Raw genomic sequence first — 72089 nt, 5'->3', positions numbered from 1 at the left:
AGTTCATGGTGATTTGACTGTGCAGCCATGCTTGAGCACTGCAAATCTAGCCTACAGCATTCCATTTAGACATGAGACACTTAGGCTCAGAGTGGGGAAAATGAGTAACCTAAGGTCACAGAGCTCATCAGAAGCAGATGCAAACCTATAATTTAAGGAACCTAATTTCGTTTTGCACTTTTTTCTATGATACTTCCTTCTTAATTTGGAATTTATAAACTTTGGGGACAAATTGACTAGCAAATGACTTATTTGCTGTAGTACACTAGCGCTGGCTTACCCTGGTCCATGAGGGCTGATTGGGAATAGCTCTTCTGAACTGCTCATTTCAGTGACTTTACATTGGAAGCTCAAAACTGGTCATAGTAGAAATATTTACACCACAAAAACTGTCAAGTGCTATACATCAGGGTATCTATCTCCCACTCCTGGGGAACTGGTAAACCTCTACCAGTACAGCATTGTTTTAATTTGAAAAATATGGAAAGTTTTCATAATAAATATTATAAAATTGTGTTAACTCTTGGCCAATATGCAAAATGTAAATTATCAGTGTGAACAATAATGCCAACTGTGATATTTGTGTCTTCCTTCTTATCCTGACATAGTAGTTATGTTCAGTGAATGTTTGGTGGATGACTAGATAAACTGTCTGGAAGTTCATTTTCCACCTTGCATTAGTCAGCTTTCCTGTTGCCAAGACAATACCCAGCATTCACAGTTTAAAGGAAGAGAGGTTTATTTTGGCTCATGGTTTCAGGGGATTCAGTCCATGGTGAGCTGGCTCCAGGCATAAACATCACGGTGAAAGAGTGTGGTGAAGCAAAGCTGCTTAGTTCATGGCAGCAGAGAAGCCAAGCAGGGGAACAGTGCCAGAGAGGAAGAGGCCAGGGGCAAGATATAGACTCACAGTCACAGCTCCATGGCCCACCCAGACATACCCAGAAGTGTATTTCACTAATCTCCTTGGTGGCTCCCAAGCCAATCAAGTTGGCACAACCAAGCTTAACTGTAACACACCTCTTCTCACCTTCAGTTGGAGTGGCCTGGTTCACTCTTCAGGTTACAGAATTTTCCACAAAGTAGAGCTCACGTGTTTTCCATTTTCCTTACATTTCAGCCAGGGTTTCTTGCCCCAGAGTCTGTATTGCTGCTGGCTCTGACCTTGATTAAATTCTAGGTGCATCTCTGCATAGTAGATTCTTGAAACAGAGGCTTGAGGGACATTTACCTTCTCATCTGGGCAGAATTTTTGGGATGTTTGGCACAAGAAACAAGAATGTTGTTTTTGTAAAATAAAACCTTCTGTCAGATTCAGAGAGTAAAAATTTCCACCTACTTCTGCCCTGAGGGGACCTTGAGGAAGTGTTTCTATCAGTTCTGTTTCACGGCTATAAAGTGTTGCATTGAGCTTTGATTTCTTGGGGATCTCAGAGACCAGAGGCCCCAGGATGGAGTGGAAGGCCAGCCCATCCCTGAAAATAGATCTGAAGATGTTCCTCTTGATGGCAGGTGCTTGCTCATTCTGTGACTCCCCAGTGTTTTTTACCACAAATTGTGAACTGCAAACTTGGTATATAGATCTTTCTCTTTCCCCCGCCTATTATTGATCTTCAACTGCTGAGCTCTTTTCCCTTGTCTTTGAGGAAAGTCAGTCTGAAAAAGCTGGGATTTGATGTCAGACAGACCTGTGGCTCTACTCATGAGTTGCATGATCCTAAGGCCAGTTGCTCTCTGAGCCTCAGTCTTATAAAACAGAGCCAATAATACCTGTCCTTCGGTATTGTTTTTTTGAGAGGATTAAATGAAAATTACATGTCAAATGATAAACCAACTGCCTGGCCCCCAGAAGGGACTCGATGAATGGTAGTTCCCTCTAGTGGGTATTCCTGCTAATAACAATAGTAAATGTCCATATTTACTATTTGCAGTAGTTATGAATGCTCACTGCATCCAGCGTTTTACATGCATGTGTTTCATTTTATTTTCATAACAATTCTCTATAGCCTAGGGGATCAAATTTCATCTCCTCAGTAAGGTTTTCTTGTTAACTTTTTCTAAGGTTATTACACTTACCCGTGACAATATCCCAGTGCCCTGGTATATTCTTTTTGCAGCACTTACTGTTACTTGGCATTATATTATTAGTCTCTTACATATTTAATGCCTATCTCTATCTATTAAAATATAAACTCAGGTGAGGGAAGAAACTGTTTTGATTTCAGTTGTATCTTTCATGCTCAAAACAATGCCTGGCCTGTAATAAATAAATATTTTTTAAATGAATGTGGTAAGTAATATTACTTTCTTCATTTTTCCTGTGAGGAAATTTCGATATATTAAGTGAATAGTTATGAAGCCAGGAAAAGGTGGAAAAAACCTGGACTGGAATTTGGATCACAGTCAAACCCACATTGTTGGCCTTCAGAATCCATGTAGTTATTACTATCCCTCACAGGCTTACATTCTATGGGTGAGGTTTTTAAAGAGAGTGAGTTTCTTAAAGTTTATTAGAAGTTACATGTTGGGCTCAGTATTGTGTTGGGAGATGTGAAGAAAAGAAGCTGAGAAAAAAATCTTTGTTTCGAAAGATCTTATATCATAACTGGGAAAATGAAACAGCAACACAAGAATATTCTTGGTTAAATGCTCGAAAGTTGAAGAGCTTGCTGCTACATTTCATCAGCAGTGGGGAGATGGTAAGCACAAATGTCAGAGTTGTTTTTGTTTCCAAGTCTTCTTCAATTAATTTGCTTATTTATCAAACAAATATACCTGCTAGTTGCCAGGCACCAGAATTGTTATGTACTTTGAATATACATTCGTCCCGCAAAACCCACAAGGAATCACTTTCAGAAACCCATGAATACTAAAATTCATGTAAGCTCAGGTATCATACAAAATGCAGTATTTACATATAACCTACTTTCATCTTCCATTAGACTTTAAATAATCTCTAAGTTGTTTCTAGAACCTGATGCAATATGGATAGTAGTAGTATATTGCCCAGAGAATAACGACAAGAAAAAAGTCTTTACATGTTCAGTGCAGATGAAATTCTTTCCCTAAGTTTTTGATCTGTGGTTGCTTGAATCCTCAGATGTAGAATGTGTGGATATGGAGGCCTGGCTATATATGGTCCTTCACACTCGAGGACCTCAGAGATAAAGAGAAAATTAGAATTAATTATGATACAATACAGTAGGTATAATCATGAAGAATTTGTAAGGCATCAGGCACACCAAAAGGAGAAGGAAGAGAAAAGGTTGGCTAGCAGTCAGGGACCAGCTGATGGAGTGCCATTTTTGCTATGTTAGAAAGTTTTGGCTTTGTTCTCTTGGCTGGTGGTTAAGAAGATGATTTTGCAGACTTCCTAAGGGACCTTTAGCAATACCTGGAAACACTGCCTTCTTTTTTAGATATAGTTTTTATTAGTGCCTATTCATTTTACAAAATATTGGGTTTAATGTGGTGTTTCCATACATGCATGTAACATACTTTGATTATATGTATTCTCCTTACCACCCTTCCTCACAACTCCTTTTATGTTCTTCCCTTTGTCTAATAACACTAGAGATATTTTTGATTGCCACAACTCAGAGGCTGCTACCAGCATCCAGTTGGTGGAGGACAGGGATGTGGCTGAACGTCTTACAGTACGAGGACAGCCATCCACAGCAGAGAATTCTCTGGTTTCATGGTTGTTTTCACGTGTCAGTAGTGCTGAGGCTGTGAGATTCTGCTCTCAGCAAGGGAGGTAGGCCAGTGCCCAGCTCTAAGTGAGTGAATGGCATGGCCATCTTCCCATGTTAGTCAGCTGGTGGCTGCATGGAGGGGAGGTTTAAGAAGGTTGGGACTTGAGGCAGGAGGACGGACTCCTGCAGCAGCACAGAGTGAGGACCTGAGAGTGTCAGGGCTGGAGACTTGAGGTGTGATGGAGGAGAACAACTCAGTTTGCAGACTTTAGTGATCATTTGGATGTGAGTAGGAAAGGAGAGTGAGTGGCCAATTTCTGCCTTGTGTGATGGAGCTTCTGGCAGAGCCATTACCTGAAGTCAACCCAAGAGAATAGTCACTGGCAGGAAGAAATGAGATCAATTTAAACAAGTTGGTAGGAGCTCCCTATGGGTCACCCAGGCAGAGATGTCCAGCAGGCACTGGACAAGGAAATCTGAAGCTTGGAGAAATGTGATTTTTGCAGCCATCAGTTTAGAGTAGCAGGTGAAAGTCAGGGAGGAGATTAGCTCACCCAGGGAGAATGTACAGGATGAAAAGAGTGGTGGCTTGCACAGAAGAAAAGGGAAAACAAAGGGAGAGCAACTGTTGGGAGACTATGCAGCAATATTCTGAGAACTAAGGGCTAGGGTGAGGGATGTCAGGGAAGCCAAGGAAGAGAGGGCGGGATGAAGAAAGCAATACTCAGTTGAGCCCAGTGTTGCTGTGAAGGCCTGAAAAATATCCTTTCAATTTGGCAATTCACAAGCATGGGTGACCCTGAGGAAAGTGTTTCAGTGATTTGATGGTGGCTGAAACCAAATTTCAGACAGTTGAGGAGTGAGTGGAAATGGCGAAAGTATGGAAACGAGAGTGTAAATTATCCTTTCTGGAAGCTTGGCTGAGAAAGGAGGGAGAGAGAGGAAAGTGAGTTTAAAGGGTGTTGCAGACAACTTATACCAATTTGATCATGCCTAGCTTTTGGTTAAGAACAGCAAAATGTCAGGGTATGTGACAGTAACAACTATTCTTCTATACTTTCATTACCAGTTTCTAATGAAAACAGGCCAACTTCTGACATAGGTGTGAACATTTATTCCCTAAGCAAGTAACTATTCCTACAGGCAAGCAGATCATTCAAATGTTCTGAAAGCATCAAGAACATCCAGCTTTCTGACTGTTTTGGTGATTTGACCTTCACAGTGATGCTAGGTCCATGTGCAGCTGACTTGATAGTATTCCAGAGATACAATTCTACTGCTATCTAGCTATTATCTGGCGCAATGGCTGGACATTGCTAGGAATCAGATATCATGCAGAATTTGTAACATTAGAAGAAGTTTTAGAGTCATACATTCTCATCCAGAATGGCCAGTATACTAGATTGGACAAATTCATGTCTACCCAGAACCTCAGCAGCTTTAATTGCAAATAGAGTCTGTAGATGTAATTAGGTAAGATGAGTATTAGGTGGATAAGTGTGAGCCATATGGTTAAAGATTAGCAACCTTATAAAAAGGCCACATGAAGACAATGAAACACAAGGGAGAAGCCATGGAAAGATGGAGAAAGAGATTGGAGTGGTGTAGCTACAGGACAAAGAATACCAAGGACCACCACAGGCTAGAGGGAAGCAAGGAAGATTTATTCTCTAGAGCCTTCAGAAGGAGCATGGCTCTGCTGGTGCCCTAATTTCAGACTTGTAGCCTCCAAAAAATGTGAGGAAGTCAGTTTCTGCTCTTATAAGCTACCCATCTTGTGGTGCTTTGCAGTGGGAGCCCCGGAAAGTGAACATAGCTGGGACTGTTTCAAAATAGTTAAGCTAACTCACATATCTTCTTGAATACTGTAAATTTAACCATCACAGTCTGTTTCTCATATCCATGGTTCTAAATTATGAATCATTAATTTTGAAAAATGAAGCTCATTTCTGCCCATAATCATGTTACTTATCAAAGCTTCTTTGGTATTAACTGAGTGCTGTCACAATTCATATGTCAGAGGGGTTGAAGGGAGGGCAGGGGAAGGGGGAAAAATAAGAACCAAGGGAGATTATGTAAAGGTGCAAATTTCCAATGATGAATGTCATTATATTGTATACCTAAAATGTACCAATAAAATAAAGTTTAAAAAAAACTCATGTCAGTACTTAAACCCCAAGGAAATGGGGTCTTTAGGAGGTGATTAATTTATGAGGGCAGACGTACCTGGGTTCGGGTCCCAGTACTGTATAAACTAAAACTAAAACAAGAGGTTGAAGGGAATTAGCTAGTCTTTCCTTCTGCTCTTTTATCATATGAGGATACAGTGTTCACCCCTTCCTCTTTTTTGGGGGGGAGGTACAGGGATCGAACTCAGGACCTTGTGCTTGTGAGGCAGGTGGTGGCACCACTGAGCTAAATCCCCCAGACCTCATCTTTTCCTTCTACCTTGAGAACACAGCTACAAGGGGTCTCTTGGAAATAGAGAGCAGCCCTCATGAGACACCGAATACACTGGCACTTTGATCTTGGACTTCTCACCTGCAGAACTGTGGGAAGTAAGCTTCTGTTGTTTATAAATTATCCAGTCCTAGGTATTTCATTGTGGCAGTGAATGAACATGGAGAGAGGAGTAACAGATGTACAGTACAGGGAATATGCCCCTTTTGCTAGAATGGCCCTGGGGTGCAATTTACTGGAGCACATGTCTGTGTTTTTTTTTTTTTTTTTTAGTACCGGTGATCGAACTCGGGATCTTGTGCTCGCGAGGCAGGGAGCGGCAGCACCACTGAGCTAAATCCCCGGCCCACTTGTCTGTGGTTTTTTTTCCCCCATCAAGTTTATTGGTACATTTTAGGTATAAAATACCGTTACATACATCATTGGGATCCTGTACCATTGCATGAGTATCTTGGTTCTTATTTTTTTCCCTTTCCCCTGCCCTCCCTTCACCCCTCCACCCTTCCCTATTTACAAAGACTTTGTTTCCATTTTTTTTCCTTTTCTCATATTTTTTCTTTTCCCTTCTTCCCTTTTCCCTACCCCCCCACTTCCCCTGCTTCTTTAGACCTTTACTTCCTATAACACAATATTAATTATACATTTTTAAATTACAATATCAAGATCTAGAAGACATTACCACAGAGTTTACAGAATTTAAAAGGATATAGAAAGCATATTACAAAAACCTGTTTTGAAATAAATTTGACAAATTCTAAGAAGTACCTTGGAAGACAAATTAATGAAACTCACTCTGGAGGAAATATAAAATTTGTTTTGGTTTGTTTTGGTTTTATTGGTACCGAGGATCAAACTTGGGTCCTTCCACTTGAATAGCAGGTGGCGGCATCATGGAGCTAAATCCCCAGCCCTGAAATATAAAATTTGAATAGCATCTATTAAAGAAAGTATATTCCTAGCTTGAAAAACCTACCTATATGACAACAACAGGCTCATATACATTTTAATTGATAAATTATATCAAACATTTAAAGCAGAAAAAAGAAGGAACACTTCTCCCCTCATTTTAGGAACTCAACATTGAGCTAATCCTAAAACTGGATAAAGATAATAGAAGAAAAAAGTATGAACATACATAGAAATTTGTTTAACAAAGCAAACTATTAAAAGTCAGATCTGGCAGTACGTAGAAAGTGGTTTTATTACAGGGATGGCAGTGTTGGTTCAGCATTGAAAGATCCACCCCCAAAAGTCATCATTTTAACTGAGGAAAGGAAAAAGCCATACGATCCTGTCAGTAGTTGGAGAAAAAGTATCAGACTAAATTCTATAGCTGTTCATGGTAAAAGCTATCAGGAGACTCGAAGTAGAACAGAATCTTCTCAACAGATCAAAGACATGTACTCCATACTTCCAGGAGAAACACCTTATATGAATGAAAAAGATACAATGCTTTCTCCCTAAGGTGGGGAACAATGGCAGATATGCCTACTCTTCATTTGTCCATTAAACTTTGAAACATAGGCCTAAACTAAAATAGTCTGGCAATAAAATGACACAGTTCAGGTAGGATTGGCAAGGTAGAAGCAAAATCTTTATATGTAGATGAAATGATCATCTACAGAGAAAATACTAAGAAATCTCTAGGAGCCCCTAGAGAAGCCTGGTCCTCTGTGTGCTGGTGGGAGGGGCGAGGGCACCAGAGGGAGGTCCTTAGCTCACAGCCTTCAGAAAGGATTAAGGAAGTTCTTGTGGCACTCTCGTTAATTCTCACGAGAGGACTGTTATAAAAAGGTGACACTGGCCCCTCCCTGGTCTTTCTGGCTTTTATTTGAATTTAGCAGGATTAGAAAACACAAGGTATATATAAAAATTCAGGTCTGTGTATACTTGCTATAAATGAAGAATTGGATATTGAATTTAAAAGTTATGTAGGAGTACAAAGGACCTAGAAACGTAAAAAAGAAAAAAAAAACAGTGTTGGAAGACGTTTAGTACCTAATTTTAAGACTTCCTCTAAAGCTACAGTAATCAAGGGAGTGTTGGTGTAAGGAAAGACATACAGATCATTGGAATAAAACAGAGAATCTAGAAATAGAACCACACATATATGGTCCACTGAGTTTTGAAAGAGTATTTAACATTAACATTTTATAGAATATAAACTTGATTCAAGAGCAGAGGAAAAGACAATTTTCAGCAAATGGTACTAGAACACCTGGTATTTGTATGTAAAAAATTAACCTCAACCCTTTATTTCCATACATGAAAATAACTTGAAAGGATCTATGAACCTAAATATGAAAGACTAAAACTTTAAGAAGAAATATATAAGGGAAAATGTTGATGAATTTAGGGTAGGCAAGAACTTTCTAGGATGCAAAAAAAATGACATAGAAAAGAAAGAAATTGATAAATGAGATTCCATCCAAATTTAGAACTTTAAATGACATCATTAAAATGAAAAGTAGTCCTTACACAGACCATATTTACAATGCATATAACCTATGACCAGAATATATAAGGAACTCTTACAGCTCATTAATAGACAAGCCAATTAAAAAGTAGACATAAGAAGATGATAAATAGCCTGTACAGCACAAGGAATGGTGTGCAACACTAGAATCAGAAAAATACTAATCAGTACAATAGCAAGATTGAATTATACACTCATTAGGGCGATGAAGTTAAAAGTTTTAAAAGCCTTGTCCTGAATTTTTCTTTTTGTTGGATTCTCCCCCTTGTATTTAATTTGTCACACCCAATGGATTCATTCTGCTGGGCTTCCTGGGGTTGTGATCCTCATTTGCTTTTCCCAGGATATTGTCTAAAATTTTTTGGAGTGCCGGTTTGGTATTCATGAAGTTCCTGAGGTACTCTTTGTCATGAAAGTATCTTATTTCTCCATCAACTTTGAAAGATAGCTTTTCAGGGTACATCAGTCCAGGTTGGAGGCTGTTTTCCTTTAGGGCTTGGAATACGTCACTCTTGTCCCTCTTCTGAACGCTGTTAAAGCTAGCCTGTAATTTCTTAATTGCACGTCTGCCCCTTCCGTGAGACCAGAGGCCAGCATATTTGCTCTGAGGATGGTCATGTCGTGATTCGGATGTGGTTGGATGATGTCCCCCAAGTACTCGTAGTTTGGAAGCCTGATCCTCTGTGTGCTGGTGGGAGGGGCGAGGGCACCAGAGGGAGGTCCTTAGCTCACAGCCTTCAGAAAGGATTAAGGAAGTTCTTGTGGCACTCTCGTTAATTCTCACGAGAGGACTGTTATAAAAAGGTGACACTGGCCCCTCCCTGGTCTTTCTGGCTTCCTGTCTCACAACATGATCTCTGTCCTTTGTGAACACTCCCACCATGATGCTGTCTGCCTTGAGGCCCTCCCCAGAGCTCGGGTTGTGCTGTCGGGATTTTCATTCTCCAAAGCTGTGAGCTCTTTTCTTTATAAATGACCATGCTGTAGGTATTTTGTCATGGCAATTGAAAGCAGACTAATTCTGGCAAGATAGTAAATATATTAGGCTTCGTGATCCTTATTGTTGCTGTTACAGCTACTTATTGTGTGTCACAGCACACAAATGGCTATAGACAATATGTGAATGAATGGATGCAGCTGTTTCCCACTAAATTTTTATGAAAACTGGAATTTATGTTTCATATAATTTTCATATGTTATGAAATATTTTTTTTTTAGACATTTAAAAGTGTAATAGTCATTATTTGTGGGCCATACAAGAACAAGCAGCAGATCAGATTTGCCCACGGTCTCTAGTTTGCTCTTAGTTTCCTGTTTCTGTGTAACAAAATTACTACCAATTTAGCAGCCAAAAGCAGCACATGTTTCTTATTTCATAGTTTCTTTCTTTTTAAAAAAATTCTTCTATTGGTACATTTTAGGTATACAATACATTTACATTTCTCATTGGGATCTTGTACATGATGTACAAGATATATGATGTATCTTGGTTCTTGTTTTTTCCCCATTCCCTGCACTCACTTCACCCCTCCAGGCTTTCCTATTTAATTATTTCATAGTTTCTGTGGGTCTACGGCTTAGCTGAGTCCTCTGCTCAGAGTCTTATAAGCTACAATCAGGGTGTAGGCCAGGCTGTGGTTTTTTTTTTTGCCCAGGAACTTAACTAGGGTAGAATCTATTTTCAAGCTCATTTAGGTAGTTGGCAGATTCATTCCCTTGTGGCTGTAAAACTGAAGTCCTGATGTTTTGCTCCCTATCAGCTGGAGGCTGCTTGTTCTTCCTTGCCATTTGGGCTCTCTCAATGTAGTGTCTTATTCATCAAGCAAGGACAAGACATCTTTTTCAATGTAACCCAGCCACAGAGTGAGATGCTGTCACCTTTGCTGTATTATGTAGATTAGAAGCAAGTCACATATTCTGCTTGCACCCAAGGGGAAATCACACAGCAGAATAAATACTGGAAGGATTACAATGTATGGAGGGTCAATTTATCTCTTGTGCCAATCACTGCACTAGATGGTGGTTTCTGGGGAGAAGAACTGTGGCCAGGACTCTGAATTATTGTAGTATCTTCAGTGTTTAGGATGCTGATAATATTAAGATATATCTGTGAGAATAATATTTAGGCCAAAACCTAAATGTGGCCTGCACCCTTGGGTCTGGGGTCGTAGCTAGATTTTGTTCATCAGATGTCAAGAGCACCTTTCAGGTGGTACATAATGAATGACTCAAAATGCTTCCCAGTCAATAAGAATAAAAACAAAAATGAAATAGGGGAATCCATCTTAAAGCTCTAAGTAGAGGGTTGTATGGTGAAAACTTTACAGAAGCAGTTTTTGAAGACGGGCCAAATATGGCTTGTATAATGTTCACTTCCATGAATGAATGTAGCTGCAAACAAGGTGTATCTTTATTTAAGTGAAGGCTAGAAACTTGTAAGCAGTAGTAGGAAGGAAGAGAGAAAAATGCAAATTCAGAATAGCAAAAAATCCTGAAGTAGGTGTCTATAGAGCGAAAATGACTGGGGGCGAAAGCACTGGAACTGCTAGGTTCTCCCCAGAGTCTCAGTTACTCAGCATCTTCTGACTGAAACACACGGAAACACAGTCTTAACACCTGTCCCATCTGCCAGCCTCCATCAAACACCCTACATCTCTTGCCATAGATTGCAATTTCTGTTGTGTTATCCATCTAATTACCTATCTATCTCTTCAACTTCTGCTTTATGGCTCACCTGATTATCTCCTTTTCCATTCAGAGAAGGATTTGGGGTAAGAGTTCCCTTTTTTATGTAGTTCATTCTGCATCCTGATTGGAACAGATGGTTTCTCTAAATGGACATCTGGTTGTGGGCTATAAAAGAGCTCAGACTGGGCTCTGCCAACATAAAGCGAGACTTGGCTTTCCTTTTGTGTTTGGGAAGTAGCCTCTTTTATGGAGGTTAAGAAAAATTTTCTTTTAATGAGCAGATCATAAGAGTCAGGGCCTAAATTTTTAGATTAAAATAGATGAATGACCTTTTTGGGGTGACCAGCTTCGGGGTGAGTCGCTTTGGGCTGCCATCTTGCCACCTCTGGCTTCAGCATCATCTTCCCAGTCCAAAGAGGCCAAGTGGGTAGTGGCCAGGAGAGTGAGGCAGGAGCTTGGGTTACATATAGCTCTGACCTTGACCGCTCCATTTCCTTATGTTTGTTTCCACGTCTGTTCTTCCAGATGATGGAACTAAATCCTCTTCAAAGAATCTTCAGATTTAAACTCTGTAATTCAAAGGTTATCAATAGAGTTTATAAGGCAATTATGAGTTCAGGGAAAGTTTAGATTTGTTTTTGTTGATCTTGAAAAATATACTATTTTTTTCTATATAAAATGCATGTACCAACTAAAAATGCATCTTTATTAATGGAATTCATACCAGTAGAATAACATTTGCTATTATAAATCTCCAACTCCATATCACCTAATCAAAGATATCAAAGGAAGTGTGTTTTAAATGTAATCGTTGATAGACTGGTGTTGCTTGGGAATCTCATCATTATACAACAGTAGACTAGATTGTTCCATGTTAAACGCGAAGTAAAAAGATGAATGAATGTAACTTGGTCTTTGCCTCCTTATTAAATCTATCCTCCATTGTTATGGATACAGGTGAAACATGCAGTGTGTTTCATTGCACTGTCTTGTATAAGTCTCTATAATATTGCCCTTGGTTTCATCCATTTACTCCACAGATGTTTATTGGGGATTCTATATGCCTGACAGGAGCTACTGAATGAACAGGACAGATGAGGTTCATGCCCCTTGGTCGCTGCTCACTTTGTAGCAGAATTTGGGCAATAAACAGGTAAGTAATGAACAAGATCTTTTCAGATTATAATAAAGACTTCAATGAAAAAGAGCAGTATGTGGGGATAATTAACTTTAGATGTCCTGCTTTTTAAAAAAGTATTATTTTATTGGTACATTTTAGGTACACAATATAATGACATTCGTCTTTGGAAATTTGCACCTTTACATAATCTCTCTTGGTTCTTATTTTTCCCCCTTCCCCACCCCTCCCTTCAGCCTCTCCATCCCCTATTTACAAAGACTTTGTTTCCATTTTTCAATTTTCTCATATTAATTCCATTCCTTTCTTTCCTTTCCCCTACCCCTCCCACTTCCCCTTCCCCTTTGCCCCTTTTCTTCCTATTTCACATTATCTATTACACCTTGTAATCCTTATTTACACTATCAGTTTCTCACACTAGAGAAACCATTTGGTATTTACACATGTGTCCTATTTATTTCACTTAAGAGTATTGCCTCAATGTACATCCATTTAGCTATAAATGTCTCCAATTTCTCATTTTTTATGGCTGAGTAGTACTCCATTTTATTAAAAAACCACATTTATTTTATCCAATCTGCAGTTGATGGGCATTTGGGCTGCTTCCAAGTTTTACCTATTACAAATTGTGCTGCTATGAAAATGGGTGCACATATATCACTGTGGTATGATTCTTTTAATTCTTTGGGGAAGATACCCAGCAGGGGAATAGCAGGATCAAATGGGACTTCCAGTCCTAGTTCTTTGAGGTATCTCCATACTGATTTCCACAGTGATCTGATTCCACAGATTTTTGCACCAGTTTGCACTCCCACCAGCAGTGGAGCAGGTTTCCTCTTTCTCCACAGCCCTGCCAACATTTGTTATTGGTTGCTTTCATGATAGCACCCATTCTTTCTGGAGTGAGGTGGAATCTCAGCATTGTTTTTATTTGCATCTCTCGAATGACCAGTGATGTTGAACATTTTTTCATGTTTATTTGTTATTTCTACTTCTTTGTTTGAGAAATGTCTGTTCATTTCAGATGCCCATTTTTGGGTTGGGTCTTTAAATTTGGGAGGTCTGATTTTTTTAAAATTCTTTATAGATTTGAGATAGTAGTCTTTTGTCTGAGAAACAGCAGGTGAAAATTTTTTCCCACATTGTGGGTTGCCTGTTCATATTGTTGGTGGTTTCTCTTGCTGTGCAGAAGCTTTTGAGTTTTGATTTTAGTTTAGTGCATGGTGAGAGATACACATCTAGTTTTAATCTTTGGCAAGTTGAAACCCAATTTTTCCAGCACCATTTATTAAAGAGGCTATATTTCCTCCAGAGAGGGTGTTTGGCTCCTTTATCAAGGATGAGATGGCTGAGTGTGTCTGGCATTGTTTCTCCGTTTTCTAATCTGTTCCACTGGTCCTCAGGTCTGTTTCTTTGCCAGTACCATACTGGTTTTAGCACAGTAGCTTTGTAGTATAGTTGCAAGTTGGGGACTGTGATATCCTCTGCCATGTTTCTGTTGCCTAGAATTGCTTTTGCTCTTCTGGGTTTCTTCTTGATCCAAATGAATTTTTGTATTATTTTCTCAAGGTCCATGAAGTATGCTGCTGGGATCTCAATTGGAATTGCATTAAATCTATATAGCAGTTTTGGAAGTATAGCCATTTTCACTATGCTAATCCTTCCTACCCAGGAGCAGGGGATGTCTGTCCATTTTCTGATATCATCTTCAATTTCTCTTTTCAGAGTGCCATAGTTTTCAGAGAAGAGGTCTTTGATTTCTTTCTTTAGGTTGATTCCTAGGTATTTCAGTTTTTTGGATGCTATTGTGAAAGGAATTGTTTGCCCTGTTTCTGTCTCAGTGAGTCTGTTGTTTGTATAGAGGAAAGCTACTCATTTTTGTGTGTTGACCTTGTATTCAACTATTCTACTGAATTTGGTTATTAAGTCTAGAAGAGTTTTGGTGGAGTTCTTGGGGTCTTCTATATAGAGTATCATGTCACCTGCAAATAATGACAATTTGACTTCTTCATTACCTATCTTTATTCCTTTTATTTCTTTCTCTTGTCTAATTGCCATGGCTAATGTTTCCAAAACTATATTGAACAAGAGTGGTGATAGTGGACATCCTTGTCTTGTTCCTGATTTTAGTGTGAAGGATTTCAGTTTTTGACCATTTAGTATGATATTGGCTGTTGGTTTTTCATAGATGGCTCTTACCAGATTGAAGTAGAGACCATCTATTCCAATTTTTTGTAGGGTTTTTTTTCATAAATCCATGTTGGATTTTGTCAAATGCTTTTTCTGCATCTATGGAGATAATCCTATGGTTTTTGTCCTTGACTCTATTGATATAGTGTATTACATTGATTGATTTGCATATGTTGAACCATCCTTGCATCCCTGGGATGAATCCCACTTGATCAGCATGTATGATCTTCTTGATGATTTTCTGCATTCTATTTGCCATTATCTTATTAAGGATTTTTGCATCTATGTTCATTAGTGAGATTGGCCTATAGTTCTCCTTTTTGGTTGGGTCTTTCTCTGCTTTGGGGATCAAGGTGATGCTTCCTTCCAGGAATGAATTTGGGAGTATTGATTCCCTTTCAATTTCACTGAAGAGTTTAAACAGTAGTGGCAGTAGTTCCTCTCTAAATGTCTTGTAGAATTCATCAGTGAAGCCATCAGGGCCCAGGATTTTCTTAGTTGATAAGTTTTTTATTACATTTTCAATTTCATTGGTTGATATTGGGTTGTTTAGAATTTGTAGGTCTTCTTCATTCAACTTTGGTAATTCATATGTATCTAGGAATCTGCCTGTTGCTTTTGTGTTTTCCATCTTATTGGCTTATAGGTTTTGGAAGTAGGTATTGATGATCCTCTGGATTTCTGCTGGGTCTGTTGTCATTTCACCCTTTTCATTCCTAATTGCATGGATTTGGGCCTTTTCTTTCCTTTTTCTGGGAAGGTTGACTAAGGGTTTGTCAATTTTGTTTATTCTTTTGAAGAAATAACTCTTGGCTTCATTGATTTTTTGTATCATTCTCTTAGTCTCCATTGCATTGATTTCTCCTCTGATCTTTATAATTTCCTCCCTTGTATGAGCTTTCGGGTTGTCCTGCTCTTCTTTTTCTAGAAGCTTGAGGTTCAGCATCAGGTTGTTTAATTGGGCTTGTTCTGTTTTCCTAATATGCATATTCACTGCTATGAATTTCCCTCATAAGACTGCTTTCATTGTGTCCCATAGATTCCAATATGTTGTATTGTCATTGTCATTTAATTGAAGGAACTGTCTGATTTCTTGTTTAATTTCCTCTGTGACCCACTGGTTATTCAGAAGTGTGTTGTTCAATTTCCATGTGTTTATGAAATTTTTTGAGTTTCTTTTGCTATGGATCTCCAATTTCATCACACTATGGCCTGATAATATACAGGAGATAACTTCAATTCCTTTGCACTTACTTAAACATGTTCTATGTGTGAGTATGTGGTCTATTTTGGAGAATGACCCATGTGCAGCTGAGAAGAATGTGTATTTTGATTTTGTGGGGTGGAAGACTCTGTAAACATCTGTTAAGTTCATTTGTTCAAGAGTTCAATTGAGTTCTAGTATTTCATTACTTACTTTTTGTCTAGTTGATCTATCTATTTGTGACAGTGTGGTATTGAGGTCCCCCACTACAATTGTATTAGTGCATATATGACTTTTCATGTCCTTTAGTATTTGTTTTATATAGTTGGGTGCACTAGTGTTTGGTGCATAAATATTTATGATTGTCATCTCTTCCTCTTGGATTGTTCCCTTTAAAAGGATGTAGTGTCCTTCTTTGTCTCTCTTAAGCGGTGTTGGTTTGAAATCTATTTGATCTGCCAAGAGGATAACTACTCCTGCTTTTTTTTGGGTTCCTGTCACATGGAGTATTGTTTTCCACCCTTTAACTTTCAGTCTGTTTCCTTTTGAATTAAGTGTGTTTCTTGTATGCAGCATATTGTTGGATTTTGCTTCTTGACCCATTCTTCCAGTCTATTTCTTTTGAATGGTGAATTGAGACCATTAACATTGATGGTTATAACTGAAACGTAGGGACTTGTCATTGCCATGACCTTTTCTTTTTGTTGGGTTCTCCCCCTTTACATGTAATTTCTTGTCATGCCAGATAGGTTCATTCTGCTTTGCTTCCTGGGCTTGTGATCCTCATGGTCTATTCCTAGGATATTGTGTAAAAATTTTTGGAGTGCTGGTTTGGTATTCACGAAGTTCCTAAGGTGCTCTTTGTCATGAAAGTATCTTATTTCTACATCCATTTTGAAAGATAGCTTTGCACGGCACATCAATCTGGGTTGAAGGGTGTTGTCTTTTAGGGCTTGGAATATGTCACTCCAAGCTCTTCTTGCCTTGATGGTTTGTGTTGAGAAGTCTGCTGTGATTCTGATGGGCTTTTCTTTGTATGTAATTTGTTTCTTTTCTCTAACTGCTTGTAGAACTTTGTTCTTCTGCTGAGTTTCTGGAATCTTAACAATTATATGCCTATGTGTAGTTTTTTTTGATCAAGGCTATTTGGAGTCCTATATGCCTCATTTATCTGTATGTCAAGTTCTTTTCCCATGCTTGGGAAGTTTTCTGCCATTACTTCTGTGAAGAGTTTTTTATGTCATCTGCACACTCTCCTGTTTCTTCTTTGACTCCGATCAGTTTTATGTTATTTTTCTTTGCATCATGTAGCAGCTGCTGGATTGATTTCTCATGTTCCCTTATAATTGTGAAGCAATTTTTCTTTTCCTGGTCATTAATTGCAATCTTATCTTCTATATCTGAAATTCTGTCCTCACATTGGCTCATTCTGCTTTTAGACTTTCAATGGAGTTTTTCATGTCCTGGAAATCTATTTGCATCTGTTTTATGGATTCCATTTGTTTCCTATGTTGTGATTCCATCATGTTCCTGAGCTCCTCTCTAGATTTATTAATCATGTCTTGCACTAGGAGCACAATTTCTCCTGTTATCTGAGAAATTATTTCTGATTTCATTTTTTCCAGATCCCCTTTTGTTGCCAATTCAGTGGGTCCTGATGTTTGAGTATCAGAATGTTCCATATCATTTCCCTTTGGGGTTGCTGTAGGTGATCTGGAAGTCTGGTTTTGAGACTTATTTATGTGTCTTCTCATTTCGACTGGGGGGGCAGGAGGAGTGCTGTTGGCACCCATGCGGCTCACCTCTTCTGAGGTGGGAGAGGTGGGACAGGGGCCAGGAGTGGCCAGAGGGAAGCCCCTTCCTCTGCGCCAGGAGCAGTGGGACAGATAATGGCCCAAAAGCCCTTTCCTCTGGGCTGGGAGCAGCGGGATGGATGCCAGCCCAAAAGCCTTTTCCTCTCAGCCAGGAGTGGTGGGAGGGATGATGGCCTAGAAACCCCTTCCTCTGGACCAGGAGCAGTGGGACAGTGGCTCAGAAGCCACTACCTCTGGGCCGGGAGTGGCAGGATGGAACAACACACTTCTGAATAACCAATGGATCACAGAGGAAATTAAAGATGAAATCAGACGGTTCCCACAATTAAATGACAATGACAATACAACATATTGGAATCTATGGAACGCAATTAAAGTAGTCTTAGGGGAGAAATTCATAACAGTGAATACTCAAATGAAGAAAACCGAGTGAGGGCTGGGGATTTAGCTCAGTGGTTTTGCTGCCTGCTGTGCAGGCACAAGTACCCAAGTTCAATCTCTGGTATCAAAAACAAAAATTAAGAAAGCAGAGTGAGCCCAATTAACCTGAGGATGAACCTCAGTGTTCTAGAAAAAGAAAAGAAAGACAAACCCAAAGCTCATACATGGGAGGAAATTATACAGATCAAAGCAGAAATCCATTCAATGGAGACTGAGAGAACGACACCAAAAATTGATGAAGCCAATTCTTTCTTCAAAAGAATAAACAAAATTGACAAACCCTTAGTCAACCTTCCCAGAAAAAGGAAAGAAAAGGCCCAAATCCATGCAATTAGGAATGAAAAGGGTGAAATGACAACAGACCCAGCAGAAATCCAGAGGATCATCAATACCTACTTCCAAAACCTATAAGCCAATAAGATGGAAAACACAAAAGCAACAGGCAGATTCCTAGATACATATGAATTACCAAAGTTGAATGAAGAAGACCTACAAATTCTAAACAACCCAATATCAACCAATGAAATTGAAAATGTAATAAAAAACTTATCAACTAAGAAAATCCTGGGCCCTGATGGCTTCACTGATGAATTCTACAAGACATTTAGAGAGGAACTACTGCCACTACTGTTTAAACTCTTCAGTGAAATTGAAAGGGAATCAATACTCCCAAATTCATTCCTGGAAGGAAGCATCACCTTGATCCCCAAAGCAGAGAAAGACCCAACCAAAAAGGAGAACTATAGGCCAATCTCACTAATGAACATAGATGCAAAAATCCTTAATAAGATAATGGCAAATAGAATGCAGAAAATCATCAAGAAGATCATACATGCTGATCAAGTGGGATTCATCCCAGGGATGCAAGGATGGTTCAACATATGCAAATCAATCAATGTAATACACTATATCAATAGAGTCAAGGACAAAAACCATAGGATTATCTCCATAGATGCAGAAAAAGCATTTGACAAAATCCAACATGGATTTATGAAAAAAAACCCTACAAAAAATTGGAATAGATGGTCTCTACTTCAATCTGGTAAGAGCCATCTATGAAAAACCAACAGCCAATATCATACTAAATGGTCAAAAACTGAAATCCTTCACACTAAAATCAGGAACAAGACAAGGATGTCCACTATCACCACTCTTGTTCAATATAGTTTTGGAAACATTAGCCATGGCAATTAGACAAGAGAAAGAAATAAAAGGAATAAAGATAGGTAATGAAGAAGTCAAATTGTCATTATTTGCAGGTGACATGATACTCTATATAGAAGACCCCAAGAACTCCACCAAAACTCTTCTAGACTTAATAACCAAATTCAGTAGAATAGTTGAATACAAGGTCAACACACAAAAATGAGTAGCTTTCCTCTATACAAACAACAGACTCACTGAGACAGAAACAGGGCAAACAATTCCTTTCACAATAGCATCCAAAAAACTGAAATACCTAGGAATCAACCTAAAGAAAGAAATCAAAGACCTCTTCTCTGAAAACTATGACACTCTGAAAAGAGAAATTGAAGATGATATCAGAAAATGGACAGACATCCCCTGCTCCTGGGTAGGAAGGATTAGCATAGTGAAAATGGCTATACTTCCAAAACTGCTATATAGATTTAATGCAATTCCAATTGAGATCCCAGCAGCATACTTCATGGACCTTGAGAAAATAATACAAAAATTCATTTGGATCAAGAAGAAACCCAGAAGAGCAAAAGCAATTCTAGGCAACAGAAACATGGCAGGGGGTATCACAGTCCCCAACTTGCAACTGTGCTACAAAGCTACTGTGCTAAAACCAGCATGGTACTGGCAAAGAAACAGACCTGAGGACCAGTGGAACAGATTAGAAGATGCAGAAACAATGCCAGACACACTCAGCCATCTCATCCTTGATAAAAGAGCCAAACACCCTCTCTGGATGAAAGATAGTCTCTTTAATAAATAGTGCTGGGAAAATTGGGTTTCAACTTGCCATAAATTAAAACTAGACGTATATGTTTCACCGTGCACTAAACTAAAATCAAAATGGATTAAAGATCTAAATATTAAAATAGAAACGCTGAACCAGTTGGAACAGAGTTTAGGTAGAACTCTTGAAGACATGGGTGTAGGAAAATATTTTATGAACAAAACCTCAGTTGCCCGTGAACTAGCACAAACAATCAACAAGTGGGATCTCTTCTTATTAGAAATCTCCTGCACAGCAAGAGAAACCACCAATGGTGTGAAGAGACAATCCACAATGTGGAAAAAATGTTCAACTGCTGTTCCTCAGACAAAGGAGTACTATCTCGAATCCATACAGAGCTTAAAAAGTTCAGACCTCCCAAATTTAAAGTCCCAATCCGAAAATGGGCATCTGAAATGAACAGACATTTCTCAAAAAAGTAGAAATAGCAAATAAATACATGAACAAATGTTCAACATCACTGGTCATTCAAGAGACGGAAATGAAAACAATGCTGAGATTTCACCTCACTCCAGAAAGAATGAGTGCTATCATGAAATCAACTAATAACAAATGCTGGCGAGGCTGTGGGGAAAGACGAAGCTTGCTCCACTGTTGGTGGGAGTGCAAACTGGTGCAACCACTGTGAAAATCAGTATGGAGTTACCTCAAAGAACTAGGACTAGGCCGGGGATTTAGCCCAGTGGTTTCGCCGCCTGCTGCGCAAGTGCAAGGACCTGAGTTCAATCCCTGGTACAAAAAAAAAAGAACTAGGACTGGAAGTCCCATTTGACCCTGCTATTCCCCTGCTGGAGATCTTCCCCAAAGAATTAAAAGAATCATACTGCAGTGATATATGTGCACGCATATTCATAGTAGCACAGTTTGTGATAGCTAAAACTTGGAAACAGCCCAAATGCCCATCAACTGGAGACTGGATAAAGAAAATGTGGATGTCTTATAAAATGGAGTACTACTCAGCCATAAAAAATGAGAAATTAGAGACATTTATAGCTAAATGGATACACATTGATTCAATACTCTTAAGTGAAATAAATAGGACACATATGTATAAATACCGAGTAGTTTCTCTGGTGTGAGAAACTGAAAGTGTAAATAAGGACTAAAATGTATAATAGGTAATGTGAAATAGGAAGAAAAGGGGCAAAGGGAAGGAAGTGGGAGGGGTAGGGGAAAGGAATGAGGGGAATGGAATTAATATGAGAAAATGGAAAAATAGGTACAGAATCTTTGTTAATAGGGAGGAATGGAGGGGTTAAAGGAAGGGGTGGGCAAGGGTGAAAAATAAGAATCAGGAGAGGTTATGTAAAGGTGCAAATTTCCAATGATGAATGTCATTCTATTGTATACCTAAAATGTACCAATGATTAGAATGAATCATTGATAATGCAAAATAGGAAGAAAAGGTCCAAAGGGGTAGGGGTAGTGGGAGGGGCAAGGGAAAGGAAAGAAGGGAAAGGAAAAATGATGAGAAATGGAAAAAATGGAAATAAAGTCTTTGTAAATAGGGAAGGGTGGAAGGGGTGAAGAGAAGGCTAGGAATGGGGAAAAAATAAGAACCAAAATGCATCATGTAAAGGTACAACTTCCCAATGAGAAATGTAAATGTGTTGTATACCTAAAATGTACCAATAAAAGAATTTAAGAAAAACAAACAAACAAATAGCAACAACAACAAAAAAGAAGTATGTTGTTCAATTTCCATGTGTTTAAGAAGTTTTTGCGCTTTTTTCTTGCTATTGATCTCCAATTTCATCACACTGTGGTCTGATAATATACAGGGGATATGTTCAATTCCTTTGGACTTCCTTAAACATGTTCTATGAGGGAGTATATGGTCTATTCTGGAGAATTACCTGTGTGTAGCTGAAAAGAATGTGTATTCTGATTTTGTGGGGTGGAACACTCTATATACATGTGTTAAGTTCATTTGTTCAAGAGTTCAATTGAGTTCTAGTATTTCATTACTTATTTTTTGTCTAGTTGATCTATCCATTTGTGACAGTGTGGTATTGAGGTCCCCCACTACTATTGTATTAGTGCATATATGATTTTCATGTCTGTTACTATTTGTTTTATATAGTTGTGTGCACTAGTGTTTGGTGCATATATATTTATGATTGTCATCTCTTCCTGTTGGATTATTCCCTTTACAAGAATATAGTGCCCTTCTTTCTCTCTCTTAATCAGTGTTGGTTTGAAATCTACTTGATCTGCAAAGAGGATAGGTATTTCTGCTTTTTTTTGGGTTCCTGTCACATGGAGTATTGTTTTCTACCCTATAACTTTCAATCTATGAGTTTCTTTTTTTTCGTTCTTTTTCTTTTTTGTTTTGTTTTTTTTTGGTACCGGGATCAAACTCTGGTCCTTGTGCTTGCACAGCAAGTGGTGAAACCACTGAGCTACATCCCCAGCCCTATGAGTTTCTTTTTGAATTAAGTGTGTTTCTTGTATGCGGCATATTGTTGGATTTTGCTTCTTGACCCATTCTGCCAGCCTATTTCTTTTGATTGGTGAATTGAGACCATTAACATTGATGGTTCTAACTGATATGTATTGACTTATCATTGTCATGACCTTTTCTTTTTGTTGGATTCTCCCCCTTTGCATTTAATTTCTTGTCACACCCAATGGATTCATTCTACTGGGCTTCATGGGGTTGTGATCCTCATTGTCATTTTGTAGTGCTGGTTTGGTATTCATGAAGTTCCTAAGGTACTCTTTGTCACAAAAGTATCTTATTTCTTGGGCCAGGGATTTAGCTCAGTGGTTTTGCTGCCTGCCTCACAAGCGCAAGTACATGAGTTCAATCCCCAATACCAAGAAAAAAAATAAAGAGAGAAAGTATCTTATTTCTCCATCAATTTTGAAAGATAGTTTTTCAGGGTACATCAGTCTTGGTTGGAGGCTGTTTTCCTTTAGGGCTTGGAATGTGTCACTCCAAGCTCTTCTTGCCTTGAGGGTTTGCATAGAGAAATCTGCTGTGATTCTGATGGGCTTTCCTTTGTATATGATTTGTTTCTTTTCTCTAACTGTTTGTAGAACTTTGTTCTTCTGTTGGGTTTCTGGAATCTTAACAATTATATGCCTATGTGTAGATTTTTTTTGATCAAGGCTATTTGGAGTCCTATATGCCTCATTTATCTGTATGTCAAGTTCCTTCCCCTGATTGGGAAGTTTTCTGACATTACTTCTGTGAACAGTTTTTTTTTATGTGGTCTGCACTCTCTCCTGTTTCTTCACTGACTCCAATCAGTCTTATGTTGTTCTTCTTTGCATTGTCTAGCAGCTGCTGGATTGATTTTTTGTGGTCCCTTACAATTTTAAAGCAATTTTTCTTTTCCTGGTCATTAATTGCAATCTTATCTTCTATATCTGAAATTCTGTCCTCACATTGGCTCATTCTGCTGTGTAGACTTTCAATCGAGTTTTTAATCTCTTTGAAATCTGTTTGCATCTGTTTTGTGGATTGCATTTGTTTTCTATGTTGGGATTCCATCATGTTCCTCAGTTCCTCTATTTTTTTTATATGTGTTCTGTCTAGATTTATTAATCATGTCTTGCACTATGAGCTCAATCTCTGCTGTTACCTGAGAAATTGTTTCTGATTTCATTTTTTCCAGATCCCCTTTTGTTGCCAGTTCAGGGAGTCCAGGTTGTTGAGTATCAGAGTGTACCATCTCATTTCCCTTTGGGGTTGCTTTAGGTGATCTGCAAGTCTGGTTTTGAGACTTGTTTACTTGTCTTCTCATTTTTGATGGTTGTGGGGGTGTGGGTTGCTGTTGGCGCCTACCTGGCTGACCTCCTCTGTGCTGGGAGGGGTTGAAATGGCTGCCTGGAAACCCCTACCTCTGAGCTGGGAGAGGTGCAACAGTGGCCTGGAAGTCCCTTCCTCTGGGCTGAGAGCAGAGGAATGGTGCCCCAGAAGTCCCTTGCTCCAGGTTGGGAGCAGTGGAATGGCAGCTCGAAAGCCCCTTCCTCTGCACTCTTGTCTTGCTGTATAGGTGAGATTAGGACAATATTTTTGAGGTGACATTGGAACTGACACATGATTGCCAAGAAGATGGAGAAAAAAGGTACAGAGGGAACATCAGACAGGATGTGACTGAGTTTGGAAATATTTAGTAGGTTCAAATGGAAAAATATAGCAACAGAAACTAGTTTCCAAAATGTAGTAAGAAAAGCAGAGAAAAATATGAGGAAATTCAGACAGGTGAAGAGGGGGTAGCTCATCTTAGGACTTGGAGAGTAAGATGATTTGTTCCTACATGCAGTGGAAACCATTGTAAAGTTTTAAGTGGGTTAATTGTGTGACATGTCTTATGTTCTAAAAGGATTTTTCTGAGGACAATCATGGTATTTATGTGTTGGTAATGGTGATGGTAAGGAGGTCAGGAGGAATGGCAGGAGGCAGAGAAGTGGGAAGATGACAGAGGTAGAAGAGATAAGAGACTTAGGTGGCTTGGAGTTGGTAGTGGAGGCAGACGGCATTTGAGATGTATTTTATAAATAGAGATGGTAATAGAATGAATGAAGGGTCCTAGAGAAAAGAAAAATAATCAAGGATAATTCTAATATTTTGCCTTGAGGAATGGGTAGATAGTGGTATCATTTATGGAGATGGGGAAGGTGGGTGAAGAAGAGCATTCAGGTAGGAAGGTGGAACCAAGGAGATCTGATGGACACAATAGTTTTTAAATATATTTGGTTGGTTCATATGAAGGCGTGATGTTGGGTGTGGGATATATGGGGGAAGAAAACAAATTTGGGATGTGAGAAAACATGAGTGACACTTTTTAAAAAAATCAATTTTATTGGTACATTTTAGGTATACAATATAATGACATCTATCATTGGAAATTTGCACCTTTACATAATCTCTCTTGGTTCTTATTGTTTTCCCCATTCCTCTGCCCTCCCTTCAACCCCTCCATCCCTCCCTATTTACAAAGTCTTTATTTCCATTTTTTCATTTTCTCATATTAATTCCATTCCCTTCTTTCCTGTCCCCTACTCTTCCCACTTCCCCTTTCCCTTTGCCCTTATTCTTCCTGTTTCACATTATCTATTATACCTCTTAGTCCTTATTTACACTTTCAGTTTCTCATACTAGAGAAACTATTTGGCATTTACACATGTGTGTCCTATTTATTTCACTTAAGAGCATTGCTTCAATGTACATCCATTTAGCTATAAATGTCTCTCATTTCTCATTTTTTATGACTGAGTAGTACTCCATTTTATAAAAAAAACCACATTCTCTTTATCCAGTCACCAGTTGATGGGCAATTGGGCTGCTTTCAAGTTTTACCTATTACAAATGGTGCTTCTATGAACACAGGTGCACATATAACACTGTGGTATGATTCTTTTAATTCTTTTGGGAAGATACCCAGCAGGGGAATAGTTGGGTCAAATGGGACTTCCAGTCCTGGTTCTTTGAGGTATCTCCATACTGATTTCCACAGTGGTTGCACCAGTCCACACTCCCACCAGCAGTGGAGCAGTGTTCCTCTTTCTCCACAACCCTGCCCGCAATTTTTGTTGGTTGATTTCATGATAGCAGCCATTCTTTCTCAGTGTGGTGGAATCTCAGTGTTGTTTCCGATTGCATCTCTCGAATGACCAGTGATGGTCAACATTTTTTTGTATGTTTATATGCTATTTCTCCTTCTTTGTGTGAGAAATGTCTGTTCATTTCAGATGCCCATTTTTGGATTGGGTCTTTAAGTTAGGGAAGTCTGATTTTTTAAAGCTCTTTATAGATTCTAGATAGTAGACCTTTATCTGAGCAACAGCAGGTGAAAATTTTTTCCACATTGTGGGTTGTCTCTTCACACTGTTTGTGGTTTCTCTTGTTGTGCAGAAGCTTTTTAACAAGAAGAGATCCCACTTCTTGATTGTTTGTGTTAGTTTACAGGCAACTGAAGTTTTGTTCATAAAATCTTTTCCTACACCCATGTCTTCAAGAGTTCTACCCAACCTCTGTTTCAGCCAATTCAGCATTTCTGTTTTAATATTTAGATCTTTAATCCATTTTGATTTTAGCTTAGTCTATGGTGAGAGATATGGGTCTAGTTTTAATCTTTGGGAAGTTGAAACCCAATTTTCCCAGCACTATTTATTACAGGGGCTATCTTTCTTCCAGTGAGGGTGTTTGGCTCCTTTGTCAAAGATGAGGTGGGCTGAGTGTGTCTGGAGTTGCATAGAAATCAATAGCTTTTCTCTGTACAAACAAAGACTTACTGAGAGAGAAATAGGGCAAACAATTCCTTTCAGAGTAGCATCCAAAAAACTGAAATACCTAGGAATCAACCTAACAAAAGAAATCAAAGACCTCTTCTTTGAAAACTATAACACTCTGAAAAGAGAGATTGAAAATAATATCAGAAAATGGAAAGACATCCCTTGCTCCTGGGTAGGAAGAATCAACATAGTGAAAATGGCCATACTTCCAAAACTGCTATATAGATTCAATGCAATCCCAATTGAAAATCTCAGCAGTGTACTTCATGGACCTTGAGAAAACAATCCAGAAATTCATTTGGAACAAAAGGAGACCTAGAATAGCAAAAGCAATTCTAGGCAACAGAGACATGGCAGGGGGTATCACAGCCCCAAACTGAAACTATATAACAAAGTTCCTGTGATAAAAACAGCATGGTATTGGCAAAGAAACAGACCTGAGGACCAATGGAACAGGTTAGAAGTGGCACTTTTGTCCATGGCTGGTTGATGATCATTGACAAAGAGTAAGAGAAAAGGGGATTTGTACAGAGCTTTGGCACACATCATCACTTTTGCTGGCAAGAGACAAACCAAGTCTAACAATTTTAAGCAAAGAAGGGGAAAAAACAGTTAGCCATAAATATTTGGAATTATTTCAAGGAACTAGATGCAATAACTGGGAAAAAATTCCCATGAGCTCTAGACCACTTTCTTTTCTTCCCAATGACTTCTTTGCTTGGCTCATTTCCTTTTTCTTCCTGTCCTGAAAATAGTTTTTTCTGCTTTTTTCTCTGAGGCCACAATATAACTTCCATATTTTCCTGTCTACAGATTAGACTTATTGGTAGGTTCTCATACAAATTTCAAATTCACCAAAGAGGATATGATTGCCTATCTTGGGTCACATGAGCACAATAGTCCAATAAGCTACATTTAAAAGGGTCATGTGACAGAAATATACCTGCTGGGATCTTAACCCTACATGTGAAGGCTACTTCAGTGAGATAGCAGGTCCTGTGCGTTGAGTATTTATGGCTTCTTGTCTGTCTCAACTCTACCCATTTGTCATACACAGTAGCTGGCCGGTTCTCTGTGCTGATTGCTGCTTCCATACTTTTCCCTAAGCTCTTAACTCTGCCAAGAATGCTGAGCCCATCTTTTTCTGGCCATCTGTCTTAGCTAGCAATTGTTTCCACAACAAAATGCCACAGACTGGGTGTCTTAAAGAAAAGACATTCATTTCTTACTTTCTGGTGCTTAGATGTCCAAGATTGGGGTGTGTGCATGGTTAGATTCTGGTAAGGGTTCTCTTTCTGACCTGTATGTGGTGACTTTCTTGCCGTGTCCTCACATGGAGGTAGCGGTGGTGGGGAAGCAAGCTCTCTCATATTTCTTTATTATATGTGTCCTTTTATAATCTCACCTAACTTTAACTGTAACCACTTCATTTCCAAATAGCATCACATTGTTGATTAGGGCTTCAAAATGAGAATTTGGAGAAAGATGTCATTCAGTTCATAGCACTATCTGACTCTCATTTTTCAAGGCTCACAGTCTTTTCAGATTCTTCAGGGGCTAAATGTCCAGCCACTACCCCTTCAGATTGAAAGAACTTGGGATGCACATCATTTGAGGAATTTACCACACTATGGTCAAACTGCCTATTTATATCTTATCTCTCCCCCAGGACAGGGGCTATGTCCCATTCATTAGTGTAACCCCAGCCTCGGTATAGTGCAAGCTCTCAAAATCTGCAGGTTGAGCTCAAGTAACAACTGAATGAGGTGACCATGGAAACAGATAGATTATCACGCAGTCTATTTAGTACTATGCTAGGAGCAGGTTCCTAGTGCAGAGGGAAGGGATTCTTAATTCCGACCTATGGTGCTATGGCTAGAAAGTGTCCCCCAGTGTTCATGTGTTAACTTAATCTGCAGTTCAATGGTGTTGGGAGGAAGGGGTTAATGAGAGGTGATTAGATCATGAGGGTTCTGCTTTAATGCCTGGATAAGATCTTGGGAGTGGATTAGTTATCATGAATGTGCTTGTAATAAAAGCAAATATGGCACCATTTTGCCATCTTGCTGTGTTGCACTTGCTTGCCTTTCCATGATGCAACACAAAGATCCTCACAAGCTGAGGGCCATTGACATTGGATTTCACTGACTTCAGAATGATAAGAAATGAGTTTCTTTATAAATTATCCAGTCTCTGGCTTTTTGATATGGTGGCACAAAATGTACATACACACATATGTGGGCATTAACATGCATATGTGTGAGGAGGGTGGAATTGGTGAAGATAGAATAACCACTCCAGTACTTTGGTTTTGAGAACATAAAGAGGCATACATCAGAATTTCTGCCTTTGGATGATTCATTTTGATGAGGTAGATAAGAGTGAGCTGAATCAAAAAGCAGGGTTGCCAGAGTTAAGGCAGAAGTATTCTCTTTTGGCTGATAAGAGGGACAGTCAGTAGTGCCACAGTTGTTTGCAACAAAGAAATAAACATTATCTGTGAAATAATCAGTAAGAGAGCTCACCAAGCCTCTTTCCCCTGCATTCACAAAGAGGCCTAGGAAGGCTTGGCCAGGGAAAGGTATTGATCAGCCTGAGAAACGAGCGTTAAAGGGATGTGCTAATGCACCCTTCACAGGGCATATTTGTTCATTCTTGCAACAGTTATTATTTTTTGACCATTGGCACTGTTTGGTACTAGTACTTTACTCATAAAATGTTGATGGTAGCAACATCTCCACTACCTGTCATTGTGGCCAGGCTTATTATTTGCACCATGTACCATGTAAAGCACATCACACATGTTGTCTCAGTTAATCCTCAAAGCAACTGTATGATGGAGGGAGTTTTCATTTTTCCTGTAGGAAAAAATGAACCTCATCCACGGTTCAAATACTAGGAATCTTCTTCCTCCAACATCCCTGGCTGGTTTCTGCTCATTGCTCAGGTCTCTGCTTCAACATGACTTCTCAGAGAGGCCTGTTCTCATCACTTCATCTCAAGCAGTCTCCGGGGCTCCCATAGCATCTTGCTCTTGTGCTTTGTATTAGTTACCTATTGCTGGGTAAGAAATTGCCATAATTTTGCTTACAGTGATACACATTAGCTCATAGTTTCTGTGTGTTTGGTGTTTGAGGTCAGCTTTCCTGGGCCTTCTACTTCTCAGTCTGTGACAAGGGTCCAGTCAAAGTGTTGGTCAGGGCTGGGGTCTCATCTGAAGGCTCAGCTGGGGAAGGATCAACTTCCAAGAACACATGATCATTGGTAGGGTTTAGTTAATTATGGTTGATTAGGCTGAAGAACAAGCTCTTCACTGGTTGTTGGCTCAGTTCCTTGTCATGTAGGTCTGTCCAACATGACAGCTTGCTTCCTCAAGGACAGCGAATGACTGTCTTCCAGTGAGATTCACCATCTTACCTAGCCAGATTATGGAAATAATGACACTTGATGGAAATAATGACCCATCCATCCTCTTTGTCGTAACCTGTCATTGAGAAGCAAGTGTTTGTGCCAGGGATTTAGCTCAGTGGTTCTGGTGCCTGCCTTACAAGCACAAGGTCCTGAGTTCGATCCTTGGTACAAAAAAAAAAGAAAAAAAAAAAAAAGAGAAGCAAGTGTTTGTATTCACCTCACAGGAGGAGGGGATTACACACAGGATTACTGGATGGCAAGTCACTGAGGGCCATCTTAGAACCTGCCTGCTATCTGCTTATAACATTTAGCCTCTATCACAGTTGCTTGTGGCTTTGGCTGGTTCTTGTCTGACACCTTATGGTGTACAGTTTCATTCACAAGATGTAACACAGATCCTGGCTCTTAGTAGATGCTCAATATTTGTGTTGGATGAATGAAGGGCTTGTTCAGGATCACACTGTTAGATCTCAGCAGCATTGGGGTGAGAAGTTAGGTCTGTTTGTTAGCAAAGCTCATCTTTTCTCTCCATCCCCTCCCTCTTATGAGCATGAAAGGAAGAAGATGAAGTGATATTTTGGAAAGGACCATTATGAGGCCCAACGAAAGTCATTAGTAAACTTTTCTTACAGAGTGCCAAGTTAAAATGTGAATTACTTGGCAGAATTTCACTGGAAGATGAAAAGTTGATGCTGATGTCCGCTAATTGATGAAATGATTTTTATTCAGCTTTATTTTTTATTTGTCATCATAATAACTGAAAAAGCTCAAACATCTTCCAAGATTTGAACAAATATATAGGTAAAATTCTTTGTGTTCATCCTTTTCTAAATTTTTATCTTTGTAAGATATGAAAAATGACTTCCCGGATTTAATTATTTTAGGATTTAATAAAGAAAATACCGATGATAATATAGTGAAAAATGTCATATGGGGTAAGTTTGACTCCTACTTCCAATTGTAGCTCTGTAACTTTAAGCAAATATCTTAATCTCTCTGGACCATAGTCCTCATTTTAAAATGCATTCTACACTACAGGATTGTGGAGATTTTAAAGGGAGATTATGTGTGTGAAGCTGCTGCTGCTGCTGCTTACTAAACTCTCAAAAATGGCAGTTGCTTCTATTTCTTATCAAAGACTATAGAATGTAAAGTAACTTTAAAATGAGGAGAAAAATGAAGTGTGCAGAGAAGGCAGGATATCAAGCTACCACTTCCCATTCCAGGGTTAAGAAGAAGAAATATCCCCTAGAGCTCTGACTTGGGAGGAAAGACATGTTTCCATGAGGATGGCACAGCCTGGGACATATCCCCTGAACGCTAGGGATGTATGTGTCTGTCTGTGTGTGTGTCTGTCTGAGATTGGAGTAGTCCTTGGTTCACCTCGGTTCACCTGCCATTCATTAGGGCATCCTGGGAACACAGAGGAGGGTGCCCTCTTGCAGAAACCATCAGATTCGGGGTACTGAGGATGCTACATCTTTACTATTCCTTCTTTATAACAGCTTGGAGCAGCCTGGAGCTTCTGTGGCAGGATAGAGTGAAACATGACTTGCATTTTGTGCTTCTTGTTTCCCTCCCTATTTCAAGCATGCAATTGAGATTTCTTTGCTTTTGTAATGTCCAAGGAAATGTGCTATGAAATTGATCACAGGTGGTGTGCTGTTCTGACTTTGGTTTGGAGGAATGATCTCATGGGGGAATTGGAGAGAGAAACTGTCACCTATGGGAACAGGAAGGTCAAAGCGCTGAGTGGGTGGGGAAGCAGATCCAGGACTAGAAAGAAACAGGAGTGGTGGTTTGATAATTGTGACACCCATGTCCCCTGCCATTACTGTGCGTGGTCCAGGAGGTGGCAGGACCCCAGTAGGGAGTCTTTGACTTCAGGCTTCTGAGCTCCTAGGTCAGTAAAGGCTCTCACATTCCAAGTATGCGGGTGCACTGTACTCCTGTGTTTCAGTGGACTCCACCCACCCACCAGTAGGTGCATCTCTGCCTTGGGTGTCTTTCAAAGTTTGGAGGGCTGCCTTGCTCTCCATGAGAGCCGACCAAGAGTGCCAGATAATCACTGTCCCTGAGGAGCCAGGTATAAATATGCAAGCTGCCTTGCCACGCAGTTGGGACAACTCTAAAGATGGCACTTTGCAATATTTCCCACAGCTTTGCCATGAGGTCAAACTCCAGTTACCCAATCCTTCTATGGCTGTCTTTCCATCTCTGGAAAATTTATTTTACTCCTGCTAAGTAAACCACCTAATCTCAAGACCTTATCTCAGGGTCTGCTTCTGGGGAACCCAAAATAATGCTTCAGGGAAGCGAATCAGCAGGTCTTTGAGAAATCAGAAGGATCGTGCCGGTCAGAAATGGATGGAGGTTTCCGGAGTTTTGTGCTGTGAGATATATCTCTGTACCTCCACGTATCTTGGAGGTGGACAGAGTGGGTAAGGATTCCATCTAAGTGATGTCTGGGAACAACTGTGAAAAACCAAAATCAAAATGGGCATACCTTTTTGTCACATACCTTTTGGCTTATCTCTGCCTTTCACTGTTTTTTAGCTATTCTACAGATCTAAAAGATGTGGATCCCTGATGCCAGTGAAGACATTATTTTTTATAGAAATGCAAATTAATTGTGTGAGATAGAATGCGATTGATTATTGCCTTATGGATAGGTCCATTTTTGCATCTATTTGCAAATTCACTTTGTCATTCCTTACCTGCTTCAACAGGTATGCTTCTTGGGGCTCTCCTTTCAAATGGTTCCAATACCCTAAAGGTTCTACTGTTATTTAATAAGTTCCATAAATTTTTGGGCACACAATTATTATATATTTGTATGAAAGTCATAATTATATCTTTAAAAATTATCCCTTATCATTATGAAGATTAAATTCCCTATATGCTGGTGCAATGGGGAACAATGTCTGATGTAAGGAGCCTTCTGAAGTATATAGGAAAGTTTGATAACACTGATTACTACTTTCAGGGATGGAAATGGGGGACAGGGACACAAGCGAAAGGGGACATTTTTATATGTATTCTTTTGTTCCTTTTGAATTTTGAATGTTATTTATTCATACAAATTAAAATTATCAAGGAAAAATGAAGTGACTTAAAACTTAGTAAAAATAAATGTGATCATTAATTAATCAAAGCAAAGAAAGGAAAATACAAGACTAAAATATTTTAGTAAAAATAATTTTAGAATTTTTAGTGACCCATTTAGGCCATGACTTTTAAATGGAGAGAGGGTGGATCAAGTTTTACTTACTTTTGCTATTAAGATTTCTTTTGTGGTAGGGCTGGAGATTTAGCTCAGTGGTTCTGCTGCCTGCCTCGAAAGTGCAAGGACCCAAGTTTGATCCTCAGTACCAAAAAAACAAAACAAACAAACAAAAAAAGATTTCTTTTGTGGAAATCTTTTGAAAGTATTACAATTGTTGGTATCTATCTATCTATCTATCTATCTATCTATCTATCTATCTATGTATCTATACTTACATATATTTTGGACAAGAATAATCTTTGCAGTTGTACACATGCGTAGCAGATATAAATTTTCCACAAACTGAGGCATGTAAAAATAGTTATTTTCTCTTCTCAAATCTTTTTCTCATAGCTTTAAAAAATTTTATTTTTCTAAGATAATACATTAAAATAGTATAACATTCAAAAGGAGTAAAATTATAAAGTAAAAAGAAGGCATTTCAATAGATGATAGCTTTTTATTTTAAAAATTCATGCAATTTTATTTTATTCATAGTGTAACTGTGCTTGTTTTGGAGTAAATATAACATTTATCTCCTCACATTGCTAGGAAAATTGATGCCCTGGGAAGGTCAATTGTGTCCATCTTGTCTTCTCCCACACCTGGCAGAGTCCCATGGCTCAGCAGGCTGGAAAGTCCCTGTTTGATGAAGCTTGGTCAACTCTTCACTGTTTATTGTTTTACCTTGGTTAGAAACTAAGTGAATTAACAAACATCATGCAGGCCTTGATAGCTGATTTAAAGGGAAAAAATTTGTTTTAATTTTATTGCAGTTTAAACAATTAACAATAAATTTTTTTGGTCAAGGTTTAATAGTTGAATAGTTTTTTCATTGAGTTTATTGGTATATTTTAGGTATACAATGTGATGACATTCATCATTAGGATCTTGTATCTTTACATGATGTATCTTGGTTCTTATTTTTTTCCCATTCTCCTGCCCTCCAGTCAACCCCTCCACCCCTCCCTATTTACCAAAACTTTGTTTCCATTTCTCATATTTTATTTCCACATTCTGACAATAAAAACAAATCTAATTCTAGGTGCAGCTAATTGCTTGTGGATTGCTCTAAAAATGTAATGTGTTTATATAAACGCTGAACAACTAAATGTGGCATTGTTTTGGGTTAAGTTTTCTTGCGGTGAGAGATTCTAATTTTCCTTTTGACTAACTGGGTAAAATAAAGTGATGTTTTATTTTTTATTACAGGGTGCTCACTACCTGGTGAAATGTCTTGATACTTAAACTAAAACAGTGTCTATAGGTTGGATTTCCCCCAAATCTTTTGATGTGTAAAGAAACTTAACATGTTAACCAGATTTGGGGGCTGAGTTTTAATCTAGAACACCCCTAAGTCACCTGCATTTCCAAATTTTCTTTTTTTTTTGTACTAGGGATTGAACTCGGGTCCATGTGCTTGTGCAGCAGGCAGCAAAACCACTGAGCTAAATCCCTGGCTCCTACATTTCCAAATTTTTACCCTAATAGCTTCATTTTAAATTTCATAGTTTTGTTTAATTGCATCTTATAATCCTTCCCTTGAGATAATGACATCAGTTTTAATGTTTTTGAAAATAATTTATTCATCAAAACAGATAGCTAAATTTATACCTTTAGTGAGAACTGCACACAGACACATATGTTTAATTAGTTTAAAATATTGTATAAGTACTTCTATGTGAATACTTGGAATTTAACAATCCCAACAAACTTAAAAGCATCTAAATGGCAGCTTATCTGTAAAATTCAGAGTATTAGGGGCTCCTTCACATGTCTGTTGAAAGGTTAAAATGACAAACCTGTGTAACATTCTTAGAATATTTCCTGGCACAAAGGAAGTGTTAAGGACATATATCTGTTAATATTATTATTAGTAGCAGAAGTAATATCATTTGAATTGGCATGAGAGGATGGGGTGATCCTTCTTCACCTGTTGTAAATGTCATAGCTTGCACTCTTATATATTAGGACATGTAAGAAAAAGTATAATTGATTTAATCAAGGTTTTATGTGACATGAGAACCTTTATACTGGATGTCAGGTAAAAGGCCAAAAACCAAGACCAGACCAGGCCACAACAAGCCTTTATTAGGGGAACAGATCTGCTGGGCTGTCTCTGAACAAAGGAGAGACAAAAGCAATATGGCTGGGGCAGGGAGAGTCTTTTATAGAGACTAGGGTGGGGTTTGTAGGGGCTGAGGTGGGGTTGAGTGAGGCAGTGACTAGGGAATGGAGGAGCCAATGATGATGTCATTAGGTGGTAGGAGGTGAGCCAGTATTAGGTTATTAGGTTATTCTCTAGGTGGGAACAGGGGCATGCTGGGAAGAAGGGTTTTTTCTTTGGTGGGAGCAGCCATCTCAGTATGATGTCACACAGGGGAGGGGGGAAGTCACCATAGGAAGAGGGCAGCTACTATGCATAATAGCTGCTGAGGTAGTGGGAGACTTATCATTCCAGGCTTTTGTTTTTATGATAGTTGGGTGAAGGTCTCTTCTTCTGGAGCTGCTTCCTGCTGACAAGGGGTGAAGATCGGGGTTAGACCTGGATCTGATGAGGCCCATGGCAAGTGGGGACCTCTTCCTTTTGTCGTACTGGCTGGTACTCTGCCATGATGAACTCTGTGACTGTCTGGCTGGTGAATGCCCTCATTCATTCCTGCAAGAAATTTTGAAGACAGCGAACCAGGCATGGTCCAAAACAGAATTAAACAGATAATACTGAGGGGTCCCAAGAGTAGTAATAGCCAGGGGAGCCATGAGCTCCAGGAACCAAACGTACCCCACCATTGATTAGTACCTTGGGGGGCATATCTATCTGGCCCATTGAGTCGTCTTTTTCATTTGACATGTAATTTAAAAAAAAATTTACATAGGTTTTACAGAGACAGCTGGATGTTTAGGGGCTCATTTGTTATAGAAGAGACTGTAATAGAAGTAAAAGATCATATCTCATGATCTAAGGGCCCATGTGTCATGTCCTTGCTCTTAGAGAATGAGTGGAAAAATGATATATACAATTTATATAATCTTATTTTGGAATATAAAAGGTGTATGTAACTGAGCAAGTGTCTTTTGGAGGCCAACATACCTTACTATGAACCTGACTTGTCCTTTAGATTTAAAGCCATGAAAACACACATTTTAGGTTGTTATTTCCAGCAAAGCCATGGAATAGTTGTGTAAAGGACAGTTTTATTCCTGTATCTCTCAGTTTTTGGAGGCCTCCTAGATATATTTTAAAATAAAGAGAACTGATAACCTCCACAAGGACACTGGCCAACTTAAGGAGATCAAGTGTAACATAAAAGGCTTGATCTTTTTAGACATGGGTAGGTATCCAGGAAATATAAGCACAATGAGAAGAGGCATCATAAACAGAGAGCAAGGATGTACATTATTTTAAAAGGAACAAATCTTGTAGCTGCTTGGTATAGAACTTATCTTGACTGTGGCTGACAAGCAGGTGATTTCTTCCCAATACTCTTACTTTATGGTTTTTTTTTTTGATCACTATATGATAGTTAATTAGTTATCACAGAATCAGGAAAACACCTATCTAAAAAGAGAGATCTGGAGACCAGTGGTTTCTAGGATCGGACACCTGTAAAGAACTTATTTAATTTCTCTGAAAAGAATCTACACACACTTGTAGCTAATTAATGATTTTCCCTTCTATTTAATCCACAAAGTTTTTTTTTTTTTTAAATGGCTGTGTCATGAGTGAACCAAAAGATTTTTATCGATGGGCTATGTCTTAATTTTTCTGAAGTCTAGCTTTATTATTATGTCATTATTTTATACCTCTTTTGGTTATTTTTCTGCTGGGTGTTTAAAACCAAGTTAAAGTGAGACCTGTGTCAATCAATATGAATCTCTTGTTATCTATCAAGGTCAGTTAAGTCTCCCCAGACCATTACTTTGGAACCATGCATAGAGCCTCTCTGCTCCTCTGTCAGTGTCAGCTGTCAGGATGGGTCATGGCCTTACTTGACCAAGTTGCTTTCAGTGAAAGTGTTGGAGATTTTTTTCTTGGTGACCATCCTTTGGCACATAGTACATTGTCCTCTGGTGTCCAGCAATCTCCCAGTTTAGGAGGTTGAGTGACTTACCAAAGATGTAGGACCCTGTAGAGAAGGTTCCCTCATGTCCTGGTTCTTTGTTGACCTTGAGAGGCCAGGGCCAAAATATTGGCTGTCCTCATAGCCCAGTTACCTTTTAGTTTTGGTCTCCAAACTTTAGTTGTTGAACACCCAGAAGAGAAGGTCAATAGCATTAGCATTGTAACAAGAGTAATGAACTTAACTATTATAATTTTACCTGAATAACAAGCATTTTGGAATTTAAAATATAGAGAACTGTTACTGTTATCAGTCATGGTTGTTTTTTAGTAGTTGAATTCCTGTAGAATATTAACAGAAAAAGAGCCACAAATAATATTTTAACATGACAATTATGATGACTTTACCTTTGTAACACATTTAAATGTCCATCTTGATACAAAATAGCCATTGTTAAACATATTCATTTTTTAAAAACACCAAAAGTTTTTATCTAAATTATTATCTTTTAAAAAAAATCTTTTGATAGAATATCAGCTAAAGAAAATATCTCAGCCTATAAATGTATCCATTATCATAAATAGCTGGAGTGTATGAAAAAGGCAAATACCTGAATCAAAAAGAAGTTATTATCATAAACAAATATTAGAAAACCTGTACAGTCAGGAAGTATAAAAACATTTAGTACACCAGAAAAAATAAAACTTTGTTATTGTTTTTTTACAAGATATTTAGTCCTTTAGAAATGACCATTGTAAGCATACCATAATAGCATATTTAGAATTTATCCCTTTGATGACAATTGATATAAATAGTATAATAATATATTTAAATAATATTTATTGATATAAGTCTTTTATAAGGCTATGAAAACTATTGGGTCAGTCTGTTGTCAGACAAAAACTGTTGAGATCCCCCTAGTGAACAAAGACTGGAAAATATTTCCATGTGGCCACTCCTCTGTTCACCCAGGGGAGCATGCCTTGAACTTAATAACCTTTATCTATAAACAAAACAGCTGTATGGTTGGACAAAAAACAAAGATATAAGACAATTTATAAAACTAGAGTGCACTCAAATATATTTAGTCCAATGGAATTAAAATATCTTTATAATTTTAGGTTTATAATTATAAATAAGACTATTTAAAACTTTTTATAAGTCAATCAACAGAGATCTCTTGTAGAATTAGAATCAGAAGGAATGAAAACTCTATTCCTGTAAACCTTTATAACAAACTTAAAACCAACAAGTAAACATATATATTTCCTTCACAGATCACTTTTGTACACCTTCTTGACATACCTAGGCCTTTTGGTCTTGTCCTTTTAACCAGACAAACATATAAAATCCTTTTATATCAAAAATATATCTTTTAATTATAGATTTTTAAAATATTTTGTCTCCAACTCACTATAAACCTTTTATGAAGCTGAGAGTCATATGATCTCTGCAGCCTCTATCTGCCTAGCCTAGCTGAGAGTCCTATTGTGGGAAATTTTTTGATATAGATATCAGGATTAGAGAAGAAGGAGCCTAAGCATTTTTTAATTTGAGAAAGATCAAAGAAAGAGAATGGCACATGTACTCTAACAATGCCCTCGGTCCCAGCAACCTCTCAGAGAGGCATCTGTGTGGGTGGGGCCAATGTTGGAAGGGTGGGTAGCGAGAATGGGTGTGGGGAGATGGTGGGGATGGGGGAAAAGGAGGTAAAGGAGGATCACAAGATGGCGGAGAAGGGCCATGTGGTGAGGTGGAAGGAGACAAAGGAGAGGTACAAGATGGCGGAAGAGGGTCACAAGATGGTGAGGGAGAAGAAGCACGGGACGAGGCAGAAGGGTTTAGAGGGTTATAAGGTGGGGGAAGTGTGAGTGGTGAGTGATCAGCTGGATCAAATGTGTCGGAATCAGAAGGAGTGGAATGGGAAGGGTGGATGGCGAAGCTCGGGGTAGGAGTACTTGAGAAGAACAGGTTTGACAGAGGGAGGGTTGAGAGCATAGGTAGAAAAAGGTTTGTATGTAAGGGATTTCTGACCATTTGCCATTGCGTTGACAGAAGTTGTGTAAATCACACAGTATGTTAAAATCGAAAGTGCCATTTTTGGACCATGGAAACCCATTATCTAATTTATACTGAGGCCAAACCTGATTACAATAGAAAACAAGTCTTTTTGGATTAAAATATGGTCCCAACAGCCTGAGGGGTTTGAGTTGTGCCAGGAGGCAGCCCAGAGGCGTTGAGGGAGGGAGTTTGGATTGTTGGGGCCTTTGTTAGAGTGAGTGAGGAGGATGCAGATCCCTGGGAGAAGGACAAAGGGGAGAAGCATCCTTGTCTTCTTTGAAAATCTCTGAGTGAGTCTCCCAGAGGGAGAGAACAAAAGGAGCCGGGCCAATGGGACGTCTCCCAGGGGCATGGTCCTGGGCCCAGTGGCCATGGAGGATTCTCTGACCAAGTGCTTGGATTTCTGAGAAGTCCCCGGAGGGAGAGAGAATGAGACAGAGAACCCGAGGAGAGGCAGGCTGAACTCCCTACTCACCCAGACATTGGTGACTGGTGTGGATGTATAGCATCAGCAATGGCAAAGGTAGAAAGCCCCAGAGAGTCCTGGCACAGCAGATATGGTCCGTCCAATAGAGATGGCCAAAAGGTCAATCAACCCTGTCCCGCGGGGGATCGTCCATTAATGGACCATCTACCATCTGAGTCACGGCACCAGAAATGTCAGGTAAAAGGCCAAAAACCAAGACCAGACCAGGCCACAACAAGCCTTTATTAGGGGAACAGATCTGCTGGGCTGTCTCTGAACAAAGGAGAGACAAAAGCAATATGGCTGGGGCAGGGAGAGTCTTTTATAGAGACTGGGGTGGGGTTTGTAGGGGCTGAGGTGGGGTTGAGTGAGGTAGTGACTAGGGAATGGAGGAGCCTGTGATGTCATTAGGTGGTAGGAGGTGAGTGAGTATTAGGTTATTCTCTAGGTGGGAACAGGGGCATGCTGGGAAGAAGGGTTTTTTCTTTGGTGGGAGCAGCCATCTCGGCATGATGTCACACAGGGAGGGGGCAAGGCACCATAGGAAGAGGGCATCTACTATACATAATAGCTGCTGAGGCAGTTGGAGACCTATCACTTGATACCTGAGATCCAAGGGGATCTGTCTGATTACATGCTTAGGTTCAACAGTGCAGGGACAGCCTTGCCAAAATGCAATTGGATAGAGAGGACATGTACCAGTGTGATTGCCTGTTTGATCAGACTCTGTTTGACCTCTCTCTGCAGCAGTCCTTTCTTCTGGATATAGAGCAGACCCTTCTGAAGTGAGGGTCTTAATTTCCCTATGGCCAGTTGTGTGACATAGAAAGGCAGGGGAAAAAGAGTAAGATTTTTAGTGTATATGACTGTGTTTTGGGAAAACAGGTTCTAGTTTTTGCGATACATTTTGGGGAAGAGAAATTCTAGTTTCTATAACTGGCCTGGGATGTGAGAGGGGAGGGAGATGGCAAGGCAGAGTAACTCAGAGAGAGACTTTGCTTCTGAAGCCTTCCAGGTGCTTTGAGATCTAAGCACAGAGCGTGCTATATTTTGGGGAGCTGCTTTCTAAGTTCCAATCATGGTCATGAATCAGAAAGGCAGAAGACTTCTGGAAGGTGATGTGTAAGCTAAACTTTGGAACCAGAGAAAGAAGAGAAAGGGTTAGTGACAAGAGGATGGCAGAGAAGGCCAAACACAGAGGAAGGCACCAATGGTCTAGGGGGGAAGTGCAAGTAAGATAAGACTAAGAGTCTGCTAGGCTACCAGATTCAGAATTTATACCTCAAATCAAGAGCAAGCCATCAAAAGATTTGCCATGACAAATGAGGTGATCATACACTTGTTAGCATTTAATCTAAAGAAATAATCAAGCAAGTGCTCAAAGATTTATTTATGTTCATCATAAAGTATTGTTTATAAAATCATAAATTTGGAAACAACCTAAATATTCAGCAATAGCTAGTTTATGCTGCACTCATGATGATGTCTATGAGCTTTTACGTATTAACAAGAAAAGTTGTGCATGAGATCTTGTCGAGTGAAAAGAAAACACCCCATAACCGGGTTTTAAAATAGTCACGGTATTGTTCTGTAAAAATATATATGCATACATGTGTTGGCATATTGCAAGAGTCTCGAAGGATATACACCAACAGGTCAACAGTAGTTATCTCTGGATTGTAAAAATCTGGGTGATTTTAATGAATAATTTTTATTTTTCTTATCTACATTTACCAGTCACTTTATAATGAATATGAATTAAGTATTTGTTTAAAATAACAAAAGGAAAGGAAAGGGTTGTATTCTGTTGTACTAGCATTGTTCATAAATAAAGGGAAAAACCTTTTTTTTTAATTAGAGAAAACAATTTCAGGAGAGTGATGCTGGAGGGAACAGATTGGAGTGGGTGGAAGGTGAGAAACTAGAGATTCAGAAGATGGCAGCAATGAGAGGGGGCTGCCAGTTGAGAGGATTTTGAGAGGATTTTGAGAGGGTGAGGAGAAAGAGGTCTTACAACTTAAATCCAATGGCATTATTCCTCCTGGAACCCCATTTGCCTTCTCTACTTCTTGGCAAATCTCCCCATTAAGACAGAGATTCTCAGCTTGCCTACTGCCAGCATATTGTCAGCTTTCTCAGGTGGACTGCCAAATTTTATTAAAGTGTAAAAACGTGTATTTGCTATGGCTGCATATACCATGACAAGGTCTATAATATGGGATGTGTGACATTCTAATTAAAATAAATCCCAGTTCCATGTTACTTCTGAATTTTTTTCCACTCATACATACAGAAACATGACACACACTTGCCTGAATTGAGAGATGCAAGTATAGGTTCCCTTTATGTCCTTTATTAGCTTTGCTATAATTTGAGACAAACGCATGAAGCAATGGTTTCATTGACTGTGAAATGAGTGTGAGTGAAAGTGTTTGTTGGGAGGGAGTGGTTTGAAGTTTAAAAACCATACGCCATAGGTGAAAGTGCTTAGGAAGGCCCGATTCTAACAAATGTGGAGCACATTACGTGACACAAACTGCCGCTGGGGAAGGAGCCAGGCTACAGAGGTGGTGACTGCAGGTGATCACAGGGGTGCCTGGGACTGTTCTCAGGCAGTGTGTCCCCACATCGCATTAGATGATAAGATGTGGGCACGTGGCATGTGTCTATCGGAGTACTTGCTGTTTAAGACTTGTAGCGATAGGTCTCAATTTTAGATTGATTAGACACTGAGAATCAGGAACTGATTTAGTGAAGGCTTGGGAGTGAATTCCATAGGGATTTCCTAGAAAGAGCAAGGATTTTTAATGGCTTTTTATGACCCAGGGTTTTCCTCATCTGCCTCCAAGAGGGACAGTGGAGAATGATGATCTGTGAATTGGCTTGGATGGCGGGAGGGTTGATGAACACAGAGTGCTCTGAGTACTAGACGATGTGATTCAGTTACAGCACATGGCTCAACACAGAGGTTGAAACAGAGCCCATACTTCCAAGTGAATCAGGGTGGGGACCTGCAGGACGTCAGCAAAGTTTCTTTAAATTTCTGGAACTATTGATACTGCAGTTTTGACTTGGTGATTGGGCAGAGGACATTTTGAAGTGCTGAAAAGGCAAAATTCTAGGCCCTCACTGTTTGGAAATCCACAGAAAGGTTCTGAATATGGTTCCTTTGTGAAGCTCCCATATCTCGGTGAGTTTTTCCTGTTCCATAATGATATTACCATTTATATAAGCAGCACCCGTATGCAATGCCATCCTAAATCCTTTTCGTATATCAATTTAATCCTAACCACCACCTGATGACATAGGGCATAAGCCATTCACTTTTTCATGTTTCACAAATAAAGATTCTGATGCATAGCTAAGTTAACTGAATGAATAAATACCTTGCTCAACGTCATGTATCTAGAAGGTAGCAAGGATAAGATTTGAACCCAGGCCATCCAGCTCTAGAAGCTGAGCTCTTAACCATCAAGGTGAGCTGCCTCCCAAATTTAATCTTCACAATGGCCTTTGAAATAACTAGGATAGATATTATCATTGTCATATTTTTGGATAAGGAATTCACATTTTGTGAACTTAAGTGACTCAACTCAGCTAAAGTCAGTATTCTGGGGCCTGTCAAACCTGATATAAATTGCTCTTCTCCACACTAGACCTTAATTAATTCTTTTGATTGCCACAGGTGAGAGTCAGGTCAAGGAAGTTTATGGATATAATGCCAAGCAACATCTAGTTAGTATCTCTTGCCTGGGGTGGGGTTTCATCTTCCTATGTCAAATGCTCCTAAGCCCCAGTGTTGCTCAGTGGAGTGTGGCTGGGGTTGGGGGGCAACAGTGGAATCTTCCAACATCTGGGTCATTGAAGGGACTATTGGGTGACTTGTCCAACAAAGGAGAGGATATATAGCCTTCTGAAAAATTCCCCAGGATCATAAATTGTGAGCCCATGGGAACAAATGTTTGGCACTTAAAAATTTGCCTTTTTGAATATGTATGTAAGCAAGATGAATATCTGGACAAAAGGGACATTTTTAGGCAGGAAATTTGCAGGTGTCATTCATTTTCCTTTCTCTGCAGGATGTGTAGCCTATCTTTCAGGAAGGGAATCAGAGACCTTGGCATTCCCTGTGTTCAAGATCACTAGTCACTGTCAATCAGGCCCATCCATTCCAAGAAGAAAGAAAAACATCATTCTTACACGCCATGGTAGGCCTGAGTAGGGCCCATCAATAATCACAGACTAGTAATTTAGGAGTCCAGGGGGTTGGACTTCTCATCTAGTGCTATTTCCATGGCTTCAAAGTGTCTTCTTCAAACCTTTTGAAGATAGCTTTACATGCCATCATTCAAAGTTCTTTATTACAATAGAGTCACCTCAGCTATTTTCTTAAGATGGAGCTGCAACAGTTAAACTTGATTATGTCAAGTTGATTTGTTTTGGGATCTGCCCCAGGAATTGGTGGAGAAAACTTCAGGTTATATCTGGTTGAATCATAGAGGCGTGGTCTTGTGAATCTATATCTGGTCCCTCATCCCTTCCTCTCTGGTGCTGTTCCCCCATTGTGTCTTCCAGATGCTGTGAACTATGCAGTTTTGTTCTGTCATGCCCTTCCACCATGATCTGTCTTGGAGCCAGCCAACCACTGACTGAATCCCTTCAAACCATGAGCCATATTAAACTTTCTTGCCTTTAAATTGCAGCTATTGGGCATTGTGTCCCAGTCAAGGGAAAGCTGACTAATAGAATAGCATTTTAGTTTGGCTTTGCCACTTTCAACTACATTTTCCTCTATAAAATAAAACCCATTTCATTAGGTTGATGTGAAGACTGAGAAATTACTGCACATAAATCACACAGTAAATGTGGAAGAAGGTTGACAGCAGCGATTCCACTTTGTCACCCAGATGCCATCTTGTGCTGTGTGGTGAGAACGCTGTGAACTTGCTGGTGTCAAAAGAAAGTTACTTTCTGAGAAGGAACACCTCAAGGACTGTGTAAACTAAACTCCTACCTAGAACAGTGGTGAAGTCTGAGCTGTTGTGTGTAGCTCTCTATAGCTTAAGGTGAACTAATGCTGCCAGTGAGCAGCTGGACCAATGAGCTAGAGAAGTAAATTTAATCAATCTTAATTCATGGCAAACAACCTATGTAACTCATTTAAAATTCCTCTTTTTTTTTTTTAACATTTAGAACAACTCTCTAAAAACTTCCCTAACACAACATATTCTGATTTCTACTATTCTGGTTTCTACTCCCTGAGTTGCAATTCTAATATCTTATTAATCATCCCCACCTTTTTTTTCCTTCTTCACAGGTTGTTGGAGCCCCTCTGCACAACATAAGTGCTCAGCAGATAACTGGATTTTATTACTGGGGGGCGGGGGGCAGAACTGACACAGTAATGGTCAAGTCTATGTCAGCTTGACTGAGCCATGAGATGCCCAGAGAGGTGGTACAACATTTTCTTGAGTGTTTGGTCTGAGTGTTTCTTTTTTTTTTCTTTCCCCATCCCCCTGCCCTCCTTTCAGCCGCTCCACACCTCCCTATTTACAAAGACTTTGTTTCCATTTTTCATTTTCTCACATTAATTCCATTCCCTTCTTTCTTTCCCCTACCCCTTCCACTTCCCCTTCCCCTTTGATCCTTTTCTTCCTCTTTCACATTATCTATTATACCTTTTAGTCCTTATTTATACTTTCAGTTTCTCACACTAGAGAAACTATTTGATATTTACACATGTGTGTCCTATTTATTTCACTGAAGAGTATGGCCTCAGTGTGCATGCATTTAGCTACATATGTCTCTAATACCTCATTTTTTATGGCTGAGTAGTACTCCATTTTATAAAAAAGCCACATTTTCTTTATTCAGTCTCCAGTTGATGGGCAATTGGGCTGCTTTCAAGTTTTAGCTATTACAAATGGTGCTGCTATGAACATGGGTGCACATATATCACTGTGGTATGATTCTTTTATTTCTTTGGGGAAGATACCCAGCAGGGGAATATGTGGGTCAAATGGGACTTGCAGTCCTGGTTCTTTGAGGTATCTCCATACTGATTTCCACAGTGACTGGTTGCACCAGTCTACACTCCCACCAGCAATGGAGCAGGGTTCCTCTTTCTCCACAGCCCCACCAGCATTTGTTGTTGGTTGATTTCATGATAGCAGGCATTCTTTCTGGGGTGAGGTGGAATCTCAGCATTGTTTTCATTTGCGCAATGTTGAACATTTTTTCATATGTTTATTTGCTATTTCTACTTCTTTGTCCATTTCAGGTGCTCATTTTTGGATTCGGTATTTAAATTTTGAAGATGTGATTTTTTTAAAGTTCTTTATAGATTCGAGATAGTAGACCTTTGTCTGAGGAACAGCAGGTGGAGAAACTTTTCCCACATTGTGGGTTGTCTCCTCACACTGCTGGTGGTTTCTCTTGCTGTGCAGAAGCTTTTTAATAAGAAGAGATCCCACTTGTTGATTGTTTGTGCTAGTTCATGGGTAACTGAGGTTTTGTTCATGAAAACTTTTCCTATGCCAATGTCTTCACGAGTTCTGCCTAACCTCTGTTCCAGCTGGTTCAGCATTTCCATTTTAATATTTAGATCTTTAATCCATTTCAATTTTAATTTAGTGCATGGTGAGAGATATAGGACTAGTTTTAATCTTTGGCAAGTTGAAACCCAGTTTTTCCAGCACCATTTATTACAGAGACTATCTTTCCTCCAGTGAGGGTGTTTGGCTCCTTTGTCCAAGATGAGATGGCTGAGTGTGTCTGGTGTTGTTTCTGCATCTTCTAATCTCTTCCACTGGTCCTCAGGTCTGTTTCTTTGACAGTATCATGCTGTTTTTATCACATAGCTTTGTAGTATAGTTTCAACTTGGGGTTGTGATACCCCCTGCCATATCTCTGTTGCCTAGAATTGATTTTGCTATTCTAGGTCTCTTCTTGTTCCAAATGAATTTTTGGATTGTCTTCTCAAGGTCTGTGAAGTATGCTGCTGGGATTTCAATTAGCATTGCATTGAATCTATATAGCAGTTTTGGAAGTATGGCCATTTTCGCTTTGTTGATTCTTCCTACCCAGGAGCAAGAGATGTCTTTCCATTTTCTGATATCATCTTTAATCTCTCTTTTCAGAGTGCTATAGTTTTCAGAGAAGAGGTCTTTTATTTCTTTTGTTGGGTTGATCCCTAGGTATTTCCGTTTTTTGGATGCTATTGTGAAAGTAATTGTTTCCTCTATTTCTCTCTTAGTGAGTCTGTTGTTCGTGTAGAGGAAAGCTATTGATTTTTGTGTCTTGACCTTGTAACCAGCTACTTGACTGAATTTGGTTATTAAGTCTAGAAGACTTTTGGGGTGTTGTTGGGGTCTTCTACATAGAGTATCATGACATCTGCAAATAATGACAATTTGACTTCTTCATTACCTATCTTTATTCGTTTTATTACTTTTTCTTGTCTAATTGCCATGGCTAATGTTTCCAAAGCTATATTGAACAAGAGTGGTGATAGTGGACATCCTTGTCTTGTTCCTGATTGTAGTGTGAAGGATTTCAGTTTTTGACCATTTAGTATGATATTGGCTGTTGGTTTTTCATAGATGGCTCTCATCAGATTGAGGTAGAGACTATCCCAGTTTTTTGTAGGGTTTTTATCATAAATGCATGTTGAATTTTGTCAAATGCTTTTTCTGCATCTATTGAGATGATCATATGATTTTTGTCCTTGGCTCTATTGCTATAGTGTTACATTGATTGATTTGCATATGTTGAACCATCCCTGCATCCCTGGGATGAATCCCACTTGATCAGGGTGTATGATCTTCTTGATGATCTTCTGCATTCTATTTGCCAGTATCTTATTAAGGATTTTTGCATCTATGTTCATTAGTGAGATTGGCCTATAGTTCTCCTTTTCGGTTGGGTCTTTCTCTGCTTTGGGGATCAAGGTGATGCTTGCTTCCCAGGATGTATTTGGGAGTGTTGTTTCCCTTTCAATTTCATTGAAGATTTTAAACAGTAGTGGTAGTAGTTCCTCTCTAAATGTCTTGCAGAATTCAGCAGTGAAGCCATCCGGACCTGGGCTTTTCTTAGTTGATAAGTTTTTAATTAACTTTTCAATTTCATTGGTTGATATTGGGTTGTTCAGAATTTTTAGGCCTTCTTCGTTCAACTTTGGTAATTCCTATGTATCTAGGAATCTGTCCATTTCTTCTGTTTTCCATCTTATTGGTGTATAGGTTCTCAAAGTAGTTATTGATGATCCTCTGGATTTCTGTTGGGTCTGTTGTAATTTCATTCTTTTTATTCCTAATTGCATGAATTTGGGCCTCTTCTTTTCTTTTTTTGATGAGGTTGGCTAAGGGTTTGTCAATTTTGTTTATTCTTTTGAGGAACCAACTCTTGGCTTCATTGATTTTTTGTATCATTTTCTTAGTCTCCATTGCATTGATTCCTATGCTGATCTTTATAATTTCCTCCCTTGTATGAGCTTTGGGTTTGTCTTGCTCTTCTTTTTTTTTTTGTACAGGGGATTGAACTCGGGTCCTTGTGCTTGGGCAGCAGGCAGCTAAACCACTGAGCTAAATCCCCAGCCCCCTGTCCTTCTCCTCTTTTTCTAGAAGCTTGAAGTTCAGCATCAGGTTGTTTAATTGGGTTCACTCTGTTTTCCTCATATGAATATTCAATGGTATGAATTTCCCTCGTAAGACTGCTTTCATTTTGTCCCATAGATTTGATATGTTGTATTGTCATTATCATTTAATTGTAGGAACTATCTGATTTCTTCTTTAATTTCCTCTGTGACCCATTGGTTATTCAGAAGTGTGTTGTTCAACTTCCATGTATTTATGAATTTCTTGCAGTTTCTTTTGCTATTGATCTCCAATTTCATGGCACTATGATCTCATAATATACAGGGGATAACTTCAATTCTTTTGCACTTACTTACACATATTCTATGAGTGAGTATGTGGTCTATTTTGGAAAACTACCTATATGCAGCTGAAAAGAATGTTTGGTATTTATGAAATTTCTAAGGTGCTCTTTGTCATGAAAGTATCTTATTTCTCCATCAATTTTGAAAGATAGTTTTGCAGGGTACATCGATCTGGGTTGGAGGCTGTTTTTCTTTAGGGCTTGATATATGTCACTCCAAGCTCTTTTTGCCTTGAGGGTTTGCATTGAGGAATCTGCTGTGATTCTTTTTTTTTTAATTAAGTTTATTGATACATTTTCAGTATAAAATACAGTTACATTCATCATTGGGATCTTGTACCTTTACATGAGTATCTTGGTTCTTATTTTTTTCCCCTTCCCCTGCCCTCACTTCATCCCCTTCACCCTTCCCTATTTGCAAGGACTTTGTTTCCATTTTTTTCCTTTACTCATATTTTTTCTTTTTCCTTCTTTTCTTTGCCCTACCCCTCCCACTTGCCCTACTCCTTTAGACCTTTTCTCCCTATTACACAATATCAATTATACATTTAAAAAATTACAATATCAAGATCTAGAAGACATTACCACAGATTTTACAGAATTTAAAAGGATATAGAAAGCATATCACAAAAATCTTTTTGGAAATAAATCAGACAACTTCTAAGAAGTACCTTGGAAGACAAATTAATGCAACTGACTCTGGAGGAAACATAAAATTTGAATAGCACCTATTAAAGAAAGTATATTCCTAGCTTGAAAACCTACCTATATGATGACAGCAGGCTCATATACATTTTAACTGATAAATTATATCAAACATTTAAAGCAGAAAGAAAAAGCCATATGATCCTGTCAGTAGTTGGAGAAAAAGTATTGGACTAAATTCTACAGCTGTTCATGGTAAAAGCTATCCGGAGACCAGCAGTAAAACAGAAACTTCTCAACAGATAAAAGACATGTACTCCATACTTCCAGGAAAAATGCCTTATATGAATGGAGAAGATACAATGCTTTCTCCCTAAGGTGGAGAACAAGGGCAGATGTGCTTACTCTTCATCTGTTCATTAAACAGTCTGTTGTGATTCTGATGGGCTTTCCTTTGTATGTGATTTGTTTCTTTTTGTTCTTCTGTTTGGGTTCTGGAATCCTAACTATTATATGCCTATGTGTAGATTTTTTTGATCAATGCTAGTTGGAGTCCTATAGGCCTCACTTATCTGTATGTCAAGTTCTTTTCCCCTGCTTGGGAAGTTTTCTGCCATCACTTCTGTGAAAGGTGTTTTTTATGTCATCTGCACTCTCTCCTGTTTCTTCATTGACTCCGATCAGTCTTATGTTATTCTTCTTTGCCTCATCTAGCAGCTACTGGATTAATTTCTCATGGTCCCTTACTATTTTAAGAAAATTTTTCTTCTCTTTGTCACTAATTGCAATCTTCTCTTCTATATCTGAAATTCTGTCCTCACATTAGCTCATTCTGATGCATAAACTTTCAATGGAGTTTTTAATCTCCTGGTAATCTGTTTGCATCTATTTTATGGATTTCATTTTTTTCCTATTTTGGGATTCCATCATTTTCCTCAGCTTCTCTATTTTTTTGTCTATGTCCTCTCTAGATTTATTAATCATGTCTTGCACTATGGGCACAATCTCTGCTATTATGTGAGAAATTTTTTCTGATTTCATTTTTTCCAGATCCTCTTTTGTTGCCAGTTCAGGGAGACCAGGTGGCTGAGTATCAGATTGTTCCATCTTGTTTCCCTTTGGGGTTGCTTTAGGTGATCTGGATGTCTGGTTTTGAGACTTGTTTGCATGACTTCTCATTTCAAAGAGGTGTGTGTGTGTGTGTGTGTGTGTGTGTGTGTGCGCGCGCGTGGTCCTGGTGCACACATGGCTCACATCCTCAGTGCTGGGGGCAGCTCTGCTCCTCTGTGCTGGGGGGGGGGTCTGCTCCTCATTGCTGTGGGAGGTGGTAGGGCAGCCCGGAAGGTTCACCTCCTCTGTGCTGGGCATGGCTCTGCTCCCTGAGTGTTTCTGATATATATATATATATATATATATATATATATATATACACACACACACACACACATATATATATATATGTATATATATGTGTATATATTTCAGGAAGAGGTTGGCACTGAATTCGTGGACTCAGTAAAGAGCCACCCTCACCAATGCAAGTAAGCATCATCCAATCTTTTGAGGGCTTGAGTAGAACACAGAGATGGGGAGGACTGAGTTTTTTTTGTGCCTGATTACCTGAGTTGACTTTGATGCTTTGTCCTCTATGCTCCTCAGGCCTTTGAAGTGGACCAGCAACTTTCCTGGGTCTCCAGCTTGCAGACTGCAGATTGTGAGATTTCCCAGCCTCCATAATCATGTGAGTTAATACTTTATAATAGATTTCTTTCTCTTTTTCTTTCTCTATCCTCTTTGGTTCTGGTCTCTGGAGAACTGTAACACAGATCCACTCTGAAGTATCCACTGCCAAGTTGGGTTAGGCATTCTGCATTTATGACATCACTGACTACCTGGAATAGTCTACTGAGGCTGGTGCAATTGCCTTTATTTCACTATAGTTATAGTCTCTGGTCTGTATGCAAGGGCTGCGTGGTTTCTATTGCTCCATGCTGTTCTTACAGGTTCTGGCTTAAATATGTGAGTAAGCAAGGTTGTAGGAGTCTGAACTATGGTCCAGGTCTCAGACCCTTCCTTTTAAATAATACTTAAAGAATATGCAGACAAATAATGATTCTGAAGACATGGAGGTGATATACACGTTAATGTGTAATGTAATAGGAAAGATATCAGGGAATTTATAAAAGCTTTTTACAGGCCACTTTAAGATGGGAAGTGTTTTGAATTATGATGTGCTGAGGTTCTTCAAGTGAAGATACATGTTACCAAAGGCTGTGGTAGGTGTAAAGATGGCATAAAACAAAGTAGGTGATGTGATGGTCTGAGGTGAAATGACCAGAAACTCCCTTCCTTTGGGATTTACTTGACCACCCAAGGTTTGCATTTCCCAACCTTCTCATGTTTCAGAGCTGCAGGTAAACTTGGCCATGAAAGCCCTGCTCTTTGTCGTGGATCTGCTCTGACACATGGATGGAACTGTGCTTTGAGCCCGCAAACCTAGGGTCCCACAGAGAAGGTAAGATTAGGAGCATCTCCTCGAGGACTCAGGCTACAGCCCGCATATCTGGGCAAATATGGCAGATGTTCAGTGGTCGGAGAAGAGCCCAGGGCTGGAGCTCCAGGGGACTCTCCTAAGCCAGCAGTGCTCACCCCTCCTTGGTCTCTTTTTGCCAGGATGATGTTCTAGACAAACTCAATTGTTATGGCCCATTTATCTGACTTAGAGATTCTTTAAAAAAATTTTTTTAGTGGTACTAGGGATTGAAAATTTTAGTGGTACTACCATGGCCCTAGCTACCATGCCTGGTTATTATTCCCAGGTTCTTGACTTCTCAAGCTTTCTAAGTATGAGCTTTTCTAGCCCAGTCCATTTCTCTTAGCTCATTCTTCCAAGTGCCCCATGAGGTAAAAGAATACAGATCGTTCTGTACAGAATAAATTTTATACTTTCACTCCATTCCTCATTTCTTCACTGATTCCCTCTGGGACAACATTTCTTGACACCTTTTGGGCATCTGGCTCTATCCCAGGCACTTGGGGCTCTCAAATTATTCTTGGGAAGCCCAGTGTAACCCCAAATGTGATATTATAATTGTAGGAATGCAGACTGTAGACAACAGTGTGTTACTGTAAAGGAAGGAGAGACAGGATTGGCCAGGGGAAGCAACAGAAAGATCAAGGAGGTGTTTAAACTAGGCTGTCGAGACTTACTGAGGGAATCACTCAGAAGGAGAAGACTAGGAGAACCCAGTGGCTGTCCCTAAAGCCAGCTCCTTTAGGATTAATTCATCCAATTAGGAATTTACCTCAAATCCAACCTGTGTTCCTCAACTTTAGATTTTGAAAATTTTTCACATTGTTGCACTCTCCCTTACTCACATATTTTCTTTTCCTCAATCATTTCAGAATAAATACACATAGAGTGACTTCTTGGCCCAATATTTCGGCAGAGGCCTTCTATGAGAAGGGACATTTTACTCCCCAGCCGTGACACCATTAACACCATTGTTTTTGCATTATTTAGAGGAATGAATTATTGTTTAGTCTTTTATAAAAACAAGAAAAATGTGTAAATACCAAATAGTTTCTCTAGTGTGAGAAACTGAAAGTGTAAATAAGGATGAAAATGATTAAAATGAATAATTGATAATTTGAAATAGGCAAAGGTCCAAAGGTGTAGGGGTAGCAGGAGGGGAAGGGGAAAGGGAAGAAGGGAAAGGAAAAATTATGAGAAAAGAAAAAAAAGGAAACAAAATCTATGTAAATAGGGAAGGGTGGAGGGGGTGAAGGTTGAACAGGTAATGGGGAAAAAAATAAGAGCTAAGATACATCATGGACCGGTAGAAGCACCCAATAATAAATGCAAAGATATTGTGTACCTAAAATGTACCAATAATAGAATTAAAAAAAACAAGAAAAATGAAACAAATTAAATCAATTGGTTAAATTACAGCACCATTTAAAGGGAAAGTGACTGCAGCATTTAGCAGTAAGTGAAATAGAGGGCTGCATGCACAACCCACAAGAAATCCCTCTGCATTTACAAAATGCTGTAAATTGGTTTTGAGAGAAATGAGCCTGGGTTTCAGGTCACACTGGCATGGTTTGGGCTCAAGTCTATATTGCTGCTACAGAGAGGATGAGGCAGGGTGACACGGGTGACCTGGGCAACAGGTTCAGATTTTATCTCCAAGGCAATGGTGAGAGGAAAGTTTTAACCAGGGCAGTGACGAAGTCAACCGTGTGAACTTCAGTCCTGCGTCTCTGGGCAGGAGGCTGTGGCAGCTACAGGAGGGAAGATAACAAGGCCCTGAACCAGGGTGCGGGGACCAACCAGGAAGGACGTTACCATTGTGAATCACAGGAAACTCACCGTCTGCTTCAGGCCCTCTGACCTTCTGGAAAATTACTGAAATAAACCCCAAGATCTCAACAGTGACTTTTCCTTCACGATGGAGAAAACTGCCAGCATAGCCTTTTGGTATGCACCTTAGTTTGCAGCCACATTCTTAATATTAAGGAGCCTCAGCAGTGCCCAAGAATGTGGAATCTCTTCATTTCATTGCCTTCTCCACATTACTGAATATTTTTGTTTTGGAGAGGGTAGATGCTGACTGAGTTAGAGCAGGAATATTACCTGTTTCCCAGCACAACTAGAAAATAAATTATGGTGGGATTAGAAATTGACTTTTTAAAAAAATCATATATCAGAAAAAGATACTATTTGTGGAGGCCAGCATACCTTAATTTTTATCAGAGACCTCTCAAGTTTCTGTTGAAGAAGTAAATAAGAAAATGCTTTCAGGAGCTATGGCCTCAGTAAAAATAACATGTATGATCTTGAACCTGAGAATGTGTTTTAGATAGATAGAAAAGTTCCTTCTCCTTTAATGCTGTTCTAGATTAGCATTCACCACCATTATCATCAGCATATTGATTGTACACAGAAAGTGTGCATTCATTGCACGCTCACAGATTCTGTTGTGGGAGATGGGCTATGACATTTCTGGGAGGACAGGAAGGTTAAGATTGGGATGGGAGCTGCTTCTTTTTGGAAAGTGCAAGGACCCATCTGGAGGACTAAGGGGCAGAAAGGAGGAGACTGTAGTTTGGAGACTGAGGGTGAAGAGCTGCATGTGGTCACAGGACCTGAGGGATTCTACCAAGAGGAGTGAGGTACAACAGGGTGGGAGGGGAGTGGGAGACCTGGGGAGCAAGTGGAGAAATTGATCTTGCTGATTTCTAGCAGGCGGCCACAGATGATGCCCCAGGTAGAAGAGGGTGCGTGGAAAGGTTCTTAAGTGGGAAATGAAGCAGGATAGATGTTTGCGGAAATTTCCAAAGTGAAACCATGCTATAAGCAGGAAATAGCTTTGCTCAATCACATAGGAATCACACATGTGTTTCCATTCCATTCTAGCGATCCCCTTGTGTTAAGTTGCTAGAGCTGCTATAACCAATTACTACAAATTTGGTGGCTTAAAACAACAGAAACCTATTCTTTTCCAATTCTGGAGGACAGAAGTTTGAAATCAAGGTGCCAGTGGGGTTGATTTTCTCTGGAGAATCATTCCATGCCTTTCTCTTAGCTTCTGGAGGTTCTTGAACTCCTTAGTGTTCTTTGGCTTATAGGCTCATCTCTCCAATTTGCCTACTTTCATGTAGTTTTCTCCGCTTTGTGTCTCTGTGTCCGTGTGTCTCAAATTTCCTCTTTACTCTAATAAGGACAATAATCATTGGATTTGGGTTTATGCTAAATCCAAGATGATCTTATCTTGAGATCCTTAACTTAATTATATTATCAAAGATCTTATTTCTAACTAAGGTCACAGTCACAGGTATAGGGGCCTAGGACTGGACATATCTTTGTGTGGCTTCTATTGAACTCACACCACTCATTTTATGAGAGTAAGAATATACAGCTCATCAATTCAATTTGTGTGCCTAATTCTGTGCAAGGATCAAAAAGGATGAATAAAGCAGAGGATGTGCCCACGAGCGTCTCACAGTCTAGTGGCAGAAATGCAGACTGGCCCTTCTCCTCTGGTATCGTGTGGTCCAAGAGAAAGCATGTAGAAAATGCTAAGGGAGCATCAGTCTCAGCCTGGGAGCTGGGCTGGACCTGGAAATGTTCCAGAAGGAAGTACATGAAGGAAAGAAATGAAAGAGATGAAAAAGACCAGGGAGGCTGTCCAGGTAGAAGGTGTGGTGCACACAGGGGCACAGGTGAGAGGAAGAGGAGCATGATGTAGGCCAGGAGCTCACTGGAAGGCAGAGTGTGCGGCCAGGCAGCGAGAGATGGAGCAATGGGGTGAGGAGCTGGTCAGGGCACAAGGAGCCTGGCGTGGCAAGTCAGGCATTGGGTAGTCGCTTGGAACCCCTGGAGTGCCCATGAAACTGCCAAGGGGTTTAGAAATGTGAAAAGCATTCCCAATACTTTTTGCCCTATGTTGCACATCTGTACTTAGAACAAGAAATTACATTTTCTGGGAGCATGATTTTGGCACTACAAGGAAAATATGAGTGTTCTGGTACTGCTAAAAGTATTTTTTTTGAGCCAAGCTGAAATTATATTTGAAAAAACAATTATTTAAGAAGAATGACTGGAACTGGACCCTCTTCCTTGGTAGGAGGAAAAAAAATCAAGAAGGCACATGGGCAGATGGCAGTTGTGATTCTGCCCTTAGAGGACAGGGACACTGGACAAGGATGGCACAAGGAGGGTGAAGCCCAGTGGACGTTGAGGTCAAAGCAAGAGGTCAGGGTAGGGCCCCTGTTCTGAGGGGCACAGGGGCCTACCCTAGATGGGCAGCTGGGCTGGTTATGGAGAGATTTTGGCTCAGACCATGACAGGCTGGAGTTTTGATTCCTATGGCTCCCATTGTTCATGGTCATGGCTTTCCACCAACTCAGCCACAATAAGGCACTAAGAACCAATCTTTACAAACCCTTCGCCCTTCTCTCTCACTCTACTCCCACTTGACTCTATCTCCTACTGCCACTGTATGTACTTGTGGATGTCACAAGGACAGGGTCCTCACACTGCCAGTCATGCTGTGTCTCCAATCCACCCTCCCTATAGCAGACAAAGTAGGCTTTCTCAGATACTGTGATCTGTCTCTCTAGCTTATTCTCCACCTCATGGCATCTTCCCTCTCTCTACTATCATTTCCTGTCACTACTTCCAACACAACCTGTGATCCAGACGCTCCTGACCTACCCCAGTTCCTGAGAAACTTTCCTCCCCATGTCCTGTGGCTGATGCCTGATTTACTGGCTCTGCCAGGACTCTCAGCTCATCTTCAAGATGAGTCCTTTTTCTCTCACACAGGGAGTCTGTACTCTGTCAGTGCCACTCCACATTGCAATCACCTCTTTATGGTCCATCTCTGCCCCCTAGAAGATGGGCTGCCCCAGGGGAAAGGCTCACCTGCTTTTACATCACTGTCTCCAGCTGCATGACCTTGATGATGGCCCTGTGAGCAATGCACCCATAACTTTCTACATGGGGTCCTTCACAGTTCCAACTGAAATAGGACTGTGTGACGAAGTCAAGGCCTAATGCACACTGGAACCATGCATTCCATGTTGATGTTTCCATTGCTGGTGAACAGAGTTGCTCTGTTCATGGCAGGAGCCACTGGCCACATGTGGCTGTTGAACTCCTGAGATATGGAGTTATGGCTTAGATGTTATGGTATGGCTTGCAGTTTCATGTGTTGGACATTTTAGCCTCAGTGTGGTGGTGTTGAGGTGTTACCTCAGTGAGAGGTTGCTACTCTTTGCTCCCCTCTCTCTGTGCTCTCTGCTGTGTGGTCTCTCCCTGACACACTCCCCCATTGTGATGCCTTCTCTCATGTGAGGATATGACTAAGGGGTCCATGCTACAGCCAGCACTATGCTGGTTGGTCTTTCAGCCTTCCAAGTTGTGAGCTAACTAAGCTTCTTTTCTTGATGAGTTACCCAACCTCAGGTATTTCATTATAGTAACAAATAATGGACTAACACATGTGGCCAGTCTGAAATGTGACTAGCTGTCTAAGTATAAGCTACATCCCACATTCTTAGGACTTAGTACAAAAAGAGAATGTAAATATTGTATACATAATTTTTATATTGAGTTCACATTCAAATGATAATATTTTGGTATATTGGGTAAATAAAATATATTATTAAAATGAATTTCACCTGTTCTCTGATGTTTTAAAGAATCTGGTACGATAAAAAATTTAAAAGTACTCATGTGCCTTGCATCTTATTCCTGTGGGATGTGGTTGATGTAGAGCTTACCCTAATAAAAGAAAATATTTAAAGTGGTACAATGACATTCTTTTCACTGGTTATGAATTTTTTGCTCATTGGAAAGAATTTTGAAATAATAACAATCAAAAATAGAAATCTCCACGAACATCATGCCTTTTGGATAGGCTGATGACATTTTGAGGACATATTCTTACATCACCCTTTCATATTTAAAACAAAACTACATATCATCTTGAGCAGGAGATTTTTTCACTTGTAATTGGATTGTAAATATTTTGCCCTTTTATTAAATATTGTTATAAAATGATTTTGATGGATGCAGAGTATTCTGTAGAGGATCAGGGCACCATGCATCTTTCCTCTCTCTGAGCCTCTGACTGATGGCTCGCATACCTAGGGATCAATAGCCAGTGATGAATGAATTGCTGTTTTATTAAGTGATACTTGGACAAGCTCCCAGCAACCCATCTTTCATTGCCTGGAGAAAGATGGATTAGAGAACATAGCTTAGACCTGAATCTCAATCTGGAGATCTGGGAAGAGACAGAGACAGACAGAGAGAGAGAGAGAGAGAGAGAGAGAGAGAGAGAGAGAGAGAGAGAGAGAGAGGGCACAGGACGTTCCCTGGTACTGGAATGGATACCATAGTTTAAGGCCCACATAGAGCAAGCCAGTGGGCCACTCCCATATCCTTCCCAGATGTGTCCACAACAGAAGCTGTAAAGCCCAAGAGGACCTATTGTTCCGAAGGAAGGAAGTAAAAGAGGCTGCAAAAGGAAGGAAATAAAAGGAATTGGAAGAGGCAGGGGCATGAAAGACTGACCATTAACTATTATCACAGTGCAGAGTAGTTCAGTGAATGTTCAAGGAACCATTCCCACACAAGGAAAAACAGTGAGGAAGATGGAGGTGGAGAAAGTACAGAAATGCCCTCTCGAGAACTTCCCCAAACAAGGAGAGAGGGTGAATGCCTTTCCTCATGGGCTATAGTGCAAGTGGAGAAGCATAAACATTAGTTGACTCCCAACATAGTCTAAGTGGTACAAATTGAAGCTCAGTTGTTGCAAACTGCCCTAAGCCAATTTTATGGTACTATAGTTTGGATCTTGAATGTTTCCAAAATGTTCATGTTAAAGACTTGGTCTCCAACTTGGCTCTATTGGAAGGTGCTTGGAGATTTTAGGAGGTGGGGCCTTACTGGAGGCCTAAGGAGGTCATTGGAGAAATGCTTTGGAAAGGGACTGTGGGACCTTGGTCTATCCTCTTCCTCTTTGGCCCCTGGCTCATCATGTAGTGGTTTGTTCACAGCCCATGTTTCTGCCACAACATGCTACATTTGCCACAGGTTCAAAATAATGGGGCCACCTGGAACCTTCAGAACCATGAGCTGAAATAAATCTTTTCTCTGCATAAGTTAATTTTCTCAGTTCTTTGTTATAGTAGGACAAAGCTGACTAAAACAGGTGGTGCAGAAGTGTCCTGTTGTTTTGGTGAATATTGGTTGTCCCAAGATTATAAGCAAGTGAGAGCTATAGCCTCTTCCTTCTGCCATGATATCGCTATCAGTTGATGTGTGGCCATGAAGTTGCACTGCATTCTGCCAGTGCTGCCAGCATTTATTAGCCAGCAAGAACCACAGCAGTCATAGCTCTGGTCTTGTAATCTTACTCCATGATACTCTTCAAAGCACCTTGCAAGAAAGGATTTCTGCAGGCAGATGTAGCAAAAGGTACCTTTAGCCAGAATTCTAGTTGGATCAAGGTATGGAATTCTCAGCAAAGTGACGCACTATAGTATCAAAGTGAGACCTAGGCTAGGGTGTAGATACTATTAAGCTTCTCAGATTCGTATACTTCACTTAAGCTGTAGTGGAGACAGACACAGGTGCAATATTGCCAGCCCGTTTTAAACACTGTCCATTCCCACAATGAGAAATTATTTTAAATATCCTTTATGCTGAATTAATGATACTAATTTGATACTTAAAGTGATTGTCATGAAGTTTCTGGAGTTGAGACTTCTCATCAGAATCATTCAAATACTAATTAATCCTCCTGGGGTATATATTTCTGATTAGAGTTCTTCAAATGTTGACTAATCGATCCTATAGACTAGCTTAAAACTAATTTAGACATGCACACACACAGAGGCATTATACTTCCTCTACTGAGGTACTGTAAAATAAATTATCAACATTATAATACGAAAAGTCTCAAAATATTTGGGCCATTTATAATAGCAAACTCACTTTTCAAAGCTTTTAAAATTGAAAAAGAATCTAGAAACATTGTAAAAACGGGTTTATTCATGAGTTTCTTGGTTCAAACTGTGAGTTTGTTTTCAAAATAGAGGAAGGTGAGCTGGGACAAGTTGTCGCATGAAATACATTTCTTAGGATTTCTTTCCCCAGCCTATCTTAGTGTGTGTGTGTGTGTGTGTGTGTGTGTGTGTGTGTGTGTGTGTGTTCATTTTTTTGTTTTTTGTTTTGGTGTTAGATATTTGGGGGACTAGAAATAAGCTATTAAAATTTTGTTAGAAACACAAAATAAAATAGGAACATCCCCACAAAACAAAACTGAACTAACAATGGTAGGAATATGAAAAATAAGGACAATAGTTTCTCTCCCCAGATCAATTTGCTTTGTTGTTCATAGCTGCTGTTGTTCAGACTCTGTCTTTTTGAGATCTGCAAGGAGAGCTTATTGCCGTTTGTTTCTGCAAACGCAGCTCAGTGTGGGATTCCTTGGTTTCAAGTGGGTATATTCTTTTATGACCTCAGTAATTAGTCCATCTGCTTATATTCTCAGAAAGGTGCTGGGATGGAATAATTAACCTCAATACTTATTTACATGGCTGTTATGGGAGTTAATAGATAAAGTTTATGAAAGTACTTTGTAAACTGTAAAGAGCTATTTATTTTCCATCATTATTATTAGCAATTTCTTCATAAACCCTTTCTCTGCACATTCTGGCTACTTGTGTGCATTTTTAAAAAGCATATTATATGTGTATATAGATCCTTACATTTTAAAAGCTTATTGTTTAGTCAACCAACAAATATGTTTTGAACATCTATGGGCAGCTATGTACTCAATGCAAGGTCAAGTTATGGTTTGGCGAAAAAAAATATACACGGCTATATTTTGTGAACAAAGTAACATTTGCTTAAGTGCCAAATTGCTATTTGGTTTAAAAAATTAGAGAAGGTAAATTCTGGAGGCCAGATTACTCGGGAACATATCTCAAAGGGTTCATTTTCATTTAAAATATTTTTTTCCTTTTCGCCTTCCCATTTCTTGAGAGTTGAAAGTGGACATCTGGGATATATTTGGGGCTGGTTCCATTTTCATTTTCTTGACTTTTCTCTAAGAATTTTCCATGAGCATGAGAGCAGTTGGGAGTTTGGTGTTTGCTTGATTTATGTCTGTTCCTTCCCTTCCCTCCAACAATCCCCTTAGGTCATTTGATTTCCTGCTCAAACAACAGCTCTGGACAGAACCTTTTGCCTTAATCTTTTACAATCAGCTTCAAACCATGTCCTGCTCTGTTGTTTGGTGCTTGATGAATCTTCTGGTGATTTAGTGACAGCTTTCAGCCCAGTTGAAATCTCTATTTATGTCCAGAAAAAAATTTTATGTAAGTTACAGAAAGGTTGGGAAATTTCCAGAATGGATACTCAGGCTCCTCCATAGATCATCTGGGAAGGAGGGACGGGTGCGCATGAGTGTGTGTCGTAGTGTAGTGTTGGAAAAATGGGGTGAATTCCCATTGTTGTATGTCATTTCTGCTCCACGACTTCTAGATTTTAAGATATTTACTGAGAAAAATCTAACAAGTATGAAGCCATTATAGTAATTTTAAGCTTTTATTATTCTTAAAAAAATAAAACCAACAGCAATTCACACTGGTAAACAACAGGCCTTCTACAGCGCATTTAAAAGTTTGTGTTTTGGAAGCAATGTTTAAGTCACATAAATCCTATCACAATCCTTTTCCTTTTCTGTTTTTTTTCCTCATCCGCATGACCTGGTAGGGGATGGAGGGAATAATATCCAAATCAGAGGAGTCCTCTGGCCTTGTCCCATGTGAGCATATTTGTCTTCAGACAACTCCTGCACACATCTTCTTCAGAGCTCCTGGCAGCTTCTGACTGTCCCCACCCAAGCATGAGTCTTCAAGAAGCTAGACTTTCCTACCTATCTAGGCATCAGTGTGTCTCCTGGATGGTCCTTCATGGCTCAGCCATCACAGATCTGGAGAACAGCCATCTCTGGTGGCCACTGAGTCAGTCGCTGAGCAGAGCACTTATCAGAGCTGATATTCTTCTCATTTGCACTACTATTTGTTGCCTATCACTGCTGCCAGAGCTGCCAGTTCCCTTAGGGTAGGGATTTTGTCTCTTGTACTCTGCCAAAAGAGGGCCTGGCACATAGTCAAAACTCAGTAATTACTAGTTGAAGGGATTGTGAGTTTATGGAGCCCCTGCCTTTCCATCAGGCATAGCAGAAAAGCATTCTCAGTAGGGAATGTGGGTTTTCACCAGGTTGCTCTACTTAGAGGTAGGGAATTCAGAAGAAGCTCTCGAACCCTGACAATGTGACTCTGAGGAGTCCCTGAAAGACTCACATCATTGACTGGGTCATGAATGTGGTTCTCTGCATCGACAAGTAGAAGGGAAGGTGGACTAAGGCAGGTGACAAAGGGCACCAAGATGGCACAAGGCAGAGACAGAGCGGAAATGAGGATGATACAGCCTGAGAAAACGTAACAGCCTTTTGGGCCACATGGTCGATAGCATAAAAAAGAAAACCAAGTTATTTTATTTATAGATTATAAATTAATGCAAATTCATTATTCAACTAAAACAAATGTAAGTAGAAAAGAAAACCAGCATTAGTCTCACCACTCAGCCATGAGCACTGTGAACAGTTTGCTGGGTTTCTTTTCAGTATTTTTTCTTTACATACTGAGTCTTCCCTTATATTAGCTTAAAATATTTGATCACATAATGTGTACCAGTTTTCCCCTTGTATTTTTTCTCACTTAATGCTATTTTAAAAAGCCTTGTTTGTACTTAGTGTCATTACAATTCTTTGAAAAAATCATTTTAGTGGCAACATAACCTTTCAGCTTATCGTTACATCATAAGACTATTGTTGCACAATTTTTCCTGGTCTTTTTAAAAATTATAAATGACTTAGTGATAAACATCTTTGTGTATGAATTACTGCCTGCACTGTTGGATTACTACGTGAATTGCTGGAAGTAGAATTATGGGGCCAAAGCCTAGGAATCTTTTACAGACTTTGAAGCATGGTGCCAAAGTGCTTTTCAGAAGGGTTGTGACAATTTTCATGGAGCATTTCTATCCTGAGACCCTTCCTGGAACAGAGCAGGATTTGCTAGTTCTAAAAAGGGTGGCCTCTGGTGTGGTTTGGATCAGGGTTCTGTGCTTTGTAAATCTCACTAATTTTGATTTCTGCTCTCTGAGTTTATTTACAGTCTGTTCTCCTGCGGTAATTCTAGCGACAGCATTAGGACAACTCCAGATCCTCCACACTGCTGAGACTAGGCAGCAAATGGCATTCTGTCCATGATTGGGATGGAGCTGCCCAGATCAGGCAGTGTCCTGCCAGGGGTGGGTCCTGCCTACTGATGGCAAGAGGAGGCCGAAGGACAGGTCTCACGCATGGTGACACATTTGGTGGCAGTAGTCCAATCTCCCTTGGTTTGAGCTGGAGTGAAGCACCAGGAGGTCTAGTTTGTGTTTTAGGGAGAGTACAATCTCCTGATAGCAGGGTGAACAAGACAATTTCAATTTTTCCCTCCTTCTCCTGAAACTTTTGGATTCTATGGTGGAGCTTGGGTTAAACAAATGATTTTAAGGTCATCTGGACCTAATTTAAAACTACTCCAGTCATGGCAATAAATAACAAGAAGCACACAAAAATGTATCTGGAACATCTTGTTTAAGCCCCATGGAGATCCAGGGCAGCCACAAAGAAGCTGAAGAGGGTCCTGAGCTTAGAAGGACAGCGGGATTTGAACAGGAGCACCAACAGCAGCACTGTCCATCAAACCCAAATAAACTTATCTGGAATAAAGGTAACCAGACACTTGATATCATAGAGTAAACAAATCAGAATACAGAAATAATCTGGATGCTCAATTGGACCTAAAACCAGGAAAGCCATATGCAACTCTTAGCTTCAAATCTGGTGTTGGGCGCCCACATTGTTCTTGATAGACTTTATCAAATGTAGTTGCTCCTGGGTAACATGAGGGATGGTTCTGGGGCCTCCATGAATACCACAGTCTGAAGATGCTCAAGCCCCATGTATAATAATATGGGGCAATATTTGCATATATTCTATACAACCCTCCCATAAATTTTAATCATCTCAAGATAACTTATAATGCCTAATATAATGTAAATACAATTTCAATAGTTGTCATACTGTATTGTTTGAGGGATAATGACAAGAAAGAAAAAGCCTATACATGTTCATTTCAGATGCAGTTCCCCCCCCGAATATTATTGATCTACATTTCCCTGAATCTGCAGCTATAGAAGCCCTAGATACTGAGGACTGGATCTATCTGCAGATAGACACCTCATTGTTTTGTTTTATATAAAGGAGTCCTTCTGAGGACCCTTTCTCACACTAATATTTTCTGATTCCACAGACAGACTTTACTATCCAATTTGATGGATATATAAATGAAAACATTTATAGGAAAAACCATGCAGCAAGTTTGGCCCCCAGTTTGGCCCTGGGCAAGTTTCTGTCCCTGAGTCTCAGTTTTCTCCTTTGTAAAATGGGTACAATGGTGCCTGCTTTGCAGTGCTGGCAGGATCATGGAGTCCAAACCCACATTTTCCTTTACCGGTGACCAGGCTTTAGGAACAGGCATGTAATGCATATTTAACAAATATTATTATTTTTTATTTTTTTAAAATTAATTTTATTGGTACATTTTAGGTATACAATATAATGACATTCATCATTGGGAATTTGCACCTTTACATAATCTCTCTTGGTTCTTTTTTCCCCCCTTCCCCTGCCCTCCCTTCAACCCCTCCATCCCTCCCTACTTACAAAGACTTTGTTTCCATTTTTACATTTTCTCATATTAATTCCATTCCCTTCTTTCCGTTCCACTACCCTTCCCACTTCCCCTTCCCCTTTGCCCCTTTTCCCTTTTTCTTCCTATCTCACATTATCTATTATACCTCTTAGTCCTTATTTACACTTTCAGTTTCTCACACTTACAGAAACTATTCAGTATTTACACACATGTGCATCCTATTTATTTCACTTAAGAGTATCACCTCAATGTGCACCCATTTAGCTATAAATGTCACTAATTTCTCATTTTTTATGGCTGAGTAGTACTCCATTTTATTAAAAAAACACATTTTCTTTATCCAGTCTCCAGTTGATGGGCTATTGGGCTGCTTCTAAGTTTTAGCTATTACAAATTGTGCTGCTATGAACATGGGTGCACATATATCACTGTGGTATGATTCTTTTAATTCTTTGGAGAAGATACCCAGCAGGGGAATAGGTGGGTCAAATAGGACTTCCAGTCCTAGTTCTTTGAGGAAGAACTCCGCCAAAAGTCTTCCAGACTTAATAACCAAATTCAGTAAAGTAGCTGGATACAAGGTCAACACACAAAAATCAATAGCTTTCCTCTAAATGAACAACAGAATCACTGAGAGAGAAATAGGGCAAACAATTCCTTTCACAATAGCATCCAAAAAAACCAAACAAACTGAAATACCTAGGAAAAAACCTAACAGAAGAAATCAAAGACCTCTTCTCTGGGCTGGGGATTTAGCTCAGTGGTTCCGGCACCTGCTTCGCAATTGCAAGGACCTCAGTTCCCCAGTACCAAAAAAAATGGCCTCTTCTCTGACAATTATAGCACTCTGAAAAGAGAGATTGAAGATGGTACCAGAAAATGGAAAGACATCCCTTGCTCCTAGGTAGGAAGAATCAACATAGTGAAAATGGCCACACTTCTAAAGCTGCTATATAGATTCAATGTAATCCTAATTGAAATTCCAGCAGCATACTTCACAGACCTTGAGAAAACAATCCAAAAATTCATTTGGAACAAGAAGAGACCTAGAATAGCAAAAGCAATTCTAGGCAACAGAGACATGGCAGGGGGTATCACAATCCCCAACTTGAAACTATGCTACAAAGCTACTGTGATAAAAACAGCATGGAACTGGCAAAGAAACAGACCTGAGGATGAGTAGAACAGATTAGAAGATGCAGAAACAACGCCAGGCACACTCAGCCACCTCATCTTGGACAAAGGAGCCAAACACCCTCACTGGAGGAAAGATAGCCTCTTTAATAAATGGTGCTGGAAAAACTGGGTTTCAATTTGCCAAAGATTAAAACTAGACCTATATCTCTCACCATGCACTAAACTAAAATTGAAATGGATTAAAGATCTAAATATTAAAACAGAAACAAGGGCTGGGGATTTAGCTCAGTGGTTTCGCCACCTGCTGTGCAAACGTAAGGACCCAAGTTCAATCCCTGGTACAAAAAAACCCAAAAACCAAAACAAAAAACAGAAGCACTGAACAGGCTGGAACAGAGGTTAGGTAGAACTCTTGAAGACACTGGTGTAGGAAAAGATTTCATAAACAAAACCTCAGTTGCCCATGAACTAGCACAAAGAATCAACAAGTGGGATCTCTTCTTACTAAAAAGCTTCTGTGCAGCAAGAGAAACCACCAGCAGTGTGAAGAGACAACCCACACTGTGGGAAAAAATTTTCACCTGCTGTCTAGAATCTATAAAGAACTTAAAAAAATCAGACTTCCCAAATTTAAAGACCCAATCCAAAAATGGGCATCTGAAATGAACAGACATTTCTCAAGAAGTAGAAATAGCAAATAAACATATGAAAAAAATGTTCAACATCACTGGTCATTTGAGAGATGCAAATGAAAACAACGCTGAGATTCCACTTCACTCCAGAAAGAATGGCTGCTACCATGAAATTAACCAATAATGAATGCTGGCGGGGCTGTGGGGAAAGAGGAACACTGCTCCACTGCTGGTGCGAGTGTAGACTGGTGTAAGAAATATTGATCCTTGTCTCCTGCCCATCCTCACTCTGGTCTTGCCATGACCCAGTTTGATGTTCTCTGGTCAGTTTCTGGCATAGAAGAGGAAAAAAAAAATGCATGTGTTGTTCAGTACTTAGTGAAACTTTTGATCTTCTAAAACAATCTCATTACAATGATTCTTCTGTAATGGAAGCATTCTTTTGTGATCTGCAGAAACAAAACCCTTTCCCTCCTCCCATTAAGGAACTAAAATCTAGTAGCATAGAATCTCTTAGACCCATTCCTTGTATTGCTGTCCAAACTTGACTCTAACAAGCTGTGTGCTTTGGAAATCCTTTCACCTCTTGGAACCTCTGCTTCCTGTAAAATGAGGTGGTAGAGCTAGAAGACATTAACGGTCCTTTCAGCCTTGTAGTTTTTAAATTCCGTAAGGATTGGGGAATAAAATCTTCAAGGGCATGTTTCTTTTCTGCACGAAGCGGGGAAAAATCTTGTTATTTTAAATTGGCCACTTGGGGTCACTAGCGGTCTAAGAGACTGGCTGGCGAGGCAAACCTGTGTGCCCGCGAATGGATTCTGGGGCTGGTTTATGAAATTTTCTTTTTTTTGTCTCCCCTGTTAGTTCCAAAATTCGGCAGAAAACTTGATCGCATCATTAGTTTTGGGCGGACCACAGGCACGTGCTGGAGACTGTTCAGAGCTGGGCCCACCCCAAACACAAAGAACAAGGGAAAGAAAAAGAAAAGGGGGGGGGAGAGAGAGAGAGAGAGAGAGAGAGAGAGAGAGAGAGAGAGAGAGAGAGAGAGAGAGAGAGAGAGAGAGAGAGAGAGAGAGAGAGAGAGAGAGAGAGAGAGAGAGAGAGAGAGAGAGAGAGAGAGAGAGAGAGAGAGAGAGAGAGAGAGAGAGAGAGAGAGAGAGAGAGAGAGAGAGAGAGAGAGAGAGAGAGAGAACAATGATTCCGGGGCGCAGCTGGCTCTTCTTTTTGACTCCGGCTCTAGTTGCTACAATGTAACCCGGCGGCAGTTCCTTGACTTGAGAAGTTAAGTCTTGCAAAGTTGAGCTGGACGGCATAAAACCTGACTTAGTGACTTAGTGACGGAGCGAACCTTTGTCTCCAAGAATCCGGAGTCACCAGAGGCAGCCTAGAAATGTGGCCCTGGACACCTGCCCAGTGTCCCAGGGTAGTTTTCCTGGTGGGCTCTGCTGATTGCCAAGGCTGGGGCAGGGCCAGTTTCGAAGGCTCTGTAGGAGTCAGGAAGGGATCACTGTTCATTTCTTAATAAACAAAAAGGAAACGGAAATCTAATAAGCCTAGCATCTTCCTGCCCCGTGATACCGCGGAAAGCTGGCTGAACCTTGTCCTGGGAGCAAGGAAATGTGCCCTGGCCACCAGCAACGCTGGGCAAACAGCCTTTGTTTCGGGGGCTCAGAGGACCGTGGGGAAAGCATCTTACTGGAGACCGATTTCGAGCTCCTGCTGTCCTTTTTCAGATCCTAAATCACTGTTAATTCTGTTTATACCACCCCACCCCCCTTAGTAGTTTTAGAAACTGTAACTGACAAAACACGGCCCGCCCGCAAGGGTGTGGAGCAGCCCGGCTCCCCTCTCCCCTGGCTGCGACGCAGAGAATGTTCTCCACTGCGCTTCCTTGTAACAAAAGTTAAATATTTATGTACCGCAGGTGCCCTCTCGCACCTCCTGTAATACCTTTTTGTAGTTTTGCTGTCAGGGAGCAGGTCGAGAGACCTTCAGTTTGTGTTTTCTTGGAAAGAGAAAGGGTTGGTGTGTTTGTTTGGTGGCTCCCCCCAGCCCCCCACGCCAGATCTCGGAGGCTTCAGCTGCGGGGGGTGTGGGGCTCGGTGGGGAGGCTGCTCCAGGACCCCAGGGTCTCCTGGGTCCCCTGTTAAGCATCCCTTGTCTGACAGTGCACAACTTCCAGGGACATTTGCCTGGGGCAGTTCTAGTGCAGGAAACTTGCCCAAGTCTGAAGATGGTTAGGACTAGTCTTAGATACTAGTCAACCCACTTATTTACCTGTTGACTTAACCTCTTAGGGTCGCAGTGGCCTCATCTGTAAAATGGGGATAACCATGATATTACCCTAAGGAGGTGGTTGGAAAGATGCAACAACACAGTGTATTGCAAACGTGTTAAGCATAAATTTAAAAAAGTGACTGAAGCTTAGTGAGACTTCAATAAATGCCCTTCCTGATTGTGCTGCCAGAGGTGGTGGCCACTTGCGACCACCCAGCCCTGGAAACATGGCCACTTGGAACTTGGAACTTAGTGGAAAATTCACACCACGCATCCAAGACATAGGTACTATGAAAAGACTATGAAATGTCTCGTTAATGATTTTGAAGTACTGATTAGACATTGAACTGATAATATGTTGCAAATATTGGTTTAAATAAAATACATTTAAAAAGTTAATTTTGCGTATTTCTTTTTACTTTCTTAAAAATGTGTCCTCTAGAAAATTCAGTCAGATGTGTGGCTGGTATTTGTGGCTTACATTGTGTTCTTATTGGATCAGACCATGCTACCCTCGTTCCTCCTAGAGCCGTCCCGAATTCAAATTCTTCCCAGTCCTTTGAGGCCTAGTTCAAGCTTTAGTGCACTCATGAGGTGTTCTGGCTGCTCTCTCTATCTGCTTTCTTTGAAGGCTCCCGGAGAGTCTGTCACTGGAAGCAATTGTGTAATTTATTTCATGGCTGAATTTGAGCAGGAAAATCATGTAATGTGTTTAGCTGTCTGGCACATCATAAACACATAGATACTATGATTCATATTTTGGCATTTGGCTACCTAGTTAAGTACTGGTTATTTGCTGTCTTGGATCTTTAGGTGGTTTGTTTTCTTTCCTTGTATGTTTAGTCGTACTGAATATGTCTTAGAGGACAGGGACCACATCATCCATTTCTCCTGGCCTGGTCCTAATCCAGAGGACAGCTCCCTGCACAATGAATTTCCCCCTTATGATCATCCACGGACAAAGGCAGAGCCTGTTGATTGGCATCTTGAAATCATTTTCCATCCTTGCCTTTGTTCACAGATACTTGCTTTTCCTGGAATGCTTTCCCCACCTCTCCCTCTTCATAGAGCTCATTATTTTGCTTGCTGAAAAACAATCCTAGTGGCCAACACATGAACCATCCATCCACTGTGTGCTCACTGTGTTCCTAATAGTTCATGAGTATTAACTGATTTAATCCTCATGACCACTCTGAAAGATAAATACTCTTATTACTTATTTCACAGATGAGGAAACTGAGACACAGACAGATTAAGGAATGTATCCAAAGTCACACAGCTAGTCACCAGGTTTGTACGTTTATGGGAAGTGGAGGTAGGGTGGGGGAAGAAAGGATAAGAGATGATAACAGAGGTGGGGAAAAGATGGAGTGTGTAGAGAGTGAACGGAGAAGGGTCAGCATTCAGTGTGTGAGAAGTCCAGACAGGGTTCTAAAGAATGTGACCATTAAGAAGAAAACCAAAGCATAAGTAGAAGACAGCAAAGCTGAAGGAGAAGGAAAGAGATAAGGGGTGGAGGTTTCAACTCTTAAATAATAGGGTCTTTCTAAAGAATAATGAAAGTTATTTGGAAATAAGCAGGGAACATTGTGATGCAGAATGCATAGGTCATAGAAACCACGAGCCATATTCAAAGGAGATTGGGTAAAGGGAAATTTAAAGGCAAATTGTGGAAAGTTACATATATTTTTAAACAATAAGGCTTGACCACAAAGCTTAACAAGGGTGGGTCCAGTCTAAGGTTAAACAGAGAGTTATTGGACATATGCCCTTGCAGACATATTTTCTGTATAAAATTGTGGTGGCATTTATGGAGGTCATGGTCCAGAGAGAGTCTGTTCGTGATAGTCCTTGTTATCTGGCTTGTGTGCATGGGGCATGCCCCCCTGGCTTTATTTATTTTATTTTAATTTTTGGTTTGGGCTTGAAACTAATGACTTCATTTTGATTCAGACAACTTTCACAGGAGAGAAGGGAAGATTTCTGGTACAAGCAAAGAGATGTGTGGGAATGGCATGGCCATGTGGTTATTTTCAAGTTGACTGGGCACAAAGAGAGGGAGAGAGGAGCTATGAGAAATGATTGGAGACATTTTGTTGTCCATGACCTCCCAATGCTAGACCTCCCTTTGGAGATTCCCTTCTCCACACCCAGACGCCTTTGTCACTCTCCTTTGTCGCTCTCTCATATATATTTTCCAAGCTGAAAGTACACCATTTGATGCGTACTTACAGGACAGTAGGATATAACATTTACACTCAGATTTGTGTTCTGGGAGATCAAAGATATTTAGTCTTAGATTCTTTTATGAGTTTCTTTTGCTGTTCAGACTGCCTACACCTATTCTGTCTTTGGACAGCTTGCAATACTTAGAAATTCTTCCTAGAATGTGTTTTAATGTGTCTACTTGTGGGGTCCAACCACTGGTTCTGGTTCTATTGTTAGGTTCAAGAGAGAAATGCAGGAGAGCAGAGTAGCCAAGTGCATCTGAACCTTGCCCGCCACTTGCTGCCAGCTTTAGAGGGATGCGCATGCCACTTCACTGTGTTTCAGCTCCTTCTCTGTGAAGTGGTGGTAATGATACTGTGAGAATTCACTAAATGTTAATTACTACCACTACCACCACCACCATCATCTTTATTATTGTTATTACTATTGCATTCCTTATCTGAAATACTTGAAAGCAGAAGTGTTTCAGATTTTGGATTTTTATGGATTTTGAAATATTTGCATATACATAATGAGATATGTTGGGGATGAGACCCAAGTCTAAATATGAAATTCATTCATGTTCCCTATATACTGCACTCATTTAGGCTGAAGGTAATATTTCTCACATTATTTTTTAATGACCTGTGTTTTGACTGCACTCTATCACATGAGGTCCAGTGTAGCATTTTCAACTAGTGGCATCATGATTGTGTTCAAAAAGTTTCAGTTTTGGGGGCATTTGTGATTTTTGATTTTTGGATTAGGAATGCTCAACCTATACTTCCTGTGGCCATAATGAATGAAAGAATGAGCTTACAATGACCCCATGTCATATATCTTGAGTTCACATTTTCTAAATGCTATCAAGAAAAAGGGAAGATGGACTTTTAAGTCAAACACACACTCCTTTCATTTCTTGAAAGAGACTTGATAATATCACTCTGATGGTAAAGCTTTAATTTATGCAGCTTCTTCAAGAAGCTATGATTGTTCCCTACATTCTGAAGATGACAGGACAGTTGCGTTGATAGATGTTAGGAAGGAGGTACATGAAGGGAAGAGGACATGCCAGCATGGGTGACGTTAATATCTAGATGTGGCGCAGGTTCCTCCCTGGTTCCTCCCTGACAGGAAGCTTTCCTCTCACATGTCACTAGTGCCCAGTGGTGAGACCAGCAGCGTATCCCCCAGCATCAAAGAGTTATCCTTGGGAAGCACACAGTATCTAGACCTGGGAAGGGCAACAGTTCCCATTAGGAAAATGGGATCAGTGACGTATCTGACTTGGCTCTTCCAAAG

Source organism: Heterocephalus glaber, unplaced genomic scaffold (genome assembly GCF_053883595.1).
Source record: "Heterocephalus glaber isolate CG9 unplaced genomic scaffold, H.glaber_assembly_v1.0 deba00001509, whole genome shotgun sequence".
Classification (NCBI taxonomy): Eukaryota; Metazoa; Chordata; class Mammalia; order Rodentia; family Bathyergidae; genus Heterocephalus; species Heterocephalus glaber.
This window is presented reverse-complemented; position numbering follows the sequence as displayed.